The sequence below is a fragment of the Spermophilus citellus genome (genome assembly GCF_964194105.1).
Source record: "Spermophilus citellus genome assembly, chromosome: 2".
Lineage (NCBI taxonomy): Eukaryota > Metazoa > Chordata > Mammalia > Rodentia > Sciuridae > Spermophilus > Spermophilus citellus.
In genome coordinates, this window is record NC_138183.1 from 237,102,602 (window position 1) to 237,167,320 (window position 64,719).

At 52.8% G+C, this 64,719-nt stretch overlaps 1 protein-coding gene across 1 annotated transcript; it reads left to right on the forward strand.

The window, feature by feature from the left end:
• The first annotated feature begins 16,265 nt into the window (after nt 1-16,265).
• Nucleotides 16,266-49,026, forward strand: CREB3L1 (cAMP responsive element binding protein 3 like 1). The gene is made up of 12 exons (XM_081281236.1): nt 16,266-16,825; nt 36,879-37,107; nt 40,057-40,241; nt 41,290-41,368; nt 42,315-42,472; nt 43,131-43,280; nt 43,463-43,521; nt 43,697-43,765; nt 45,380-45,479; nt 46,366-46,492; nt 48,411-48,675; nt 48,848-49,026. Exons 1-12 carry the CDS (start codon nt 16,724-16,726, stop codon nt 48,882-48,884), a joined length of 1,560 nt encoding a protein of 519 aa, XP_081137362.1. The 5' UTR covers nt 16,266-16,723; the 3' UTR covers nt 48,885-49,026.
• Nucleotides 49,027-64,719: the final 15,693 nt, after the last annotated feature.

The following is a 64,719-nucleotide window of genomic DNA, read 5'->3' on the forward strand; positions in this document are numbered from 1 at the left end:
GGTCTGTAGCTTGAAAGCAGCTCAGGGACCCAGTTGATTCTTGATAACAAAATGCAGCTTTTGTTTTGGCAACAGGTGTCCCCTGCTTCTCCCACTGCAGGGAAAGTCACAGGCGTGGGTGGGCAGTTCTGGGGGAGGAGAGGAGATCCAGGTGGAGTGAAGGAAGTGCCAGAGGAGATGGCTAATTCTCAGGAGCCAAGGAACGCTGGCCTTGGAGAGTCAGGGGCAACTTGTTGGGGCCCATTCATTCCTCACTCAGGTTCAACCGATGCTTATGAGCCAAGCCACTATCCTGGGCCACTGTCTTTCCTATTCCCATTCCCCCCACTCCCCTTCATTCCCCTTTGTCTAATCCAATAAACTTCTATTCCACCCACCCTTATTGTGGGTCAGCATCCACATATCAGAACCGAAGTCGGTCTTTGGTTTCTTGGGACTGGCTTATTTCACTTTGCATGATAGTCTCCAGATCCATCTATTTACCAGCAACTTTTATAATTTCATTCTTCTTCATGGTCGACTAATATTCCACTGTGTATGTATACCACATTTTATTAATCCATTTATCTACTGAGAAATTAAGTTCTACAGAGCTTAGCAGATAGTTTAGCACTCAATAAATGGTAGATATTGTTATTAATTTAATTAAAATTTATTTATCCATTTACATTGCCTCCAGGTACATAATTCCAGCAAGAGACCCGAAACAAGATGTACAAAATGTCTCCCACTCCGTGAGGCTTCTGGTGGTGAACGTCCAGTCCTGGTCATCCTCATGCTCACCACCCTCACATGACTTGACTTCTGGCCTCATGAGCTCTGCAGCTGCACCCTCCCACAACTTTAGAAGTACAATCATAGAATCCAGGGCTCCAAAGTGTGGACCCTTATCCACCCTTAGCACCTGCCCCAGCATGGGAGAGCTCTTCTCAGCTCCTTTGAGATGGAGATGCAGGTGGATGCAGGTAAGATGAGGAGAAGGAGGACCTGAGGTCCCTACTTTCTGCTTCATGCTTTTGGGGGAGTCCAGGCCTGGCCTTCCACCATCTCCATGCTCAGGGCCAAGCAGCTGCAGAGGCTGCAGGTTGCTATGAGGTGGGACAGACTATGCAGGGTCACTGTTGGTAATGATGTTTTCAAGTGCTCATGGATGGTGTGGTTGCCATGGTGATGCCCTTGGTTCTGAACAGGCAGTAGCCTCTCTTGAGTTGTGAGTCAGGTTCTGTTTTATTTTTTTAAAAAACAAAACCAGGCGCCCTGACCTATGGGAGACAAAGCGGAGCTGCAGGTGGAGGCCACGGCGTCACTTCGGGGGTGTGAATCAGCGGTGCTATGTGCAGTCCTGGGGTCCCCTGATGTCAGCTGGCCCCTCTTGCTGTGGGCCTGGGAGCATCCACAGAGGTAAGCTGGGAGGCCAGACCTCAATCTGTGGCCCAGGAAGTGAACACAATCAGAACCCACTCTCCTGGTTGGAAGCCACTTACTAGGAGGCAGGTCCCATTCCTCAGCTGCAGTCCCAGGACCAAAATGGAACCTCCAGGGACTCTGCCCTGCTTCTCAGACACCGGAGTTTTCAGGGCCCACAGAGGTGGAGCATGCGCTGGCCAGCCTCAGCCAAGTGAAGGACAGGGCCTGGCCCAGAGATGACCAGTGCTGAGCTGGCCCACCCACGAGTGTGACACACAGGAGCACCCGCCCCGACGTCCAGGCTGAACCCAGTCATCCCTTTGAGAGGGGCAGGGTCCTGGAAAGACCAGGGAGGCCACAAAAATGTTCTCCCAGGGCCTGAACTTCTGGGGTGGGGCTCCCTTTCCCAGCACTCCACAGGGGAGGGGTAAAGGCAGTAATGACTCGGGCCTCAATGCCGGGCCTGTGTCACCCTCCAGGGGAATGATACAGGAACCCTCTTCCTTGGCTTGGACACTGTCCCAGCACCTTAGACCTATAGGTATAGGGGCCAGGGAGCCTGCTAACGTGTCTGGGTTCCCAGAGATTGAGTAGGAGGGATTGATTCCTTCCTCTCCCATAGTCTGATGGCTGGGAGACTTACCTTCTCAGCAACCCTGGACTCCCAGTCCTGCTCCACCTCGGCCTTCGTTATTTCGCATTATTGATTATAGTGGATGGGTCAGTAGGTGCCGAGCTCTATGTGACTGAGCCCCCACCCCCGTTGTGGTGTGGGGTGTGATGTAGTCATAGCACCTTCTCCCAGGGCAGCTGGGAGGGTGAGATGCAATCGTATTTGCAGATGTTTCACACAGAACCTGGCCGGCGCAGACAAGCAGAAGTGACTCTACCAGTGCTGACTTTTGTTCAGGCCCTTGGCCCATCTTGCCTGGCTAACGGCTACAGTCTCTTGACGTCACTGGTCAATTGCAGTCTTGCTCATCTCCAATCCATTGTCCACGCCGCAGCGGAGTGATTTATCTAAATGCAGTCCCAACCATGTGATTTTCCTCCGTAAAATCTACCGATGGCTCTCATTTGCCTTCAGGGTAACTCTAAGATGGTCAACAAGGTCCCTCAACGTCTAGCCATTGGCTGCCCTCTCCTGCCCCGTATTTCCTCACACATTCCTGGCCATAAGCAAGTGTGAGAAGTGTTCTCCAGACACTTCTGATTCTAGCCTCATCTGTACCTTCAGAATTTTTGCCGCATTCTTCCCTTGGTCCAGAGCACCCTTTCTCTTTCTGGGCACCTAGCAAACACCTGCCCCTCCCCTTCAAGAACACATCCTGAAAATTCCCACCATCCTGAAACCTCTCTTCAAGCACAGAGTCGACCACTTCCTCCTCTGAGCCGCTTTGGTGCCCTCCATAATTGACAATGCAATGATTGCTGTCCAGGCCTGAGACCCTTTCCAGTTTCATGAGGGCAACATGGATTCTAATTTCCATATCCCTGGAACACAAGGGATCATCACATCTAGAGATGAGTGTCCCTAGATGAATGAATGAAGATATAGAAGAGGAAACTGAGGCCCAGACAGGAGTAGTGACGTGGCTGACGTGGAGTCGGCAAGCCTGTAACTCCAGCGGCTCTGACTCCAGGGACTCTGGACCATTCATTTGTTCCTCAGTCACTTCCTAAGTGCCAGTGAGACTCCAGACACTGTGTTGCACCCTGATACAAAGATCCAGGAGCCACCTGGCCCTCAGGAGCCCACAGGCAGATGGAACAGAATGACATAGGCGATCCCCATGTCCTCTATTACAAACTGTGACGGAGGGTGTAGAAGGAGCTGCAGGAAATCCAGGGACATGGTGGTGAGAGGAAGCCACTAGCTCTGGCTGAATGTTTGTTTCCCCATCAAAATTCGTACATTGAGGGGCTGGGGTTGTGGCGCAGTGGTAGAGTGCTCACCTTGTATGCCTGAGACACTGGGTTTGATCCTCAGCATCACATAAATATAAAATAAAGATATTGTGTCCACCTAAAACTAAAATAAATAAATATATATTTTTTTTAAAAATTCGTACATTGAGGTCGGGCACGGTGGCACATACCGTAATCCTAGCCGGCTTGGGAGGCTGAGGCAGGAGGATGGAGAGTTCAAAGCCATCCTCAGAAACTTTGCAAGGCCCTAAGCAACTCAGTGAGACCCTGTCTCTAAATAAAACATCAAAAAGGGCTGCGGATGTGGCCCCATGGTTAAGTACCCCTGGGTTCAAAGACCTGTATGTAAATGTGTGTGTGTGTGTGTGTGTGTGTGTGTGTGTGTGTGTGTGTCTCATATGTTGAAATCCTTGCCCTCAAGGTGAGGGTATCAGGAGTGGTCTTTGGGAGGTGAGTAGGTTCTGATGATATTAGGAGGGGGTGGAGCCCTCATGAATGGGATTAGAGCTTTTATAAAAGAGGCTGGAGGGAGACTCCCTTACCCCCTTTGCATATGAAGGCACAGCAAAAATATGACCATCTATGAACCAGAAAGCAGGCTCTCCTTAGAAGCTGCTGGCACTTGATCTTGGACTTCCAGCCTCCAGAACAGTGAGAAATACCTCTCTGTTGTTTCTAAGCCATCCAGCCTCCAGTAGTTTGTTATAGCAGCTCAGATGGACTGTTCCTGTCTCCAGTCTCCCTCCCCAAGCCCTAGAGGTCAAGTTCCCTAAAGCCACCAAGCCAGGGCAGCAATGCTGTAGGTGTTGTCAACACAGGTGAACAGGGGCGCGCGCGCACACACACACACACACACACACACACACACACACACACAACAGGTGACCTGAGTATGCTTTGCCCTGTGGAGCACGGCAGGTGCCACATGACACTGCTGAGCCTCTAAGCAGTCAGGCATAAGGTTGTGAGACCAGACAGCAGAGCCCTGGCGGACACCTACCCCACACAGGCCCTGCGCATAGTGGGCGTCTTGAGTCTCTCCAGGCAGGCCCCACAGACAAGGTGGATATGGTTTCTTTCCCCATTTTCAGATGGAAAAAAAAAATGAGACTTAGATTTCAATGACTTTCCCAAACCCTCTGCCGGGTCAGGGGAGGTACCAGAAGCTGAGTCTGCCACTCCTGAGGGCAATCGGGCCTGGAGTCTGCACCAGGCCTTCTGCTGGGCACCAGGGATGCCAAGGTCCCTGCCTCTCATGGACGACGGATGACTACCTAGGGACAAGAACCCAGTTTGGCCCTTCAGACTGAATCATGATGGAGCCGCCATCCCCGTGGGCTCTAGAGCTGGCTCCTCAGTGCCACACCTTCTGTTTGGAGCTTTGGATCCCAAACATCAGCGACGTCAAGTCAGCCTCCCGCTCAGACCCTCTGAAGGCGTCCACCCATCAAGTCCAGACCTTGTGCAGAACCCCAGGGACCACACCTCCTCCTTATCCAGCCCTTTCCTTATCTCCTTCCTCTGAGTCCCACCCTCCCTCGGGCGGGCCTCCCTGCTATGCCTGGAGCGAGACAAGGTCCTCCAATGGCGACCTTTGCTCTTCCCTTCCCTCTCTCCTGGACACTATCTCCAGATGGGCCCATGGCCAACTCCCTCTCACCCTCAGGTCCTGCCTCTTCATAGATGCCATGTCTGTCCACGGTGCCCAAACAGTGTCCCTGTCAGGCCTGGCAACGTTGCTTCAAGGCGCTGTCTCTGTAGTAGGCCTGGGGACATCCAGCGCCTAGTTGACCACTCACCCATGACCCGCCCTCCTCCCAGCACCTACAAGTAGAAACCTGCCCAATTGTTTCATGACTACATCCTAGGAGCCAAGGGTAGTGCCTGGCGCACAGTAGGAACGCAGTCCTTTTTGGTGACATAATGGATGGATGACCCCTCCGCTTCCTCCCCTTTATAAAGATCCTACAGCCAGGTGTTGAGAGTGGAAGCCGCTCAGCCTGGAGGCTTGGCTGGTGCATAACTAGATCCTGCTGTGGTGGTTGTCCCATGGTTGTTACTTTGTTTCCACTGTCTCATGGGGGAGACAAGGTGGGAATGAAGCCCTCTGCTCCAGCCTGGGGCCCAGCAGCAGCCCTTCCACCAGCAGAGCCCACAGCTCTTGCGGTCCCATCTGCCAAGGTCATCGTCAAGGTCTGGGTCTGATGGTCAGGAGCCCTCCAGTCCCCCTGGGCTGGGGGCAGTGGGCAGAGCCCAGATCAGGCTGCAGAAACCCGTGATTACCCCCAGCAGCAGGCCCCACATCAAAGCCAATCTCAGAGGGGCGAGGCCTCAAGATAAATGGAAGATTAAAGAAGGCTTAGTCTCCACAGGCCACAGGGAGCGGCGGCCAGCTGCCGGCCACAAGAGGGGAGGCCCCAACACAGCCCTGGCTGCCGCCATCTTGGGGGGCAAGATGAGGGGGTGTCCAGGCCTGAGCAAGGGGAGCAAGGAAGGGTACCCTTCGGGGACCCTGCTTGGGTCTGGGTTCCCATGACTATGTTTCAGCCGGCCCTCCAATCCCTGCCTCCTTCTTAACCCTTTCCCCTCCAGGCGGTCTCCAAGAGGCTCAGCCCAGGAACCTGGGCCTCTCTTTGAGAGCCTTTGTTTGGTCATTGGGTTTGGTCATTGGGGTTTGCTCCCTCCAGCAAGGGAGCCTGTAATGACGACCTCCTGGCCTCAGCCTTCCTCCCCAGGGAAGGTCTGTAATTAGTGCAGAAGGCGAGGCTGGCGAAGCTCAGACAATGTCATTTGAACCAGGATGAGACAGGGCTCAATTGCTAGTCTGCACATTTTTTTTTTCTGGTGCCATTTCATATACAAAACTCTGGCAAGCTTAACCCTTTCCTGGTTGGGCCCTGAGCCGGGGCTTCAGCCTGGCATCCTATCTGCCCCTGGGCCCCCTCTGCGTCATTCTTGACTCCCCCAACCCCAATTCAGGTGAGTCATAGTTTTGGACTTACCTAACATCTGCCAATCAATCATCCAGGGAGCTTTGGCTTGGTGCCAAGCACCAAAGGGAAGGGACCCAAGGGACTGTCTCCCTTCCTGTCAGCGAGAAGATTCCAGTCCTCTGGGCAGTGACAGAATGCACACTAGAGACAGGAGCAGGGCAGGAAGAATCAGATGATGAGGACCAGTGTAAGGCAGAGAAGGGAGCCAGGTGAGGATGGGCATGTGGAAGACTGGCATAAATGTGTCCAGGGAGCCATCTTTCTGGAGCAGGGTTTTTCTGTAGTCAGGGCTTGAGGCTGAACTCACAGGAAAAGGATAGGCAGGAAAAGCCAGCCCCAGGTGGGGACTGACATCAGAGCAATTGTGACAGGCAGAGGTTGTCCCTTTCTCCCTCATATCCTGAATCACTTATTCTGAATCCCAGAACTACTGTTCATCTCACACTGAGCTATAACCTATTGGATAACAGAGCTGGGTTCCCCCACTGGACTGGGTACAGCAGCCCTGAGCAGGTACACAAGAGGTACTCAATAAATAAATAGTTGACCTGAAATGACAATATGGAAGGAATGGAGAATACACACACACACACACACACACACACACACACACAGAGTTTCCCAGAGGGATGCAAATTCTAACCCCAGATCCCTTGCAAATCATATCACAATCTCCCTAATATATAAAGAGTTTCTAGAAATCAACAATACCAATTTTAAAAGGATCAAAGAATATGAATAGAGTCTACAGAAAAGGAAACATAAATTGTTTAGCTATAAAAAGGTACTCACTCCTAATGAAGGAAAAAGCAAATTAAAAATACACTGGAGGCGCTGGGGCTATGGCTCAGTGATACAGCGCTTCCCTTGTACGTGTGAGGCACTGGGTTCGATCCTTGGCACCACATAAAGACAAATAAATAAAAAAATACACTGGAAACTATTTCTTATCCAGCAGAGTAGAAAAATGTAAAAGTTCAATAATATCCTCAGTTTGAGAGAGTACAGAATCCGCCCATTTCTGGTAGGGCTATAAATTGGTACAAGCTATTTGAGCATATTTTTTATTATATATATATATATATATATATATATATATATATATATATATATATATATATATATATACTTGAGCATATCTTTCAGTATTATGAAAGCATGTTTCCTTTGGCTCAGCAGTCCTTCCTCTGAGAATTCATCCTACAGCTACACAGCATTTGGACAAGACCATCACTGTGGCATTGTTCTTTATAGTAAAAAACCAGAAACCATTCAAGTGTCCATCAATAGGGGACAGGTAAATAAATTACAGAGCAGTCATACAATGGGTGGCTATGCAGGTATTGAGAAAAGAAAAAAAAAGAATGAGGAAGTTCTATATGTACTAATACCAGATGATCTCCAAGATAAATTAAGTGAAAACAAAACCATGCAGAACAGTGTGTATAATACCCTCCTTTTCAGTTAAAAAAGAGAGAAGAAATATTACATGTTTAAATATTACACGGGCGTACACACACACACACACACACACACACACACACAGCAAAGAAGGATACCCAAGAAAGTAATAAAATTGATTATATGTTGGTGGAAGGGTGGGAGCTTAGTGGTTAGGATATAAGATGTAGAGAGGAGAGGATCACTTCTCATTATATTTCCTTGCTATTTTTTGAGTCAGTGAATGCATTATCTATTTTTAAAATATTTTAAAAAATAGACTACCTCTACTCAGGACTGGGAATACTGGGGTCTTCCCAAGTAGCTGGGTCAAGGTGATTCTACCTTGGTTCACTGCCTCTCTGTCACTTTTCCTTCTTTTTCTTGTCAAGTTTTCCTGAGATCCTAGATTCCCATGAAGTACATACTTTTCCAAATCATGCCTGCAGAGTATGGACTAGGAAATCAGACCAATATGCTGTGTGACCTTGGGCAAGTTACTTCATCTTTCTGAGCCTTAGGAAAATGGTAATCTTAGTACCAGGATTGTGGTGAGGCGTAACAGAAAACTCATAGGAAGTGCTTAACACAGATTCCGCGACATGATAAGCGCCACATTGAATAGATGCACCCACTCACAGCTCATATTATTTACCACTGTTTTTATTGGATTGCTAGTTGTTGTCTTACTGATTTATTGGAGCTCTTTATAGATTCAGAGGATCGAGTTAAGCATTGCAAGCTGGCAACAGGGCCACGGTAAGTGGCAGTTTGTGAAAGTCATCATGTTTCTTTGGTCATTTCCCTTCCGCACCATGCATGCTGCTATCTGAAGGCACCTCACGTCCAACACCCCAGGGCACCCAGGGCGGCCCCAAGAATGGCTCCTTGTCTCCACATCTTTCCCTATGTCTGCCCTGGATCAGAGATTGCCATTCTCCAAGGTACCTCCAGTGGCGGTTCCCAGAATAAAACTCCCTTCCAGCCCAGGTTAGGCTCATTCTTTTTTTTTGGGGGGGGGGGCACAGGTACTGTGTATTGAACTCCGGGGGCACTCAACCCCTGAGCCCCATCCCCAGCCCTATTTTGTATTTTATTTAGAGGCAGGGTCTCACTGAGTTGCTTAGCGCCTTGGTGTTGCTGGCTTTAAACTTGCGATACTCCTGCCTCAGCCTCCTGAGCTGCTGGGATCACAGGCGTGCGCTACCATGCATTCCTCAGGGGCCCCCATCTTTCTTGAGGAGCAGCTACATGGTGTCAGCTCCTGTAAGAAATAAATTCATCCTCGAGGGTGTGGAAGGCCTTCCTGGGAAGCCTAGGTTGTCCTGGGGTGGGGGGGGGGGAATAGGCCCTGGGGGCAGGCTGATGGGTGTGGGAGGCACAAGAACATCAAGAGGCCCCTTTCCTGGTCCCTGGACCCCCATGTTTGCTTGTCATCCATGCATCTTCCTCTGGGGAATTGGTCCAGAGGCTCCAGAAACGTTCCTTGGAGCATCTGGAACATATATTTGCTGTAAGGGTGATGGCCAAGGCTGGGCCCGCTGGTTTTCTGTTTCTTCTGCTCAGCCATGGAGGCTGGGGCTGGTCCCTGGGGATGGAGATGCCCAGGGCTCCCAGGGCCCTGTCAAGGCACATGGCAGGGGATGACATCCCCATTTGGACATGCTCCTCAGAGGAACCTTGGTGAGAGGCAAAGGCTGAGTCTGCAAAGGCCTCCAACTTCTCGAGTTTTCCAGAAAGCCCCCTGATTACCATGCAACCTGTCCAAACCCAGAGTCTGGGGCAGCAGAAAGATCAAGTCAAATAGATACAAGATCAAATTTCCAACTCTCCTTATTGAATAACTGTGTGACCTTGGCCAAATAACACAACCTCTCTGGGCCTCACTTTCTTCAACCTGTCTCACTTCTAAGGTATTTGAAAAGCCCTATGGACAATGGAATCTGATGGTTTTTAAAAGAGGAAAAAGAATATGGAGAAAGGGGATTAAAACATAAAATGAAGGCCGGCTGCAGTTAGTCTGTGACATGATCATGAGATCCTGTTGCAAGAGGGGGACCTCAGCCACTTCTTCTCTGTGCTTGCTCCCAGCCTGAGTAAAGAAGGAAATGCAAAGAGCTACAAAATTCAGAGTTAGGCTCAGGTGAAGGTCAGTGATAGAGCACTTGCCTGGCACTTTTGAGGCAATGGGCTCCGTCCCAGTATTGCAAAAAAAGAAAAAAAAATCCAAAAGGTCTATTAGATTAAAAAAAAGTCAGTTTGGGGCTCTTTTAAAAAAATATTTATTGTTTTTTAGTTTTAAGTGGACACAATATCTTTATTTTACATTTATGTGGTGCTGAGGATTGAACTCAGTGCCTCAAACATGCTAAGCAAGCACTCCACCACTGAGCCACAACCTCAGCCTCAATTTTGGGCTCTTAAATCAAAGAAACTACTCTTTCCTGGGTCTCCCTAAAGTGGCAAGTTACAGGGTTGGGGTGATAAATGTGCAGTGGGCCTCTCTCCTAGATGGGAGTAATTCCACCTCCTAAGATCTTTGTGAGTTTGAAATAGAATAAAATGCCTGAGTAGACAGACTTGGTGAAACAGGCCTATAATCCCAGTGACGGGGGAGGCTAAGGCAGGAGGATCAAAAGTTCAAGTCCAGCCTGGGCAATTTATCTAGACTCTGTCTCAAAATAATAAATAAAAAGGGCTGGAGAAGTCACTCAGTAGAGTTTGCCTAGCGTGTGCAAAGCCCTGGGCTCAATCCCCAGGAAAAAATATATGCTATAAATAAATAAATAAATAAATAAATAAATATCTTGACAGTGACACACAGAGTGGCTGGCACATGGTAGGTGCTTAATACATGCTCATTTCCTTCCTTCCTCTACTCTGCCTGCTCCCCAGAAGGGGATCTGTGAGATCCTGCGGGCATTCAGCATTTATTGAATACCTACTACGTGCCAGATTCGGGGTGAGTCAAACCTGGCTGGTGTCTGCCTGGCTGTCCCCAGCTCCCTGTTCTCAAAAGAGAACACACCGACCCACACCGCTCACTACCAGCAACCCCGTTGGGTCTCGGGGCTCAGCCTCCTCCCCAGCGCAGCCATAAACCCCAGCAGCCATGCTGCTGTGGCTTCCCCTTCATTCCCCACATAGCTCCAGGCTGCTCCCTCCGACCACCACATTCATGGAGCCTGGCCACGTGCAAAAGCACAATTAATATTCCACTCAGTCTCCCCCAGCCCTGCTGCCTATTGGGAGAAGATGGAAACCAGATTTGCAGCCGCACGCGCTGGCATGGACGTGCAGAGGCGGGCCGCCCTTAGGTGTGAGCTGGCGTTTTCTCCATGGAGGCGCGCACATGCGCAGATGGCCGCAAGGCCCCAGTGGGGTCCACACCTTGTGTGCTGGTTATCCTGCGGGGTGCGAGCACAGGGTCACCGCTATGGGATGTATGCTCAGTTCCTGCTGAAAGCAGCCTGGAGGACTCCTGGGAGCCTCACCCGGAGGGTCACATTTGCATTCTGGGCCCAGGGAATCCAAGACCCACAGTTTGAGCTGGTAGGACAGAATCTGAGAGCCTGTCCTGCCTAGAATGCTCACTTGACAGGGGAAACTCCGAGGCCCTGGCTTAACCTTGCCTACTAACATTCCCCACTGAACTGAATTGGGATTGTTGTGTTTTAGCAAAGTCTCTGATTTGAGGGCCCCATGCTGCTGCCTCTCAGTTTCTTGGTGGCAAGCCACCTCGGCCTCACCAGCCTTGGAGGTTGGGGAAACCGAGTCCTGGGGAGACAGGGACATAGCACCAGAGTAGGGCCTCCAACTTTCCATGCCCCTGCCCTTCCTCTTAGGTTCATAGTTTTTGCTCTGCCAGCCCTAGGTGGAGCAGGATTTGCAGGGAGTGTCCCCAACATGAGGACTTCTCAAGGCAGGAGGAAAAAAAAAAAAACTGGCTTTGTTGATTTTTCCCTCATTACTTTAGGCTGAACAAGCAAAGGAGATGGGGACTCAAGAATCATGAGTGTATGTCTTTGAGGGATGGAGCCAGGTGGCCTGGGCTATGGAAGCATCTAGAAGCGAAGTTGGTGCAGGTGATTCAAGCCGGAGGAGAGAAGGGTGAATTCAGAGCAGGAGAGCAAAGCAGGAAGCGGGTGGAGCTGTTCCCCAGGCAGCTGGCAGACAGAGGGCCAAGGGGCGGGCCTGCCTCCAGTCCAAAGATGGGACAGTAGAGCAGAAATTCAGGGAAAAAGACGCTAAACCAATTACCAGGAAAAGGAGCTGGAAAGGAGGCAAGTGTTTTCTTAGTCCTTAAGGAACTTCAGTCTTCAGAGAATTTAAAGAGGAAAAAAAATCTATCTTTAAGGCCTTTCTCTAAGGCAGGGTGGCCAATGAATCACTCATTGCTGAGGAAGGCCCTGGAAGTCTCTCCCCTCAGCTCCTGCCTCTCCCCAGTGAGCAAACCCAGTTCATCTGGGGTGAGTGGAAAGGGCCCTTGGTTGGAAGGCTGGAGGCCCAGCTCTCAGTCCTAGCTCTGTCTCATGCAGTGGGGACCCAGGATAAGCCAGCCATAGTCCCAGGCCCTGGTTTCCTGTGGAAGAAAGGAGTGCAAGTTCCCTGAGCCTTAGTATTCTCATCTGCAGATTGGGGATGCTAATGACATCATCTTCTCCTGAATCTTACATGTCATTAATGTATGGTGCATCCATTATTTTCTGTATATTAAGGGGGAAAAAATCCACTAAACTGTGACATACCATCAATTATAAGACACAGTCTGAACTTCAGAGGTATTAAAATGTATAAAAAGTGCATCTCACAATTGATCACTATGATACTTATCTTACAAACTTGTTCGGAGAATTAAAAGAGATAATGTATTTAGTGCCTGGCACAAAGCAAGTTCTCGATAAATGTCATGTATTTTTATGGTTCAGGGTGGAGAGAGAAAAGGAGAACACCAAGGTGAGTGACAGCTGTGGCCTGAAGTCCCCCCCACCACCACCCTGCTGTTTCCTGGACTCCAACTGCAGCCCAGGCTGGGGGCACAGGGAGAGCAGTCATGCAGCCCATTTTAGGGAGCCACAAGAGAACAAAGAGCTCCGTCTGCACCCCGGAAGTCAGCCTAATCTCCAGGATGAATATGTTTTCATTTCTCAGAAGTTCCTGTTGGAGTGTGCCAAAGTGTTTTTCCTTTACGATCCAGGCAAACAAGGCAGGTTTACTTTGGGCGACCTTCTCACTACCACCCCAGGCCTGCCTTCCCCCATGTCAACACCCACCTCACACCCTCCTGGAGGCTCCAGGACGACCTGGAAACCCAGTGCCAGGCTTTTCCCCAGCTCCCCAGGCCCCGTCTTGGTGAGGGCACATTTAGAAGATCCTTGGCAAGGCAGGACCCTAAGGGACATGAGCACTTCCCCATCATACAGCTGTGAAAACTAAGACCCAGAGAAAGTCAGAGACTCCCCCAGGATGTAAGTGTGTGACAGTCCCCTGCCAAGACCCCAACTCCTCTAAACATGGGCGCGCACACACACACACACACACACACACACACACACACACACACCATTCCTGCCCTTGCTCACAGATCAGCCTGGCAGGACCCTTTGTCTGCCCCCTCCTCCAGTGTGTGTGTCACTGATGTCACTGACAGTGTCAGGATGCCTTTATGCACGAGGCTCTTGTTCAGAGCTGAAGCAGCTGCCCCAGAGCATTAACCAGGTGTTCCTAAGTCCTTAACCACAGGGACGGCTGCCAGCCATGCTTTCCCTGCTCTGAAGTATCTGGGGATATGGAGGTGGTGTTCACAGACCCAAGCCTGGCCTGGGGATGGGGGATGGGGGTGGGACCAGGTCCAGGGACCAGGAGGGAGGAAACAAACCCTTTCTGTTGGGTCAGAACTCAGACTTCAGACCCAGTGAGCCATGTCACTCTATCTCCTGGAGAATGTTGAAGAGATAAGATAGGGTGGGTGTGTTGCTCAGTGGGAGAGCACTTGCCTCCAATGCATAGGCCCTGGGTTCAATCCCCAGCCCAGGAGGATAATGGAACAGATGCATTGCTGACCACACCCTACAGAAGGCTGCAGGGGCAGCTGGCACAATTCTTGTCAGTGCTTGCACAGAATAGAGACTCAATGTGACCATCAGTGCCTATTTGTGTAGGGTGTTGGAATTTCATATGCCTCGTGTCACTCTTAGGCGCTGGCTGCCCTACTGTGCAAGCCTTTCCCTCTCCTCTACGTACTGTTCCCTCTGTCCAGAATGCCTTTCCTCCATTTTGCCCTACAGTGACCCCAGTTCATGATTCAGCTCTCAGCTTACCCGTGACTTGCCTTACCCACGGTCACATCACACTGCTGTATTTCCTCACAGTCCTTACCACTATCGGAAATTATCATCTTTAAATTTTTTCCCATATTTTCTTCCTCCCACCTCTGAAGTCCCTCATTCACTTAGGGATATAAGTTCTGAGTCACAACACCTCCAGTGAGTGCCTGGTCTAGGGACCATTCATAGTAGATGGCCAGTAATACGTAGAATGTGTGAATCAGTCCTCCGGCATCCTCATCTCAGCCAGGCTTTGCCATCCCCTTCATTCCAGGAAAGAAAATGATCACGCTCTTACTTTACGCCAGGCTCTGCCCTGACTCTTCCCTCTCTGTCCCCGCCACCCTCCTCCCTGCCACCGGGATTTCTCTGGGGAGATCCTGTCTCTCAGACTCCAGGAGTGCCGGAACCAGAATGTCTCCCCAGGATTATTTTCAATGGTTTCCTGGGGTGTTCACCTGGGTAAGAAAAAGGAAAGACAGGACACTCTAATCCTACTTATCTAAAACTATATAATCTTCCCCAATCATTTAAATGGTACCTGTGTCTCTAATTACAGAGCAGGCTGGGGGGAACACAGGCACAACTTCCAGCCAACCTCAGGCAGAGGGACTCCAGCTCAGGAGCCAGGACTCCAGACACCTGCTGCCACAAGCTCATCCACAATAGACTGGCTTGTCATCCAGCCAGTCACCGCTCCCCTTGCCCTGAGAAGGATCAGCCACATTCTCAGTATTTTAATGGGCCCGGGGTTAGCCAGATACAATGCATTTGGGGAAAATACCCACAGCCCCAGCACCCCAATTCTACTAGCCATTGTTTTTGTTTTTTACAGTGCTGGGGATTGAACCCGGGGCCTCCAAACCCTACCACTGTTCTGAAAGTGAACTGATGTCTTTTGGGCCCAGCCTAAACTTCTCAGAGTGCATTGCTGGAAAACTAATCCCAGAGCACGGGCTGCAATCCCAACTTCTCAGGAGCAAACTCTGCAGGAGGCCTGGGAGTTAATAGTCATGTGACAGCCTGAAGGGTCAGAACTTCACTGTCCAGAACTGTGTCAACTGGGTCATGAGATGAAGGAAAAGCCACCTGCCCACCTGCCTGCCCCAGGCTAGCAAACAACTTCTGTCACAGGCCATTGTGAGCCCTTCTCCTGTTTTGGCACCGATAGAATGATTTTTGTGATACCCAGTGGCTTAGCTGTGATGACATCTCTGCGTAAAAGCCTTTTGGTTCCTGAGCTCTTTACCCAAACAAGGAGGACACACTTAATCCTATTAATGACTTCTGGGCAGGAAACTGTATCCAGCCCTCCAAGGGAGCCCCTGTCTGAAATACTTCCATTTGTTCAGGTGCTTGGTGATTGTTTATCAGCCCTTTCAAGAGATTAAGTTGTATGCAGGGGCAGGCCACTTAGGTAATGGATCCAAGGGGACCTGGGAATGTCAGGTGCCTGTGGAATGTGCAGCCAGCCAGCACCTCACCATACAGCAGCTGTTCCCCAACTTCCTGCCTTTCAGAACCACTGGTGATTGACAAGAGGGGCACTCACCTCATTTCTTGCTTTTCACACATCCCTTCCACTCACAGGAAGTACAGTTCTTGCCCTAAGGAGTGTCATCTGTATGTTGGGGATCAGTGGTGTGGGGGTTCTTAGATATGTGAGCAAACGACTTCTCTATCATGGAAACAAGGGGGTAAGTACATCCCGTCCTGAGTGCACAGGGGTGGTAACTGCTCCACCCTGAGACTTCAGGGAAGGCTTCCTGGAGGAGGAGAAGTGAGAGCTAAGAAGCTGAACTCTTCCCCACTGAGGGAAGGTCTCTGGAGGAGCCTGCGAGATGGAGTTGCCTGACTTTGGGTTTGGTTCCGGCTTTAGCAAGAAGGCTGGGAGAATAAAAATAATAGCTCCCTCATCGAGTTACAGGAACACTGCTGGTAAAGCCTCCACAAGATGCTGGTGTTCCAGGAACACCGTTATCTAGGACGCTGTTGCTCTAAGCCCCTTCCTTGAGCGGTCAGAGAACAGAGACTGGCCCAGAAGCCTGGCTCGCAGATGTCTCTTTAAAAGGGGAGGGACGGTTCCTCAAGCCACGCCCTCCTCTCATTAATATTGAGTTATTGTGAATATTGATGTGGGGGCGTGGCGCCTCGGCCAGCTGGGTTTACCAGCCAGGGGTTCCCGGTTTCACTGAGAGGAAAGTGACAGAAGCTGTGCAGAGGGAGACGCAGAGAAAGCGCAGCGGCCGGCAGCCACACGGTCTCGGGGGAGCGCTCAGCTCCCCCACCCCCGGCTCCCACCCGGTCCGGGGGGCTCCTCCAGTCGGCAGCCCCACCCCCGGGCTCCCCATGGAAGGCAGCTTTGCCCCGGGAGGAGCAGGAGGAGGAGTCGGCTAAATGCCCACGGTGCGCCCAGGGCCCCTGAGCCCAGCCCGCTCTGTGCCGCAGCCCTAAGGCCCCCGCGCCCCCGACCCGGGGCCGCGCCGCCTCCGCCCGCCCCTCCCCCGGGGCTTCGCCCGGGACCTGCCCCCCGCCCGCTCGCCCGCGCTCAGGCAGGAGCTCTGTGCTGGGCTCGCCGCCGCCCTGGAGTGAGGGAGCCCCGCCAAGGGGGTCCCGGAGCCGGCCGCGATGGACGCTGTCTTGGAACCCTTCCCGGCCGACAGGCTGTTCCCCGGATCCAGCTTCCTGGACTTGGGGGATCTGAACGAATCGGATTTCCTCAACAATGCGGTAAGCGAAGGGTCTCCTTCCCCCACTGCACAACTCGCGGCCCTCGTCGCGGCGCGCTTGGGCCCCCAGAAAGACCGGACTACACCTCATTTGGGCAGGAGCCGGGGAGGGGGCTGGGTGCAGGGTGCGCCGGAGGAACACGTGCTGAGAGCTCTGAGATTTGGCGAGTAGGTCCCTCGACACCTCCCTTAACCCGGATCCTGGACAGGAGGCTCGAGGCTTGGGCCAGGGTGCGCCGCTCCTGGGGGTTCAGTTCGTGCAAACACTGACCTCCGCCTACTAAGAGCAGGAGATTTCGAGGAGCCGGGGCCACCAGATTCTGCGATATGAGCTTGAGAAACACCAATTCTATCCCCACCCATGTCTCCTAGCTGTCCCCTACCCGCCCCAGGGTTCTGGGACCTGGTCCGGCGCAAAGTGGCGGCGCCCCTTCTTGCGCCCCCTTTAGGGCCTTGGTGGTTCGGCTTCTGTATCTCCGCTGGGGGGCGCAGAGGGGAGCTTCAGAGGCCCAGAGACCCGACGATGCTCTTAGCGGATCGGAGCCAGACCCAGGTTCGGAACCAGGCCCAGAAACTTAGGGGTGATTCCTTACTACCCCGGAGAGTCAGGACCAAGACCTCCCAGAGAGGGATCTGAGGCTCAGGGCAACACAGGATGATTGCTCAGCGGGAGGACTTCTCTCCATCTCTCTCTAGGTCACCGTTCTGTGTCTCTTTCCTCATGTCTCTTCTGAGTTTCTCTCTCTCTCTCTCTCTGAGTCTCTGCCCCTCTCCCCCGCCCCTCCTCCCGTGATTTCATGACCGTTTCTGACTCTGGGCTTGTCTTTCTCCTTTCTTTCTCTTTCCCTCCCTCCCTAAGGAAACGTGGCTCTCTCTTTTCTTTCCTCCCTCCCTCCCTCTCTCAGGCTCAGCCTTAGGCCTAGATGGGGGAGAGGCATGGGCTCAGTAAAGGAGGAAATATCTAGGTTCAGAAGGGCTTGCCCTGATCTCAAGAATCTGGGAGATTTGGGGAGTCTAATGAAGTACCCTCACACACACAGCAGTGAACCACCAGTTGCGCCAAACTCATAAATGCGCTCCTGCATTTATGCACACACACTCACATACACACTCAACCCCTGGTCAAACACATAAGGGCCTCTCTACCTGCTGGCTTCTACCTTCTTTAAGATAAACTTGGCCACACAAGAGTCAAGTCCTTGGAAGACTTGGGCATCTTGCGCTTTCTTCTAAACTATCCCAGGTGAAGAGATTGATGTGGGCATACATTTCTAAGAAACAGGAACCCAAACTGGGGAGACATGGGGTCTGAAGTCTCTCTGGTTTCCCTTATATAGCACATCTGTGTTACCTGCTCTCTTAGGAAGGCCCCTCGTCCCAGTCAGACAAACAGGCTAAGAGGACAAAGACAGCTTACACTGGGCAGAGAGGACTGGAATCTAGTCCTGGCTCTGCTTCCTCTGTGAGCTTGAGCCATGTCTCCCACTTGCCCCCATCCAGGCCTCAGTTTCTTTGTCTGTAAAATGGGGAAAGGTTGGGTCAGGTCTTTCTAAGGATGGTTCTTATACAGCTCCTAGGAATCAAGCAGTGGATTTCTGCAGCTCCACACACCCCCTGGGTACTGACAAGAAATTTGGTGAGAGAGAAGAGGGCTTGCTGGAACTCAGCCCATCTGATCCAGGGGTGCCCTTGAGCCCCCCGCGAGCTTCCCTCAGCCCTTGGCAGCTCTGGTGAGGTTTTTGAGTGGACTGTGCTCCACCCGCAGCTCCTCAGCTCAGCATCCCCAGCTGCTCCTTTGGCCCAGCCCAGGAAAGGAGCTCTGATTGGATCAGACAGTGGTAACCAGCACAGGGACACTGGGGAGGGAAAGTCCTGCTGGGCACACTCCTGCCCTGATGCCTGGGAAAGGCCAGGTGAGATGGGAGAGAGGAAAAGGTATCTAAGGGCACGGAGAAAGATCTCCCCGGCTAGGAATCGGGAGATTTGTGCCTGGCTATGCTTCTGCCGCTAGTCAGCTGGGCGGTTCAGACAAGTGGTTTTCCTTTTGGGCCTTGGTTCCCTCATCCAAAAAATGAGGGTATCAGAACCTTCCCCATGACATTATTTATTGGTGCATGATAATTTTACATAATAATGGGGCTCATTATGCCATATTCATACAAGCACATAATTTGCTCAACTCATGGCATTATTGTAAAGATTCAGTGAAAAAAATCAATGTAGCCTAAATAAAGCCTGGCATATAAGAGTCCACAGCCGAATTGTTCCAGAGACTGGATGGGGTGGTAGTGGGAGCTACTCAGCCAGGGGTGCCTTCTCTGGGGCTTCCATTTCCATGCTAGGGTCCCTTCCGGCAGGGATCCCATAGCAACACTGTCCCAACTCTCTCTTCATTGTGCAAGAGGACAGGAAGATGTTTCCAGGGGTGAGGACTAAAAAAAAAAAAAAAAAAAAAAAAAAAAAAAAACAGTATATGTACAAAAGATGAAAAAAAGTGTTTTCAATCTCCCTAAAAATCCAGATCTAGGCCTTTAAGTCATGTGGAAAACCTAGAGCTCTGTTGCTCTGAAAATAAGAAGCCAAGTGTATGCTCACCTTGACAGTCTGTGACAAACGCCAGCACACGCAGGAGCCTGAGGACACACGGTCAAGGCCTGCGGGTTGCAGGTGGCTAAGGTGCTTTTTCTTCTGTGAGACTTCGTGTGGCTACAGTCCTGTTCTCGATTCTCAGAGACCGCCCTCCCAAGTGCTCCCTTCCTGCCAGATATGGGGGCTTCTCCTCCCTGCCCAGTTTCTGATGTACTCCCCCTTCCACTGTACCCTGAGATCAACCCTTAGCCCCTGGGTATGCATTAAAAAAAAGGTCTGGATTGAGAGTTGGAGCAGAGGACCAGAGGGAGAGCAGGCCGTGGCACCAGGAGGCGGAGACACTAAGTCTGTGCGTGTCTTACCCTCATCTTGCTAAGGGGAAGGAATGGCTGTTTCTCCAGAGGGAGCTGGCTCTGGATCCCAGAGAGCACCAGCTGGGAGGGGGTGGGAGGTCGAGGAGGAAGAGGAGGAGGAAGAGTTCTGTTGTCTCAGAGGGGAGCAGCAGGAAGCTGCAGGGATGTTTGCCCAGTACACTCATTCACCTCGAGCAGCTGGGGAGGCCAGGTGTGGGAATGGCGGGGACCCAGGGACCAACCCCAGGGGAAGGCAGCTGGGGGAGCTGCGGCTGATTGCTGCTCCCCAGATCCCCAGCCTGGCTTCTCCTGAGATAACTGGGGAAAGCAGAGAACCACCCCCATCCCCAGCCTTTGGAGGATTTAGGGAGATTAGAGAAGTATGTGTGTTTGGATGCGCCTGTGTGGGTGGGCCTTTTACAGTCCTCAAAAGGGGCGGGTGTGTGTGTGTCTTTAAATTCTCACAACAGGAAAGAGGACAGAGGGCCAGGGCACAGAGCAGAGTAGAATCCACTAGAAAAGAATGGATGAAGAAAAGCTAATAGAGGAGCCCAAGTCTTAGGGCTTCTATTCAAAAAGCGAGACTTCCTCAGACAGGCTCTCACCCAGACCTTGAGTTTCAGGTAGGGTTTCTTCTGTTTTGTTTTTGCCTCCACTGTTGAGGGACCAAGCTCCTCAAAGGCAGCCTTGCTCTCTGTCCCCAGGACCTAGCACAGTGCTTGTACTTGCACGGGGTAGGCCACAACCAGCTGCTGATAGCTGGATGGCTGGATGAATGAATGAATGAGGTCCAGGCCAGACTCCACATTTTTCAGGGATAAGAGAAAGGAGTGCTTAAGCCTATCTGCTCCCAGTCATCAGTGTCCAGCAGCTCCCACTGTCTCTGAGATTCAGGAAGTGCTCTTCATAGTTTCCAAAGAGTTGTCATTGCTACACAGGCTCTTGCAGCCCCTGCTTAAGGACAAACTAGAACTCGCTGCCCCGTAGAGGATTTGAAGTTGTGGCTCAGACCTTATCTTTGAATATGGCTCTGGGGAGTCTGTCTTCCTCAGTCTGGTCTTCTTTGACTTGCTCTAGGATTCTCAGATCAATGGTCACCCAGTTTAAAACTAAGCCTGGTTCAGCCCTGCCCCAGGGCCTTTGCATATGTGGTTCCTGCCATCTGAAATGTTTTACCCCCGTCTACTCCATCGCAGCCTCCCAATCTCAACTCAAATATCACCTCTTTTACAGATACCTCCCCCAACCACCTAAAGTGGGACCCCCCCAGTTATTTTCTGTCAATTCTTTGATTTATTCATAGTTCTGATCCAAGTGTTTTCATTGACTTATTATCCTTTTCCTCCATGAGAAAGCAACCTTCAAACTTGTCAGTTTCACACATTGCCCAAAACCTAGCACACTATCCTGATGCCGGATATAGTAAAACTCACCATAATGCAATAAGTCAAGTCTACAGTTTCCAAATCATGTAAAATATGGAGTTGTGTTCCTATAGGATTAAAAGCAGTGTGTTTCAGCTGCTCTGCACTGTCACTGAAAACACAAAAGTAAACACTGTAGCTTCCTGTGCACCACGGGCCACTCAGAGAGCCAGCCCCTCGGAGCAGGAGGAGGCCTGCTCTCCCAGGACCACAAAATAAGAGATTTTCCCACTTTTTTTTTTTTTTTTTTTTTTGAGATGGGTCTGGGCACAGAGCAGGGACCAAGTTTCAGACACATTGTAGAGGAGAGGACACTTCTCTTTATAAGGAATTACTGTATTTGTAGAGAAAATTACTCTAGGCTGGGTCAGCCCCTGTAGTGGAAGTAAAAACTGATAAAACTACAGCAGAGGAGGCCTGAGGGTTTAAGAAGTGCCCTGCAGTTCCAGAAGGGGCTGAGGGTCCTCAGGGTCTTGGCCTGGCCAACCCTGAGTGGTGGGGATGCTGGTCCCCACAGGATGCTGGCTGCTCCCCAATCTGTGTGAGCCCACCCCACCGCACCTCCACCTTCCTGGACCAGCCAGGATCCCTCGGTCATTCACTAAAACTCATGGCCATTCCTTCAACAACTGGACACCAAAAGGACATTTTTGCAGGTGCCAGGGGTACATGGATGAAGAAGACACACCTGTCCCTCCAGACACTCACACCTGAATGAGAAAGACTGAGGGGGAAACAAAGACTATGGTCACCATGGGGGGTGCCATGATTGATCAGACCCTGCTGGGGAGCCTGAGCCAAGAGAGAGGTCATGGGAAGACCCTCCCCAGTTACTCCTATCCTTGATGGCAAAGGAGTTATTGGTCTTTTTTATTGTCGTCGTTCCCAGGGATTGAACTCAGGGGCACTCCACCACTGAGCCGCATCCAGCCCTATTTTGTACTTTATTTAGAGACAAGGTCTCACTGAGTTTTTTAGCGCCTCACTTTTGCTGAGGCAGGCTTTGAACTCGCGATCCTCCTGCCTCAGCCTCCCAGGCCTCTGGGAGTTGTGCATCACTGGCGTAAGGAAGTCATTGGAAGACATTTTAGCAGGAAGAATGGGGTTTGTGTCCTTTTCATGGAGGGTATATAGGCGTTACTGTCCCTTATGCAGATGAGAACACTGAGAGTTGGGACACATGTTAACTCTAAGGGCAGGAGTCTTGTGGAGGGAGCAAAGGAAGAGAGAGAGAAGCTAGCTCTCCCCACTCTTTTTCTAGTGTGAGCTTTGCCATCTACGGCAAGGAAAACTTGGGATCCTGCATGTCAGAGAGTCCCAGCCTTCAGCCTCACCCACTCTGATTCTTAGGGCACGGTAGATGCCTAGAGTTTAGGGACACAGCCAGATTCCTGGACAGCCCCCCCATCCCATCCCCCTCCCTCTTCACCTATCTACCTCAGGTGCTGCTCCCCAGTCCTTCTGGGAGTTTACACATTTGCCCTCCACGGCTCCCAAGATTCCCCAAGAAGGTCTTTAAGGGGCACCTCGGTGGCAAGCCCTCCCTCCATGAAGCATGCCTCTTGCAAGTGCTGGTACCCAGGCCCTCCCAGAGCATCTCTCTCTGGGACCTGGCTTGCCCTTGAACCTCCCCCAAGAAACCAGCTCCAGATGCTGGAGAACAGGCTGTTCTTCTGGAAGTCTCAGCGCTCCGGGGGGCAGGATAGAGGAGGAAGATTTGGGTGGAGTTTAGTTAAGACCATGAGCATTGCTCTGGCTGGAACTCTATGTCACCCCCTTGAACAGGCCAGGGGAAGCCAAAATAAGTGGCAGGACCCGGACCAGGATTGGGGAAAGTGCGGAAGTGGGAATATCTAGTTCAAGAGAAGCTGGAAGAGGCAGGATATGGTCCAGAATTCTGACCCTCGAAGGAAAAATGTCAAAGGCATCGATTTCCTTGGAAAGTCAAAGATCCTGATCCCCATAACCTGGACGCACCACGTCATAATGAGGTCAACTTGACTGCTAAGAGCGTGAGTGAGCTCCCTGCTGCCAGCCCAGGGCGCCGCCTTCCCCAACTCTCCAGGGACAGCTGAGCCCTCACTGCTGCCTCCTGGGCCCTTGGCTCTTGGTCCAGAAACCATGTCACCCATCAGAGAGAGGCTGACACATCTGAGCTGGGATGTGTGGACCCACATAACAGCTGGACAGCAGCAGCCACTCCCTCCCTACCCCATCCAAAAGAAAAACAAAAAATGAAAGCAGAAAAGGAGTGAGCAGGCCCTTCAGGCCCTCATGGAGAGCCAGGACGCAGCTCCGGGGCAGTGGCTGGGGGGCTCGCCCTGCAGGCAGGCGGGACTGAGCCCAGCCCGCAGGTCCTGCTCTCTCTGCAACACCTCACCCCTCATGGCCTGGGTTCCCCAACTCACCATGGGGGCTTGAATGGATCCCTTCCCCTCTCCAGGGCTTGGCTTCCCCATTGCTGAACGCTTCAAGGAACCCTTGAACATACGGAGTGTCCGTCATTACCTGTGCTATTCCCTTGCTGTGGTGCTAGTGGCTGAGAGCTGGAAATGCTGAGTGGGTAGAAGGAGGAGGGGTGAGGAAAGGTGGATTGAAGAGGGATGGATGGACGCATGGGCAGCTAGAAGGATGGGTGGAAGGAAGGGTGGAATGAGTGGGGATGGTAAGGGCTGGTAGGCGGGTGGGTGAACAGTGAAACAGAGAAAGGACACTTCCACGCTTTCAGTTCTGATGGTCCTTTTTTATTTTTTTAAAATAGTTTTAGTGGTAGATGGACACAATACTTTCCTTTATTTTATTTATTTATTTTTATGTGGTGCTGAGGATCTAAACCAGTGCCTCGTGTGTGCTAGGCAACCACTGAGCCACAACCCCAGCCCTGATGGTCCTTTTTTTAAAGATATATTTTATTCATTCATTCCCTCATTCATTCAAATGATGAATCTTAACCTAAATCCCACCACTACCTTGCACTTGATCCTGATGGCCTTCCCTATTATGAAATATATTGTGTGCTAAAAAAATACATATCATGCATATGTCTGATCTATAAGCTCTGATAAAAGGGGTACCTGTGAACTTATTGCCCAGCTTAAGAAATAGAACCAACTCTGAATATCTTGGTCTTTCAAAGCCACTTGAATTTGGGCAAGAAGTGAGTGGTACACCCTGAGTCTATCCATTCTGGGCAGATTTAGAACAAGACAGTCCTGAGACTGGCTGCCTACTTCCAGGCCCAACCTGAGCAGACTGGCAGGTGTGAGGTCAAAGGGCAAATAGCTGGATAAGCAGTGACTCGAATGTACTGAGGTGGGGTGGGGTAAGGTGGTCAGTTCTGGTACTGCAGGGCCCCAGGAAGGAATCCTTGCTGTCACCACCTGTCATCTGTGTGAGCTTAGCAGGTGCTTTTCCCCCTTCAAACTTAATCTTCATACCTAAAGTTGGGAAGACGGTAAAACAGAGTTCTTACAAGGAGTCTATTAGAAATCCCCATGAGGGCTGGGGATGTGGCTCAAGCGGTAGCGCGCTCGCTTGGCATGCATGCGGCCCGGGTTGGATCCTCAGCACCACATACAAACAAAGATGTTGTGCCCGCCGAAAACTAAAAAATAAAGATTAAAAAATTCTCTCTCTCTCTCTCTCTCTCTCTCTCTCTCTCTCTCTCTCTCTCTCTCTTTAAAAAAAAAAAAAAGAAAGAAAGAAATCCCCATGAGGGCCAGGTGCGATGGCACATGCCTGTAATCTCAGCAGCTTGGGAGGCAGAGGCAGGAGGATTGTGAGTTCAAAGCCAGCCTCAACAAAAGCAAGGTGCTAAGCAACTCAGTGAGACCCTATCTGTAAATAAAATATACAAAAGGGCTGGGGATGTGATTCAGTGGTTGAGTGCCCCTGAGTTCAATCCCTGGTACCAAAAAATAAAAAAAGAAAGAAATCCTCATGAGAGTTTTTAGCACAGTGCCTCGTGCACAGTAAGCCCTCTGTGGATAATAGCTGCTGCTGCTGCTGCTGCTGCTATTTTTATTCTAATTATCACTGTCACTACCTGAAAGGAAGGTCTTCAGCACTGGACAGCCCTAGAGAATGTCCCGTCTTCTCCAGCCCTACACTGAGCCCTATCACAGGGATCTTATTTTCCTCTTGGTCTGACCTCTGCAGATGACCTTTTTTTAAAGCCCAAAACCCTTGGGGTCCCTTCTCGGTGCTCTGTGTTCCTGGGCATCAGGAGAGGAATGTCCAGGGAAGAGCAAAATGGGGGCCCTGGGCATGGACCCCATGCATGAACTTGAGGAGCCCATATTTTGTACCTGGCCTTTTACTGGGTGCTGCACTAAGTGCTGAGAGGGGGTGGCAGGACCATTTCTTCAGCACCAGGGTTGCAATCGCTCCATAATGACTGTGGGCTTCAGCTTCCTCATCCATGGAGTGAGGCACTCACATTACGGACTTCATCTTGTGAAGCTGAAGTGAGATCCTGCATGTGAGGAGCTAGAACAGTACCTAGCACCTAGGTATTAGCTATTATTATTTTCATTATCATTACTAGTAGGCATGGTATATGCTAGGCCCTGTGTGAGGCCCTGCAGAGAGTTCAAGGATAGAATCTGTCCTCCATCCTACCCTCAAGAAAGTTAAAGTTAGGGGCTGGGGATGTGGCTCAAGCGGTAGCGCGCTCGCCTGGCATGCGTGCGGCTCGGGTTCGATCCTCAGCACCACATACAAACAAAGATGTTGTGTCCGCCGAAAACTAAAAATAAATATATTTTTTAAAAAAGTTAAACTGGACATGGTGGCACATGCCTATAATCCTAGTGGTTCAGGAGACTGATGAAGGAAGATGGCAAGTTCAAAGCCAGCCTGGGCTACTTAGTGAGACCTTGTCTCAAAATAAAAACTCAAAAGGGCTGGAGAAGTAGCTCAGTGGTAAAGCACTTGCTTAACATGTGTGAAGCCCTAGGTTCAACTCCAAGTACAGGAGGCTGGGGAGTGGGGGGTGGGGGGTGGTGTTTAAAGTGTGGAAGGATAAATGGGTCGCCTTGTGCATAGAACTCAGGACATAACATCAACAAGTAACAGCAGTCTGCAAATGCTATGGTATTAATAAAAGGAAGAGGGCTCTTTAAGCTGTACAATCAGGACAGGCTTCCTAGAGGAAGCGGTGTGATCTGGACCCTAAAGGATGGGAGGAGTTGGGACCAGGAGATGGGGGACAAAGCATTCCCAGCGCTGGGATGCCCAAGGCAAAGTCCGTATAGCAGAGAGGATCCCAGCAGGGTTAAGGAGCTGGGAGTGGTCAGTCCAACTGGGCTGGAGGGAGGAGAAGGTGAGTTAGGAGAAGGTGGCAAGTCAGGATCAGGCTGTGACAGGCCTTGAATGCCATGCAGGGGAGCTGGGAGGTTTTTCAGGGATAAGAGGGAGCCAGTGATAGTTCTGGAATGGTTAAGGTGGTGGTGGACCCTAGCTCCTCTGGCAGGTCTAGAGTCCCTTAGGGGAATGTCAGCTGTCCGCCTCTCTAGATAACCAGGGGCTCTCCCCAGGGGAGACGGCACTGTGGGCTTTCCCAAAGCCCTGGGCCACCTGAGGCAGCAGCCGGCCCGGGCCCCTTCTTTCCTCCACTCCCACCCCATGCCCTGATGTGACTCTCACACTGGGCCAGGAGCACCCATTCCCTGTGGCTCTTCCTAGCTCTCAGAGCCAGGCTGGCCTGGGGAGGCCCAAGGCAACCCCGCCCTTGCAAAAGGATGGGCTGTCCCTCTTTGGGGCTGGGATCTCTAGCCTGAACCACGTCCTGCCCCCCGCCCAATCCTAGGATTCTAATAGGGTTCCCCAAGCCCCTCTAATAGCTCAGGACCCTCCACGATCAGACAAAGAATGTTCCGTTAACCCCAGGGCCTAAAAGGACCTGAGCCATCTGGGGCCCAGCCCAGCCTGGCACCCTACCTCCTTGGCCCTACTAGCCCTCAGCTGGGATAAGGTGCCCAGAGCCCCTCTCAATCCTCTCAGGGAGGAGGCCCAGCCCTGCCCTCTGCCGCCCCAAAGCCTTCACCCCTTTCTCTCCAGGGCTGCAAATCAGTTCCACATTTGGGATCTGGCCTGCTCTATCAGAATCTCCCTCCACCCCACACAGTCATCCGGGGTCTGCAGAAGGGGAAGGGCTCCTGCCTCCGACAACCCCTTCAGAGGACTGAGAGGGAGGTGGGCTGTGGCCAGGAGCCAGAGGCAGGGTGGACACCAAGCCCCCTCCCATGGGCAGGGGAGATGAGTGGAGAAGGGCGGGAGGAGGAGCTGAGGCAGAATCTGAGCAAAGCAGATGAGGGACGGGGCTGGGGGTGGTGAGGGAACTCGGAGGTAGTTCCCAGCTCAGCACATTCCTGAGACATCTGGACGTGCTGGAAGGGCCCCAGCTGGCCCACAGGCCTGTGGCTCAAGCTTCTACAGTCTGTGATGTCAGGACCCAGCACTCCCTGCTCCTCTGAGTCCCCCTGGCCTGGGGTCCACCTTGGGGCCCCGTACCAAGGTGGTCTCCCCAGAACCCTCACTCTCAGTGAGCAAGGCAGAGTCCCTAGGACCACAGGGGTGGGCCTGGGAAGTGTGACAGGAGGCCAACACAGAAGATGGGGGATTTGCCCAGCTGACTGACTCAAATTCTTCTCTGGGCTGACGCCAGCCCCTCCCTTCTCCTTGGAAAGGAGATAGAGACAAATGAACGCTCTGGAAAGAGCTGCTGACCGTGAGCTGTGTGATCCTGGACAAGTCCGCTCCCGTCCCTGGCCTTCAGTTTTCCTCATCTATAATAATAATAATAGTTACGATGAATGAGAGCCTTTACGTGCCCTGCCTGGTTTAAAGCATTTTACAAATGTTCTCTCAATTTATCCTCATAGTAACGTGGTAGAATAAATGAAAGTACCTCTATTTCATAGCCTAGACTAAGGCTCAGAGAGGTTAAATAGCCTCCCAAGGCTACACAGCATGTTAGCAGAGCCAGGTGAGAACCCAGGTCTGCCGCCTTTGCCATTGGACTATATTGCTCCTGACAATAAGACGAGGAGGATCTCATGGTGCTCTAAAATTATAACGATTTCTTTTGGCCATCGTGGGGCTCTTCAAGAAGGACAAGGCAGGCATTAGTCACACACTGGGAGGGGGAAGGAGGCAGGGGCAGCTAGCTTTGGAGCATCTGGTGGGTCAAGAGTCTTTGGAGGCCAGCGAGGTCCAGACCCTAGGGGCTGGAGTCACGGCCTGATCCCCAGCTGAGCCCAGGGGCCCCACACCTTCCTGAAGGACTGGAGTCAATAAGGGGAGAGAATAGCACTTCTTCCAAAAATAAAACCCCAGGACAACTCAGACAGTCCCGGTCCATGAGGAAGCCAGAGGCCAAGGAGAGGGAGGAGGCCAAGGGAATTCCAGCCCGAGCCAGGCGGCAGGCTCCAGCCCAGCAGGTCTTCCAGCTGGCCAAGGCCCCAGAGCAGCTCCACCGCTGGCCACTGGGCCCCATTTACACCCCTGGAATGGACTCAGCCTGGGGCTCGCTCCTCAGCCCTGAGTGGGGTTTGTGCTCCTCAGGTAGCTGATCTGGCTGGGGCTAGAAACAAAGAGCCTTCCTTGGGCACGAACAACCTGGAGAATGGGTACAGCAGCCACACCAGGGAGGAGCTGAGGGAAGGAGGCCAAGCCAATGGAAACTCTGCCTGGAGCAGGAGCGAGCTGGCATGGGAACGTGATTCAGGACAGTAATTCCTGGAGGCTCTGCTGCAGAAGAAAGGGCCTCAGTCCCTTAGCTCACTGACATTCCTCCATTGACCCAGTCAGTCATTAGTCAGTCAACAAACATCTGAGAGCTATCTGAGTACCCTAGGCTTTGGGGATAAGAACAAGATTTGAACACAATAAGGCAGACACAATGTAAGCGAATCACTTCAAGCTACACTAAGGAACTTTGTCCCTATCCTAAGGGCAGTATGAAGTCATCGAAGGATGTTGGGCAGGGGAATGACATGGTCATTTCAGGGTTTTAAAAGATCCCTCTTAATGCTGCTCTTCAAAACATGGATTCACCTCCATAAGTGGGGTAGTCTCACCATTAGTTAGGAAGTCTTTTGTGAGCAGGAAATCAGGCCTGTTCATTTCTGGGCACATAGTAGGTGCTCAGTAAATACCCTATGAATGATGGATACATGAATGCAACAGATTGCCCTTATTCTCCAGAGGCGCCCCCCCCCTCCGCCCCAGGCGCCAGCCCTGGCACTCTGTTTGCAGTGTCCTGAGCTGTCCCACAAAGATCCTCTGGCCACTGTGTATGGACCAACATCTCCAGCAGCCAGACCCAGGGCTGCTGTGCTCTCAGTGGTGCCAGTCACAGCTAATTCCAACCTGGGGCGGCAGCACTCACTGCCATGGCTTCCTCCTGCCCAGACAGTGCCTGGCGCCTGCCCCAGGGTTGGGCCACAGCACATAGGCAGCCTGGTCAAAAGATGCCAGGGGTTGGCTGAGAACCTGAGGGACCTGTGGCCTGGCCAGGACAGGGTAACTGGTGTGAGGCTTAGACTACCAGGGCTCAGAGTGCAGAGCATACACAACCTTCCAGGACTCTCCCTCTGCACCCCCAGCACAGTGGGTGCCTGCATGCCCTTTACTAATTCCGCTCTTCTTCCCAACACACACTGGCATACACACACACAAACTCGGTCCCCATGCTGGCCCCTCCTCCAGTCCCAGCCCTCACTGTCCCAGTCCCAAGCAAGCCTGAGACTCCCAAATCTCCTTCACTGGGTCTCACATGACACAGTCATCTCAGACCCGTGGCTTGGCACAGTCAGCATTTAGCTCTGCGATCATAAGAAATGTTGCCTGTGTTTGTGTGAAACTGTGACCATAACTGTGCCTGCGCGAGCCCATGTCTGGAGTGACTGCGTGTGTGTGTGTGAGTGTGCATATCTATTGTGTTTGTTTTTGTGGTGCTGGGGATGGTTCCGGTGCCTCCTGCAAGCTCAGCAAGCTCTCTGCCACGGAGCCACACCCCCAGCATGAGTGTGCCAATTTGAATCGGTGTTATTCTGATCACATCTGATGAGTGTCTTGTTGGGTTTGATGCAAGCCTGGGAGGGTGTGTGTATGTGTGACAGCACCCCTGTGAGGCCGTGCATGGAACTACCTGAATGTGGCAAAGGGTGTGTTTGTCTTTCATTGTGTGGTGTCAGAGAAATGGAGATTCCCTGTATAAAAGGAACCTCCCAGCCCATGTCTGTATAGACTGGGCCCACGTGTGTGTGCATGCACACACAGAAGCATTCCTGCTTATTTGGATTTGGGCATGCGGTGAATGGTTCAGCCAGGAGAAAATGTGAAACCTCAGCATCTGCCCTCCCTGGGCCTGTGGGGAGTGGAGGGGGAGGGGGAGGGCAAGGTGGGAGGTTGGAACAATGGACTCTCCTACACCCCCATGTCCTGTCAGGATACACAGGGAGGGTTGGCTTCACCCCTTCTAGTTCATAAGAGGCCAGGGAAGAAAGAGCCCACTCTCCAGGGACTAATTCTCTTCACCCTGGTCCTGCTGCCCACTGAAGTAAAGACATGGATGATAACTCATGAGGAAACTGGGACCCTGAGAGGCAGCACCACCTGACCCTGCCAGGTCTCCGAGCAAAACTGGGTCTTGAACTGGGACCTCCAGGGTCTGAACCCAGTGCCTCTTCCCTTCATGGGATAACCTTACATTCTAAGTGTGGGAAGACAAGTCCTCTGTCTCTTGGGACCCCCAAGTACTCGTATGGCAATATGACAAGGCTTAAGAACCAAGAAGGGTCTGCTGATAACTGGGAACCCAAGGGCCCACCCTCCTCTCCCTGCTCTCTTGACCCATCCCCTCCACACAAACACACTCTGGGCACACAGTGACTCAGAGTGGTGGCCCTTCAGCTTGAAATGGGGGCAATTTTCTAGTGACCACGAAGCAAGTAACCGTCCGGGAATGTATGGGTCACTGTGTTTGGGGGAGGGGGGATGTCTGTGGGCCCAGCCTGCGGGGGAAGAAAGGGGGAAATGTGAGAGGACTCTCCTCCCATCTCTCCCCAGAGCTCACTTTCTCGGAAGGAATGTTCGGGCTTGGGATTCCCCCCCACCCCTTATCCCACAGCTCAGCCTGGACCCACTCCGGTCTCCCCGCCTCCCCGCACAAGCACAGATGGGAGTAGCCTGCGCGGATGGGAGGGGCAGAAGCCAGGGACAGGGGTGCAAGAGCCACGGAGCTGGCGGCCTGAAGGAAGGGGGATGCTCCAGGTCGGGAAGGGCCCTTCTCCCGCACACACGCACCCCAGCAAGCATCTGCGCCCCCAGAGCTTTGCCCAGCCTGCACTGACCCCAGCGGAAGGATTAAAGGCGCGGGAGGGAGTAGGGAGAGGAACTAATACCGCCCCGAGAATGTCACCTCTCCCCCACCAGGGTCAGAGACTCCACTGTCCCATCAGTGCGCCCACAGTAGGATTAATCGAGGAGGAGAGGAAGGAGCTGATCCTGAAAAGCGGCGAAGGGACGTGAGAATTGGAGCCTGGCCCGCCCTTGAGCGCGGCTGGAGGAGGAGACCCTCCCTCTCTACCAGCCCCTCCTCGCGCGACAGGGGCGGGGCTTTGCAACAGATAAAGGTCTTGGGACACTGTGGGACCGCCGTTTCTACCGCTGCCCCAGACGCGGAAGGAAATAGGAGGGTCCCAGGCCACCCTTCCCCGCTCCAGTGTCCGGCGGGCAGCTCGGGCCGGACACCCTCCTCCTGGCCAGCCAGCGTTCCTCCCGCGCCCTCCCGGCCCCGCTAGCAGAGGCTCGCAGCCCCCTCCCATTGGCCAGGAGCTCTGCGGCCCTGGCCAATGAGCAGGCCGGATTCCGGCGGGGGTGCCCCGCCCCCCTCGAGCGCACCGGAGTTAACTATTTGTGGGCCGCGCGCAATAGACAGAATTCGCATCGTTCTCTAAAATGCATAGGGGACATGCAGCTGAGCCCGGGCCCCCAGAGAAGGTGCAGCCGAGACGGGGGATAGGTGGATCTGCGAGCCGGAGAGCTCGGGGACCTCTCCTGCAAGAGTGTGTGGAGCCGACGCCGGCTCTCCGCGTGGCAGCCGAGGAGCTTATATTGGCACGACTGTAGGAAAAAGACTTTAATGAGGAGGGAAACAAATCATAATGTTTCCCTCTCTGGCTTCCCACCCCCGTTGCCTGGAAAGGCACCCCCGTAGAACGCTCACCCCGAGTAAAACCCTATCCCCTTCAGAACGTTGATGCACAACCCTCTTCCCTTTCTGGACGCTTGGCCTCTGGCCTCTCTCTACCCCGCCTGCCCACCGCCCCCAATTTCCCTGAACAATCTAAACTGAACTTTTTGTGTGTGAACACGGAAAAGGGCTGGATGGGGAGCAGGTACAGAGGCCGGGCCGGGCCGGGGCTGGGGAGGTCTGAAGTCTCTCCAGGAATTGGGGAAGGTGGTTGCAGAAGTAAACACCACACCGCCCCCAGAACGATGCTGAACCCTACCCTTAATGTTACCAACTTGCTCTTTGACCCTAGATAGACGGCTTTCCCTCTCTGAACCTGTTTTCTCATTAACAAATGCAAGGAATGGGTGCCAGGAGTGGTGGCACATGCCTGTAATCCCAGCTACTGGGGAGGCTGAGGCAGGATTGCAAGTTCGAGGCCAACCTCAGCAATTAAGTTAGATCCTGTCTCATAAAAGAGCAAGTGGGGAGGGGCTGGGGATGTTGGCTCAGTGGCTGTGCACCTCTGGGTTCAATTGCCAGTTCCAAAATAATAATAATAAGAGGAAGAAGAAGAAGAAATGTGAGGAATGGGATGAGATTTCTCAGGTCCCTTCTGTCTCTAAATCTCGTAACTGCTGAGCTTCTAAGAGGTCAGGCACCATATGAAAGTAGGGCTACCAAACCCTCAAAGGGGAGACCCTGACAGCAGTGCTCCCCTGAGAAGCAGGTGGGCCTGGGGGTATTGGACTTGTCCACCATCCACCTAACACCTAAGGAAGCCCTAAACAAGGAGGACTGGGGCCTCTGAGTGGCCTCCACCCCAAAACTGCCTGGCCCTTGGCCGCCCTTCTCTTCACTTGGCACCCACTGCTCTGGAAGCTCCGTCCTGCTGGGCTTTGGCTGCTGTTCTAGCAGGTGGGGGTGGGGGCTTCTCACAAAAACAGAGTTCCCTCAGTAGATTCCAGTGGGCACTGCAAAAGGGTCTCTGAAGGCCTGGAGCCAAGGCCTTCAGGGACCTGTGCCCAGACTGGAGGAAACTCTGTCCTCTCTCAGGCCCCAGGGAAGGGGCTTGGCAAACCCTTATCTGCTGAGAAGCAGCTGCTGGAGAAATACCTAAGCAGCTGACTCACACTCTCCCCCTCTCACAAACCCTTCTCTCTGGGGCCCCAAAGGCCTGTGAGAGACCCTGAGGGGAGGGCTATGAGGAAGCACCCAGCTGGGCTGATCCTGCCTTGGATGTGACTTGTCCCTCTCTGGCTCTGGCTGACTGGGTGGTTGGAGGGCAGAGGGTTATATCCCATAAAGGGCTTCTGTCTGGGATCACAGTTACTCTTGTTCAGCAGAGACCTCTGACGTCCTGGTCCTGCTGCACTCCAGGAATAGATGGACAGTTGCTATCCTGCTCTTTGGGATTCCAGGCCCTGTTCTTCCACCAGGATGTAATGAGGGTCTAACAGGTGAACAAGACAGAGACCTGTCCAACAGGCAATTACCAAAGAGAGGAAGAAGGGTGGTGTTTGGGGAAGGGCTGGACAGTGAGGGACTGTGGACACTTCCCTGTTCTACTTAGCTCCTGGGGCCTCTGCTCCGTGTCTGTCAAATACAGAGATGCATCTTCCATATCTCACTGGGTCATTGTGTGGATTAAATGAAATGATGCATATGACAGCAGCTTGGAATGTTAAAACCACAACAGAAATGCAGGATGATGATTATGATTATGATTTCCGGCAGACTGGAAGTGGGAGGTACCTACCATTGGGGTTTCTGAACCCATTTTGTCCTGGATTCTCTTATCATGCTTGTTTACAGAGTAAGACAAAATCACCTCCCAGTTTGGGTTGCAAGCTCAGCCCAGGTCCAGTACTCATAATAATAACAAATCAAATACCTGCTACATATATACAAGTTTTCTGTATATATGTAGCAGGTATTTGATTTGTTATCATTATGAGAACTACAGCCCTTATCATTCATTATCTTAAGAGATGAGAACTGAACTTTAACAAGTATTTGGTCCTCCTGAAATGCTGTGAGGCAGGAACTATTATTTTCCCCTTAGGGGTAAGGAAATTTCTTGGTTTTGTTTTTATTCCCCCCCCCCAACCCGTTTGTTTGTTTTTTAACCAGGGATTGAACCCAGGGATGCTTAACCACTGAGCCACATCCCTATTTTATTTATAGACAGGGTCTTGCTGAGTTGCTTAGGGTCTCACTAAGTTGCTGAGGCTGGCTTTGAACCCAAGATCCTCCTGCCTCAGTCTTTGGGATTACAGGTGTGTGCCACTGCACCAGGCTGGTTAAGAAATTCAGGCACAGAGAAGTTAGGACACTTAACAAATAGAAAGCAAGACTCCTCATCCCTTGTTCCTCCCCGATGGACTCAGGTGGCCTTGAACCTTCTTCTCAGACAGAAGCCTTCTCTGCGTATCCCTGCTGGATTGGAACAGGCTTCTTATAGTCCAGGCCACAAAAAGCCAATGACTCTGTACCTTAAGCCAATCCCTTGACACCAGCCATTAATCCAGGGCCTAAGCAACCAACACCCTCCCTCTTCCAACATACCAGCAAATATTTTCATTCAATAAATAATGAATAAACAAAAAGTACTTTTTTTCCCCATGTAGTACTTGGGACTGAATCTGGTGCCCTACCACTGAGCTACATCCCCAAACCTTTTTATTTTTATTTTGGTACAGGGTCTCCCTAAGTTCCCCAGGCTGGCCTCAAACTTGTGACCCTCCTGCCTCAGTCTCCCAAAGCTCTAGGATAGTGGCATGTGCCACTGTGTCTAGCAATAGCAACAATTCTTTACACATTTATAGTTTTTCTTTTGAGTCAGGGTCTTGCTATGTTGCTGGGGCTGGTCTCTAACCTCTAGGTTCAAGCAAACTTCCTGCCTTAGTCTCCCAAGTTGCTGGGACTATAGGCTCTGGCCAGTGTACTGTACTTTCCTTAGAGAGAAAAAAAAGCTTATAAGCACCTACTATGTGTCAGCCTCTGGAGTGATTTATCAGTGACACTATTTAGCATTTGTTGAGCAATTACTATGTGCCAGGGGCTATCCTAAGGCTTTACATGTATTAACTGTGTTTATCTTCATAACAGTTTTAGTGGGTAAAAACTACTATGGACCTCTCTGTACCGATAAGGAAATAAAACAGAGAGGTTAATTAACTTTCCCCAGCTCATGGAAACCAAGATTTTATCAGATATTTTTGTTTCTAAGGAATATATTTTACATCATTATCAAGCACACACACACAGAGATACACACACATAAACGGAGATAAAATTGTCAACAGGTATTTAATTGTTTTGTGTGCCATGTGCTCAAATATTTTTTACTCTTTTGTTCAGTTGTATTATTTTTCTTAAATTCTGGTTAGAAATACTCCAGGTTCTCACTTACATGTGAAAGTTTAAAAAGTTGGTCTCATAGAAATAATGAGTCGAATAGTAGTTCCCAGAGGCTGGGACCGTGCAGAGAGGGTTTGGGGAAAGAGTGGTTAACGGGTACAGGGGTGCAGTTGGAAAGGACAAGTCACTCTAATGTCCTGCACCACAACAGGGTAAGGTGTGGTTGACCACAGTTAATTGTATATTTCAAAATAGAAAAAAAAAAAAAAAAGAGGATTCTGAATGTTCCTAACACAAAGAAATGATAAATGTTTGAGGTGATAAATATACTGATTACCCTGATCAAGTCATTACATGTAATGATACATGTACACCGTGTACATGTACTGAAATGTCACCCTGTACCCCATAAATATGGAAAATTATTATGTGTCAAGTAAAAATCTTTAAAAATATATTTTTAAAATTCTGGTCATGACCCACTAAGTTGATTTCATAACCTATTAATGAGTCACAGCTCTGAGTCATAGCTACAAGTACCCAGGGATTCGAACCTGAGCACCAGGGCTCCAGAGCCTCATCTCTTGGTATGAAGAGTGGCTTGGGAAAGGGAGACTCTGGAGGCATGAGGACAGATGGGGACTATGCTGATGAAGGGACTGGAGACCTCGAGAATCCCACCAGCCTGTGTCATCCTCTCCCAACACGCCTGCAAAACACAATGCAATGTCACTAGGTTGCCTTAGGGATGCACACTTGCTCAGTTCTCCTAGAAACCGACTCAGGCAGTTTAAGTGATGTGTCAAGGTCACATCCCAGAGTCCTGTTGCCTGGACCCATGCAGAACTCCCCCTTCAGAATGAAGCTGGTGAGGACCCCGGTGACCCAGGTGACTGGTGACAGTGGTAATGACAGTAAGAAAAATGAAAAGACCCAGTCATGGTGTGGTCCTGGGGAGGTCGGTGGCAGCGATGGTGGTTTTTATGGTGGGGGTACAGCATAGGGAGGTGACCACACCACAGCAAGGCCTGCACTCGGTTCCCAAGCCAAGCTGAGTCCCCTCTCCTCTCCTCTCCTCCCTCCCAGCACTTTCCAGAGCACCTGGACCACTTTGTGGAGAACATGGAGGACTTCTCCAATGACCTGTTCAGCAGTTTCTTTGATGACCCTGTGCTGGACGAGAAGAGCCCCCTGCTGGACATGGAACTGGACTCCCCGGCACCAGGCATCCAGGCTGAGCACAGCTACTCCCTGAGTGGGGACTCTGCACCTCAGAGCCCCCTCGTGCCCATTAAGATGGAGGACACCACTCAGGGTAAGAGGTGGAGGGCCCAGGGACAGGGCAGGTACACCAGGCCCAGGAGGGCGGGGCCTCTGAGCAACAGGAGGGAATGGCTACCGCCTGAGACTCCAGAGGAGCCACCCACACACACCTCAGCAGGTGCACCTCCCTGCTTTTGGGGTCCTCCTTAATCAAACCTTTATGGGTGCTTCTCAAAAGGAATTTTTCTGACTTAGTTCAAAAACCAGTTCACAAAGCTTGGTTCCTAGACCTGCAGCATCACCTGAGGACCTGTTAGGAGCAAATCCTTGGCTCCCAGCCCAGCCCTGCCCAGCCACGCCAGGTCTGGGTCCAGCTTCCCAGAGTCTTGTTGGGATTGAGAATCACTGACTTAGAACAACAGTGGAGGCAATTAAATAACTCATGTAGACAAGAAGTTTCTAGAACTTTTTTCGCCTCCTCCTACTGAGATGTCCCTCTGAGCTGCTACCTGGGAGGCCCTGTACTCAGCTTTTAATCCTGAAGGTGGGCTCTCCAAACTCCCCTCTCCCCTGACTTCCTGTCTTAAAGCAAAGGGCTTTGGAGTCCTTCCACTCTAGTAGTCAGTCAAGACTCTCGCTCTGTGTCCATCTAGAAACACGGTCCTTCAATCATCCCCTCAAGTGCACGTGGGCCTGGCTCTGTCCATTTTGGCTGAGTGATGGCGGATACCTCCCTTAACCTAGAAGCCTCAGTAGTTTCATTTAGCAGTGGGAATAACAGTGAACATTCTGAGAGCATCCTCCAGTATATAAAGTGCCTCCATGTTAATTATCTCTTTTAAGTCTTACAACGGACAAGAATGAGGCAAGAATCACTTTTATCATCATCCCCATTTGACATGTAAGAAAGATGAGACTTCATAAAAATGGAATTGTCTAGGTCATGCACACACTAAGATGCGAATGGAGACTTACAAGTCAGCCCCCCAATTCTATGCCTCACCCACTTCCACCACTACTGCCAGCCTCAAAGGCAGCAAGAGCTAATGGGTTAGGAGCCCAACAGGATTTGCTGTGCATTCCAGTACGTTCACTGGCTGCTGGGTGACCTCAAGCAACTTTTTTAACCTCTCTGGGCCCCTGTTTCCTCAATTGTAAAATGAAAATAATATGTACTTGAAAGTTCTGGACAAATTAAAAAACATGCACATAAAGTACCCACTCAGGGCTCAGCATATAATATATATTAGTAATCAGGGCTATTTTCCCTGTACCTATCAAAGTCCTGTTAATACCATGAGTGGCTGAAACAATGAAAAGTGTTCTTGCTCCTCTTCGCCTTCAGAGGACATTGGCCTTGAGTGAGTTTCTTAACTGTCTCCTCTGATTCATGTTCTCAGCGGGAGAACAGCAGTGCCTGCCCTGTGGAGTTTGGGGAAGAGGAGTAAGGTCATGAGCTTACTCCTCATGCCCCACGAGGGCAGGAGCACTTTCTAGGGGTTTACGTGGCTCTAGGGCTCATGTTGCTGAGGTCCCAGCTGGTCACTGTGCCCTGGCCTTAGGCACATCTTGGAGCCTCCGTGAGGTCTCAGGCCCCTGCCTGGGGAAGGGCAGAGGTGTGGGGTGGACCCCCTCCCTTGACAGGTTCTCCGTCCACCCCTGCTGGTCCTGCCCAACACCTCCTTGGCCACCCCAAGTCTATTTTTAAAGCAATTTGTCTGTGGGCCCTTTACGGGGACAGCTTCCCGGAGCCCAGCAGCCTGGCCCTGTAATTTGGGAAGATTGTGGGTGTTCCTGGAGCCTAGGGGCAGCCTGTGGCCTAGAGATGGGGCTCTCAGGCTCCCAGCAGGGTGGGGCCTGGCCTCTGAGGTGGTCTCCAGGAGCTGTTGACCCCTCGCCCCACCCACAGTGGGCCACAAAGTCCAGAGTCCCCTCCAGCCCTTCCCTGCATGTGGCTCCCCATCCCCCTGCCTCACACTGCTTCTCTGGCCGCCAGGCACTGGGGCCACCATAAGCAGGGCTGACTTGGGATGGAGGACTGTGGGAAAGGGTGATGGCCACCAGCCCCAGGGCCCAAGTGAGACCAGAAGACCCACTCGATGGGCAGGAGGTGGACTCTGCCCTTCGGGAAACCTGAGTATCTCCCCCTAGATCTGTGGATTCTTTCTCCTCGATGTGTTTCTAGTAGGTTCTTCCCTCTCCGTTCTCACTGCCATTGCTTTTCTTCAGCCCTCCTCCTCTCTTGCCTGGGCGATATATTTCAGCAGCTTCCCATGGGTCTCCTTGCCTCCATCTGCCTGTAGCCAGTCCTGTCCCCACACGTGGGCAGAGCAGTCCTTTTTAACATCACCAATTCTAGCATGTTTGAAACGCTTCGGTGGCTTCCTATCACCTTTGGATAAAGTCACAGGTCTGGGCCCAGTCTCAAGGGCATGCCACCCGCGGACCTCCCTGCCTCCACGTCCCTGGGTATGCCAGCTACACTAAGCTGCTTGAGGCTCTTGCTAGATCCCCCGCACCTGGCACAGTGCTCAGCAAATGTTTACTGGATAACAGTAATTATTTTAATACGAGCTTCCATTTACAGATCATTTTTTTTTCTCATCAGGTACTGTGTTATGTTTTTGATGTGCATTATATTATTTAATCCTCAAAACCTACCTGTGAGGTGTATCCTCTTCCTTTCCCCTTTTAAAGAGGAAGCTGAAACTCAGAGAGGGTAAGCAACTTGCCTAAGGTCACAGAACAGCCAGTCAGGAGGGATCCAGGTCCCCAGGCTCAAGCCCATTCTGTCAGCTGCCAAAGATATGCTCACCTTTTCTGGCCCTGGGCCATCCTGCCCTCTCACCTCACAAGGGCCCCCACTTTTCCTGCCCACCTTCTGGTGTCCCCTGTGTCACTCCTCAGTCCAGCCCGCCCTGTGCAGCTCCCAGCAGGCAGGAGGGGGCTGGGCCCTCTACTCTGGGAGTTGCCTGAGCCTGGATCCTGCCCTCTCCCCCAGATGTGGAACATGGAGCGTGGGCGCTGGGACACAAGCTGTGCTCCATCATGGTAAAGCAGGAGCAGAGCCCGGAGCTGCCCGTGGACCCCCTGGCTGCCTCCTCAGCCATGGCCGCTGCTGCCGCCATGGCCACCACCCCGCTGCTGGGCCTCAGCCCCCTGTCCAGGCTGCCCATCCCCCACCAGGTGAGCCCAGGGACAATGGTGAGGGCTGAGGGAGGGGGAGGGCTGGTGGGTCTGTGGAAGAGGTGCCAAAGTGAGATGCCCCCACCCCAGGACTCTGAACAGGCCATAGTGTGAACCTCAGGCCTGAGGGTCAGAAGTCATAGGCCCGGCTCTGCCTCCCCCTCGGGCTGCTCCTTCACCATCCTACAGTGGGTACAAACTCTTGGAGGAAGCTGAGAGCATGCAGGGAACCAGGCAGTAGACCAGGATCTCAGAGATGGGGTCAGCCCAGGCCCCACCTTTTCTCAGAGTTTCAGGATTTTTAAAAAGAAGGCAAAACCGAATGTAAATACAAAAATGTGCTGTGTTTCTATTTCAATAGTGTATATCTATGAGATTAATGAAGCACACTCTCACGCCAAACCCCACCTCCACTTCCCTGAATCTGTAGATAAGGGCCTTCAGCTGGAAATCCAAGACCCTCCCTGGAATGTGCGGCCCAGACCACTGGCTGCTGGGAGAGGCCCTGCCTGGGTCCCGCTCTGCTCCTGACTCCGTTCTGGGCACATTGCATTCCCTCTTTCTTCCTCAGCTTCTTTCTCTGTACAATGGGTGTATGAACCCCCTAAAGTGCTCGTGAGCTACAGTATCATGACCAGTTTCTGCTGGCTGCAGACCCAGTGGGGAGAGGTGCTCCCCAAATCTAGCACCTAACACCACGCCTTCCTCAAAGAGACCACCGCTTGCGTGTGTGTGCTGGTAGTCACATGTGTCCTCTCTGGAACAAGTTTGTAATAGAGGTGAATAGAAGTGCATGTTTGTTAAGAATGCAAATCTGGTTGCATCAGTTCCCTGTGTGAACCCCTGAGGGGCTCTCACTGCTTCCCTTCGGTGTCACTTGGCTTTTCCAAGCAGGAGAACCTGCCTGTTTCCTCTGGTCTGTGCCTGGAACCCCAAGCGCAGCCCCTTCCTGGGCTGTGCAGGGGCGACCACCAGCCTCAGGGAGGGAGGGATGGTGGTGGACACAGGGTGGGAACCACCCCATGGACTGGACCTGCCTCTTTCTCAGGCCCCAGGAGAGATGACTCAGCTGCCAGTGATCAAAGCCGAGCCCCAGGAGGCAAGCCAGTTCCTCAAAGTGACACCAGGTAACTGTGTCCAGGGACACTTTTCTCCTCCAGCCCACTCCTGCCCCTTGAATCCCCACTTTACCTAAATACCCTCTCCTTCCCACCTTACCTCCCCCTGTCCATCCATGTTCCCTCCTCTCCTTCTGGCCCTCCCTGCTCAGTTAACAACTGCCATCACCTTCCTGCTGATCCTGCTTTCATCCGCTCACTAACCAAAGCCACTCCACAGCCACCCATCACCCTCCAGCCAACCGTCCGTCTGTCCATCCATTCATTCATGCAACAAGAGTCCACTGGGCAGCATCTCCCAGTCCCAGTACTGGAAGAGCAAAGAATGAAGACAGTCCCTGTACTCAAGTAAACCACCGAGTTCCCAGGGTCACAGACAAATACCCAGCACCCAGCAGTGACATTGGGGGTACACATGGCACATTCCTAGGGAGCTCTGGGAGTTCATCCCCAGACCAGAATGGGGAGAGGGGACCTAGAAGAAAGAGTAATGGAATCTTCCCAATCCTAGCTTATTTACAGGTCAAACACTGAATTAGGTAGAATCTACCGTGTAGCAGACTAAGTACCACAAGGTCAAGAAAATAAATGGCGCCCTGAAGTCCAGTGCTCTGAGCAGCATGGCATCCATGAAGAGCAAACAAGTGTTAAAGGAGGGGGAAATCCGGAGGAGCCAGGCCTGGGCCAAGCCCTGGGGACCGCAGGTGCCTCCTCCCGGGCCTGGCCCTGCACTGCAGGGTGAGCCAGGTCTCCACGCCTGGGATTGCCGGCATTTCAGGCTGTCCCAGGGGCTCGTCCAGCATCTAGGCTCTTGGTCTTACTGCTGAGATCAAGGGCCTAGCACCCCACTTCTCTCAGTGTCAGGGCTGGCGCGAGCCCCTGCTGAAATGAACTCAGCATGTCAGAGCAGAGCTGGGCACAGCCCTGCTAACCTGGCTCCCCCTGCTCTTTCCAGAGGACCTGGTTCAGATGCCGCCGACGCCCCCCAGCAGCCACGGCAGTGACAGCGATGGCTCCCAGAGTCCCCGCTCTTTGCCCCCCTCCAGTCCTGTCCGGCCCATGGCCCGCTCCTCCACAGCCATCTCCACCTCTCCCCTCCTCACCGCCCCACACGTAAGGAGCTGGGCGTGGGCTGACCCTGGAGGCCAGGAACTGGGTCCATCCACCCTGGCCCGTGGGGAGGGTTGGGAAACCTCAAGTCTGATCCTACCCCATCAGAGTTCAGAGAGGTTCCTGCCTGGCAGAAGAGAAGGAGAACCTTCCAACCTGCCTCATGGTGAATAGGAAACAGAGGTAGAGGGATGGGGTCCTAGAGGCCACCCTAAACCCACACTGTTGAAGAGCCAGGACTAGGCCAGGACTAGAATTTGACATTCCTGGGCTCCAGAGGACGACCTAACCTACCTCCAAGAAGCACAGTCTGGTGACAACATGGAGCCAGGCCCTGAGTGTGGAGATTCCCAAGTTGAGACTGTGTGGAGGGAGCCTGTTGGGGTCCTTCAAGTGCCTTGCACAAGTGAGCTTTGATTCTATGAATTCTGGGGTGGCATTCAGGAAGTCCTCCCCCACTATGTCCTGAGGGCCTGACATGCTGGGCTCCTGGCCCCATCTTAGCACTTGATACGTACAGCTGGATTTAACTCAGGTCCACCTCCTGTTCAGATGAGAAAACTGAGGTTCCGAGTGGTGAACATACAGATAAGACATGGCAGAGCTTGAATTTGGATGCAGGGCCGTTTGGTTCCTAATCACCGTGTTCTACTCCCTACAGAAGCTACAGGGGACATCAGGACCACTGCTCCTGACAGAAGAGGAGAAGCGTACCCTAATTGCTGAGGGCTACCCCATCCCCACGAAACTCCCCCTCACCAAAGCGGAGGAGAAGGCCTTGAAGAGGGTCCGGAGAAAAATCAAGAACAAGGTAAAGCCTGAGCCATCCTCTGGCCCTACCCTGGAGACTTAAAGGTCTTCCCAGTGGGTGGGTGGGTGGGTGGGTGGGTGAGGGCCTCTGCTCCCCTAGTGATGTCAGCCCCCAGATTGGGGGTCCCCCAGGAAATGGATGTGCAGCATTGGTAACCCCTGTTTTGGGGCCTCCCCCTCCAGATCTCGGCCCAGGAGAGCCGCCGTAAGAAGAAGGAATACGTGGAGTGTCTAGAAAAGAAGTAAGCATCCTGAAGGGGTAGGCTGGGGCCCCCTCCCCAGCCTGGCCTGCTCTCCCCAGTCCTCCCTCATGGGATGCCAGAGGCAGGCGGCACCCAAGTGGCATGGTGGTGGTCAGGGCTGGGGTCACTAGTGAATCTGCAACTGCCCTGAGCCATGCCTGCTTGGTCCCTTCAGGGTGGAGACATTTACATCAGAGAACAACGAACTGTGGAAGAAGGTGGAGACCCTGGAGAATGCCAACAGGTGAGTGTTGCCACCTGCACCCACGCGGCCCCCTGAAGCCCATGCCTGGCTTTCCGCAGCCCTGGGAGACGTAGAGGGGAGAGATAAGGCGTGAAGTCCTCCAAACAGACCCTGCCACCTGGGACCCCATGTCCTGCCCCTTCCTGTTTCCCAGGCTTCTTCACCCACATATAACTAGACACCGGAGGGGCTGGGGAGCCACCAAGTGAGACCGTAGAGCATAAGTTTTCCAAGCAGATCCTCAGACAGCCCCATCAGTAGTCTCAAGAAATGTGTTAGAAGTGATTATTCTTGGGCCCCAAGTCAGTTTGAGAACCTTGCTACTCAAAGCCGTTTCCCTGGACGGGCCACATGGGTGTCACTTGGGAACTTGTAAGAAAAGCAGAATTTCAGACTCTCCCCAGACTTGCTGAGCCCAAATTTGCATTTGAACAAGAACTTTGGATGCATCTTATACTTACTGGAGTCTGAGAAACATGAGTGTCCCAAGACTACCATAGTGCCTGGCACACAGCAGGAAGCCACAGTTCTGGGTTCTTGCCCCACTCTGCCATTGTTGTGACTCCAGGGAAATTCTGAGATCTCTCTGGGCTTCAGTTTCTTATCTCCAGGAGGAAGGCAGAAGCACTGTCTCATAGGATTTATATAAGGATTCTATGAAATAATGCAGCTCCTCCCTAGCATGGTGCCTGGCATTTAAGGATGATTGGTTCATATGACTTTTCTTCTTTTATTTTAATTATTCTGAATTCTTCATAGCGCCCTGCTGCAAGCACAGGGAGATCTTAAATTATTTGGTGGGAGTAATTACCATAACAATGGCCTGGTATACAGTAGGAGCTCAATACAAGACTTTTACCTCCTTCCTTCCCTTCTTCTGTCCCAGCTTGTCCTGGGGGCCCAGCCAGTCCCCTTATTGGCCTGGAGAATCACCCTCTTCTCCCAATCCCATGCAGTCAGGGCAGGGGCAGGCACCCTAAACCTTACCTCTCCACCTTGGACCGCAAATAGGGACAGGCCCTTGGTGCTATTTCGCCACCTGCTGTTTACCCTGGGGACTGCACCAGACTGGGGGGAGGAAGATTAACCATTTGTTCACCCTTTGTGTATACCTAGAGGACTCCTGCTGGGTGGGAGCCCACAATAGTAATGAGGACAAAGTGTTACAGCTGTTGTGATAACAGCAAAAAAAAGCAATAAGAGGAGCATGAACAATAGCCATCAGGTACTGGCCGCCTTCATCCGGGCACTGTGCCAAACACGTCCTCATCAGCTCAGAGTGCTGTGGGGTGCGCAGGAGGGAAGGCCAGTGTGTCTGGGGCTGTGGTAGGCTAAGAAAAAGAAGGCTGGCTACCCTCCCACTCCCACCTTAGCCAAGAGTGGCCCAGGGTAGCCCTGAGCTTCCTTAGGGTGACCCACACCACGAGGCAGGCCCCAGGTGCTCAAGCCACACTACAGAGGAGTCACACAGGAGGTGACCTCCTCGTCTTCACGGACATGGGCACCTGGTGTAGAAGCCAGGACTGGAGCCAGCCCTGGCCCCTAGGAGAGCTCCAGGAGGCAGAAACGGCTGCCAGGCCCAAGCCTGCCTGGTGACCACTGTGCCCTCCTCAGGACCCTGCTCCAGCAGCTGCAGAAACTCCAGACTCTGGTCACCAGCAAGATCTCCAGACCTTACAAGATGGCCGCCACCCAGACGGGGACCTGCCTCATGGTAGGTAGTGTTTCCCCAGCACAGGGTCACGGGAGGACAACTCTTCCCTGGGACGGCTTTCTAGGAGGGTGGGCAGAGTTTTGAAGAATTCGTGGCATTGTGGGTGATTGTCACTGGGGTAAAGTGCCTTGTGCCCTGTGGGCTGGCCCCCAGCAGGCCCTGGCTGGCTTCACTGAACCCACGGAGCCAGGTGCCACGGGAGCTCCCCTGACCCGTTCTAGCGTGGTGTGGATGTGCAGGTGACATCCAACTGAACCCCGCCAGGGGCAGGCCCATCAGGGAGGTGGCTTCTGCAGAACCCACACAGTGAAGGTGTTAGGGAGGCGCAGGGAGTATGAAGTGGTTCTTTCTGGAAGGGTTAGTGAAGAGGCAGAGAAAATTCCTAGAAACCCGAAAGGGCACCAGAGTGGCCCCGTCTCCGCTCACCCCCTTCCATCCACTCCTTGAAACGTGCAGCCTGGGCCATCCTGCTCAGCACACCAACCCGTGACACCCTGGGGGCAGTGGTCAGCTGGAGTCCTGACTCAGCTCCTCCTGATGGCATATGTCCCCCTCCCCATAGATGGAGCCATGGAGCACAGCCAACCCCACCCACCTCCACTACCCCTTCTTCCTCTCCTGACTTCTCCAGCTTAGTGCTGATAACCACGTTGCCACCTCCCCAGCCTCTTTTTCTAGTGCTGTCAGCGGTGCACCCTGCGATGGCCTGGGGTGGCCTGAGCAGCCCCACCTGCTCCAGAGAGGGCGGGAGACCCCACTCCAAGGGGTTGGTCAGCTCTGGGAGCTGCTTTTGTGGGAAAACTGGTTTGGGGGAGAAGCACTAGGGGTGGCCAGCCTTGCTGCCCACCCCTGCCCCAGACCTGACGGCTGCTCTCTGGGTGCCCAGGTGGCGGCCCTGTGCTTCGTTCTGGTGCTGGGCTCCCTCGTGCCCTGCCTTCCTGAGTTCTCCTCCAGCTCCCAGACTGTGAAGGAGGACCCTGTGGCCACTGAGGGCGCCTACACAGCCAGTCAAAGTGAGTACCTCCCAGAGCCGGCCACCCACCCCAACTTCTGGGCACAAGCCAGATACAAGAGAGGAGCCGTGTTTGGGTCTGGCGCCATCTCCCCCTAGCTCCTCATTTGGCAGATGGGGAAACTGAGGCCTAAAGAGGGCCTATGATTTGTTCAACGTGAGCCATAGAATTGGGAGCAGAGCACAGAGTTTCTGCCCAAGGGCCATTTATAATAAGGCAGTAATGGTTGCCGGAAGCCTTGTGTTAAGAAAGGTTCTGAGGCAGCACTCGGGACCAACAGGAAGGAGAGTCGTGCTCCATCAGCACCGTCCACCCTGGGCAGAGGAGGGGTGGTGATGGCATGGGTGCGAATACTGCCCATCCAGTGGGGGACAGTGAGGTACAGTGGTTAAAAGCATGGAGCTTTAGAGTCTAGCTATAGGTGCCACTGCCACTTGCTCACTGGGTGACCCCGGGCATGTGGCTTCAGCTCTCTAAGCTTCCATCACTTCCTCCAGTAAGTGGGAGCTGTCACTATGTGCTTGCTGAGCACCTCTGGGGGCAGCCTCAGTGAGGAGGTGCATCTTAATGCTGGGGTGTCCCACATGAGCACCCTCAGCCCCTTCCGGAAGACCCAGGTGAGGAGAGGAAAGACACTGCCTGAGTGGCAGGGAGAGCCTGGGCAGCCAACAATGGTGTGGCTTCCAGAGGCAAAGGGTACTTCAGCGAGACCTGTGGAAGAACTTCCAGGCTTCCTTCATTATGTACCAGGAGCATATATCTGGCATATATGAGAGGAGGAAGAGGAAACAGATGGGAGGTCAGAGAGAGGGGAGAACAGGGAGGAGTGAGTTTCAAGAAGGAGGGATACTGCAAGGAGCATGAGGGGAGGAAGCCGGCGGGGGGGAGGGTTAGGGGAAGAGGAAGCGGGTGGGGGGGTGGGGGTGGAGAGTGAGAGCCACTCCCTGGTCAGTGGGCCTGAGAGGGAGCCAACAAGGTGGCTGCTAAGGGGGGTGGGCAGTAGGGGACACACGGAGAAGCCAGCGAGAGGAAAGAACAGACACTGGGGGCTGGGGTTAGACCAAGCCAGAGCAGGAGGGGAAGAGGGAGGGATGAGCCCCTGAGAGTCAGCGCAGTGGGTCAGTCGTATCAGGGCAGAGGGCATGTCTGGGGAAGGAGGTGGTGTGGAGCAGGCTAGTTCCCCGGAACCCATGTGTTGCTCAACCCCAGAGGCTGCCTTTCTCATGGACTCTTAGGTCAGGGCTGGGGCATTAGAGGGCCGATGGCAGATCTGGGTTTGCAGCCTGCCTTCAGTGAGGACAAGTGTGGGACAATTTATCTGGTGGCCTGGAACTCAACACCTGCTCTGGGAAGCAGAGCTAAAATAAAATCTCCTTCCTTGCCGGGTGGGTGCAGTGGCACACGCTTGTAATCCCAGAGATTTGGGAGGCCAAGACAGGAGGTTGCAAATTCAAAGTCAGCCTCAGCAAATGAGTGAGACCCTGTCTCAAAAAAAAAAAAAAAAAAAAAAAAAAGAATCGTGATGTCGCTCAGTGAAAAAGTGCCCCTGGGTTCCATTCCCAGCACCAAAAGAAAAAAAGTGCCAGCCTGGAACCCTTTCCTTACGAAGAGCTTCTTCTCAACTGTTTCACTGAGCACTTTCAGTCGTGGGCTCTGTATTGCTCATTTAAACCTCACATCTACATGAGAATGGTCCTTATACCCCCATTTTACATAAGGGCAAACTGAGTCCCAGGAAGATTAAAGCAAAGCTCAGACTAACTAGAGGTCACACAGCCCAGGAGTGTCAGGGCTGGAATCCAGATCCACTCCTGTAGGATTCCAGAGCTTGTGCCCTTAAGGACTAGGCCATGAATGGGGCCAGATTGGAGGGAGTGAGCACCTGGGGTCACCTCCTCCACCCCCCCTTTCTCTCCAGTGCCCTCCCGGAGCCTCCTGTTCTACGATGAGGGGGCCGGCTCCTGGGAGGAGAGCCGCACCCTGCTGCCCGTGGAGCCCCCAGAAGGCTGGGAGATCAAGCCGGGGGGGCCGGTGGAGCAGCGGCCCCAGGACCACCTGCAGCACGACCATCTGGACAGCACCCACGAGACCACCAAGTACCTGAGCGAGGCCTGGCCGGGGGACGTCAGTGGCAACGGCACCAGCCCCAACTTCTCCCACCCAAAGGAGTGGTTCCACGACAGGTAGGTGGGCGGCCCTTTCCCTTCCTGGTTCCAGGACCCACCCGCCCTCGGTCCACCTTAGTGGCACCCTCCCAGGGACCCACCCCTCCCTGGTCCAGATCCCGCTGGCGGAGGGTGGAGGGCTTCCTTCCGGACAGATGGACAGACGGATCACAGCTTCTCCTCTCTCCAGGGATCTGGGCCCCAACACCACCATCAAACTCTCCTAGGCCGACCCCAGAACCAGGACACAGGACGGACCCCCTGGCATCCAGAAGAGGAGTTCCCTTGCTCACCAGCCCGGATCCAGCTCGCACCCCCGCCCATCCCAGGAGAAGGGGTTCCGCCTCTCCTGGCGCTCTCCGGCCTCGCCTTGGCTGGGGCCTCTCTGCACCCCCTGACATTTGGACTAACCCCTTGGGCCAACCACTCTATTGTCACTTCTTCCTCACACAAACATCCGTCCTTCTCAGATAAACCACTCACTGGGCCACACCTCCTCCTCCTCCCACAAGACCACTGCCTCCCTGACCCCTGCCTCCCTGTCCCCCTACACACACACTACAAACGCAGACACCCCCACGCCCCAACCCGCCTCCCACTGTACAGAGACCAAGAACAGAAATTGTTTGTAAATAATGAACCTTATTTTTTATTATTACCCGTCCCCTAAGATATTGTATTTTACAAATCTCCCTCCTCCCTTGTCCCTTCCCTTGTTTTATATTTTATGAAGTTAGTGCGGGCTTTGCTACTCCCTGGCCGGGGACAGAGGGACTCCCCCACCCTCCCCCGGCCTCCCCTGCCGCTGCCCAAGCCGCTGGGCCTTTTTAATTGCCAAATTGCTCTCCCCACCAGCTCAGCACATGCTTGAAGAAGGCAAAATTAAAAAAATAAAAAAAGATGCAGCATCAATTCCGGACTTTGTGCCTTTCTTGCTGGGGGAAGGGGAGCAAGACGGAGGGATGGGGGTGACAGGGTGTGTCATTTTATATTCAGGTGGGGAGGGGGGAAGAAGCCATTTCTATGGGGCTGCTTCTCCCAGACAGGTGCCAATTCAGATGAAACAGTCAAAGAATTCCCTGCAATGCCCCTGCCTTGTTGCTGAGTATGAAAGTGGAGGGTCTGCAAGCCACCATCTTGGTCTTTGGCAACTCTAAGTATCAAGCGCCTGGCATGGGCCAAGGACTATGCTTGGCACTCTATGGGCTGAACCGAGCTCCATCCTCCTAAGATCTCCCCACTCTTAGCTCCTCTGCCTCAATTGGATTAAAGGCACCACTGGAGCTGGTATGGGGATGTGCACCTGTAGTCCCAGCTAGTCCGGAGGCTAGGGGGGCAGGAGGATCACCTAGGAGTTCAAGGACACCCTGGGCAACAGAGCTATGTCAAGAAGAAGAAAAAAACAAACAAACCACCAGATTGGAAGCGCCACGTGCTAGCCCGGTGTGGTAGGCAGAATTCTATATGGTCTCAAAGATTCCTGCTCCTGAGCACGTGATGGCGCACACCTGGAATCTCAGGGATTTGTGAGGCTAAAACAGGAGGTTGGCAAGTTGGAAGCCAATCTTAGCCATTTAACAAGAAAAAGAAAAAGAAAAAAGAAAAATGGCTGGGGATATAACTCAATGGTAAAGCACCCCTGGGTTCCATCACCAGTACAAAAAAAAAAAAAAAAAAAAAAAAGATTCCTGCCCCTTGGTGTCCACAGCATGTTTAATTGCCTCCATCAGAGTATGGAGGGACATGTGAATAATTAATTTGCCCTTTATGGCAAAAGTGAAAAGTTTTTGCAGATGTAATGAAGGTTCCAAATCAACTGATTATGAGTTCATCAAAAGGGAGATGCTCTTCGGTGGGCCTGGATTAGTCAGGTGAAAGCTGGAGGAACCGGGCCCTTCCTGAACAGAGAAGGCTCTCCCTGCAGGCATGAGGCAAACAGCCATACTGGGAAGAGGGGCAGCTTCTGGGACCTGAGTGCTAAGGCATCAAGGTCCTGAATTCTGCCAACAACCTGAACATGCTCAGGAGAGGTTCCCAAGCTCCAGGTGGAATCATAGTCTAGTGACACCTGGGCTGCAGTCTTGTCATATCCAGGGCAGAGGACCCAGGTGAGCTGGGCCAGGACTTTGAGCATAAATGAGATCGCAAAGGGTGCAGTTTTAGGCTGTCGCCTTGATGGTAGCTTGTCACACTGCACAGGAGACTGACAAGCCATTCCCTGAGCCTCCGTTTCTCCCTTGGAAAAGGAGGACTTAACACATGCACGAGGCTGTGGGGCCGACGAGGTAAGCTCCAGACAGTGCTTGGAACAGACAGGGCCCAGCCCATAGTGAGCTCCAAGCAACATTAGTGCACAGAGGCCATATTGACACAGAGTGCTAAGGGACAAGCCAGGGGTGCTATGAGGGTGCACAGGTAAGCACCTCACCCAGACAAGAGCAGCAAAGCCTTCCTGGAGGTGGTGACCAGAAACAGGGAAGGAAGTAGGCAGGAACGAGGAAAGGGGCACTCTAGAAAGAAGGGACGACCCGGGCCAGACTCGGAGGTAGGAGAGCAGAGAAAGTTCAAGGAATAAAAATAGCTCATAGCAGCTGGAAGGCAAAGGGCAGAGATGCTGAGGAGGCATCACAGAGAAGAAAGGGCATGGTGGCAGAATGGTCCCACAGCCGCCACCCACCAGGGGAGAAGCTAGGTGAGAACCTCAGGACTGGCCTTCAAGCCCCGACTTCCATGGTCTTCCTCCCCAAGGCCTTGGGGTGACCACCTCCAGTAATGGAGCCCTCACTGCCGGCTACTGAGCAGTTTTAACTGCTAAAAAGCACAGGCTTCCATAGCAAGGCTGTTAAAGCCTGGGCTCTGGATCCCGAGCTGTTAATATAAGTTATTAACAATAACTTGTGTGTGTGTGTGTGTGTGTGTGTATGTGTGTGTGTGTGTGAGACTGGGGACTGAACCCAGAGGCTCTCCACCACTAAGCCACACTCTCAGCCCTTTATTGTTTATTTTGAGAGGGGGATCTCACTAAGTTGCTGAGGCTGCCCTCCAATTTGCCATCCTCCTACCTCAGCCTCCTGAGTCACTGGGATTATAGGCATGTGCTACTATTCCCAGCCTAACAATAACTTTTAAGCCACATTTCCCAGTACTAGGAAGGAAGAAGGAGCAGGAAGAGGAGAAGGAGGAGGAGAAGAAGAAGGAAGGGGAGGGAGGAGAAGGAGAAGGGGAAATGCGGTGATTCCAGAGGTGACCAGAAGGAATGTTACCAGGTTCTGATGCCAAATTGGCTGTGGGGTGAAAGAGCAAGAATGATGACATTTCGGTGTCTGAGAACTGATTGGATGATGAGGACATTTTCCACGACAGGGAATACAGGAGGAAGAACAAGTTAGCACATCTGGCATTCGAGTTGCAGTACGACACTCCCCACCAGCATTCAAGTCTAAGGCTTGGGAGAAGGGGATCCCAGGCGGAGATGAGGAGATGGTCACCATGCAGGTGGTGTGCTAAAGACTGGGGTCTGCATAAAAGGAAGCAAGGTCAGAAAGCCAAGATGGGAGTCAGTAGGGATGGAGGGAGACTGAGAAGACAGGGCGGGGAAGGGGTGAGAAGCCGGAACTGAGCATCCAGAAGGTGATGGAGCAGATGGCTTCCTGGAGGGGTGGCCCTTGTCAGATGCCATGTGAGTGGGTGGGGAAGAGGAGAGAAGGGATAGTGGGGAGTGGCCTTGACTTTGGTAGGAGCTGTGTCAGGGAAGAGTTGGGGCAGGAGGGAGAGGAGCCAGGGGAAGAGGAGCAACAGAAGTGAAGGAAGGAGGGAAGCCCCTTGGGGGACTCAGCGACAAAGGAATAGAGGGCGGCAGCTGGAGGGCGAGATGGAGGGCAGCTCGGGACTGTTTTTCAGAAGGCAGAGCGTTGACCATGGTTATTTCCAGAAGACAAAGAGCCGACAGAGAGAATGATGAAGGTGTCACAAAGAGGGAGAAAGACGGATGGACCTTTCCGCCCACCCCCTGGATCCATCCACTTGGACTGGAGAGGCTTGGGCAGAAGGGGGGACATTTTGTGGGTACAGAATGTCAGGAGACAGGAAACAGGGAGTCCTCAAAAACTTCCATGTATGGGGTGGGGCATTAGGGAGGGACGACACGGGAGTCGAGTTGGGGAGAAAGGGGACAGTTTGAAACGAGCACTTGGAAGAATGGCGGGGGAGATGGTCTGACCCCTCATAATTAATTCACTTGTTTAACAATGTTTTCTGGGTAACTCTCAAGTGCACTGGACTGTGCTAACATTGGAACTCAAACAAGACAGGGCGCCTGAGGTTAAAGGACTTGAAATCTGTCACTCTCCTATTTTTGACTAGTTGACATGTACCAGGTATTGAATGGAGAATTTACACATCCCAGGTAGGAACCCAAATCCTCCTAAAGGGAGGGCATCTATCATGCAGATATTAAGTCTCTCATGCTGGTATCTGCACCCGGTTCTGTTTGGTTTTAGAGTGCATGCTGCCCCCACCCCTCCCCTCAGCACCCCTCTCGGTCTCCTCTAGACTTCCCTCCCCTTCAGCTTTATATTACAGCACAAGATCCATGAGCAACTAATCCAGAGAGCCCACACCAACGTGTGGTCATCCGGGATCCCCTCCCTCTGCCAGTCCGTCCCAGGCAGCCCTCCCAGCTTGTGTTGGGATGCAGGGTTAGTGCCCTCCCAAAAGCCACCCATTGATACACTGCCTCCCCAGGCATGCATTACAACCTCTAAGGTTGTAATGTCCCCAGTGCATTCCAGCAAAGGAATTGCAGCCCCCTCACACTATTGTCAGTCCTGCAGCCTGCTTTGCCACATCACATGCGGTGGCTTTTACAGTGCCAGTCACCCCGCAGAGATTGCCATTACAAATCCTTTTTTATACCTGGACACCAAAGCTCTGAAAGCAGGGAGGTGGTGGGGCATGCCTGCAGCAGGGATGTACAGTGCAACCTCTGGATCCCAGAGGAGTGGTCAGCTTATTTGGGCACCTATCAGATGTAGGTGCCCTTTGGGTCTTTCCCATAGGTGAAGGGGACAGGCTGGGATCTGAGCTATGAAGGCACCAGAGTTGCTTGGTCATCGGAGTGGCAGTTAAGGGAGGGGCTCGCTCTGAGGTCCCTGTTGCCACTTGTGCGTGGTCTCCGCAAGTATCTTACCTCTCCAAATCTCAGTGTTCTGTCTGTAAAATGGTCGCCACCCTCACAGAGCTGCTAGGAGGGTAGATGAAAGCTCAAATGGAGACATGAGCACTTATTCTCTGAGCACAGGGATAATGAATGGGCTGGAGATCAGCCGTGGGCTGCAACTGGAAGAGATTGCAGAAGGTGGTGACGCTGGTTAAGGGAGGGGACCTGCATATTTCCTCTCTTCTTGGGAGGAGGGCAGAGCCACTGCCAAAAGATAATGCAGTCAGCAGCTGGTCCTAAGTGGGGAGGTGTGAGCATGGCAGAATGAAGTCTCACTTTAAAAAGGACTGAGTGGGGAGAGCTCTGCGGGAAAGAACTAAACAAAAACCCAACCTGGAAACCCAGCAGCTAGGCAGCTGGTGAGTGAATGTCAAACCCAGCCAGAACTACCATAATTCATGGTGTAGGAGGCTACCATGGGCCAGGAAATGGGAGCCAAAAATCCAAGAAGCGCAGTCCCAAGGACAGCTGGGTGGGTGCTCTCAAGTGCCCAGACCCCTCACAGTAGGTCATCTTTCAAACTTGGCTTGAGGGCGAAAATCCTCTGTAGCTAAGAAATTTAATTCAATCTTTTTCATCCAATAGAGGTTGCTGGACCAAGAGAAGGTGAGAGACAGCAGCCTGGTCCCTGCCCATTGGGAGCTCACAGATTAGAGGAAAGCAAACACTGCGGTGGTTGCTACTGTGTGGGCAGCAATATGGCAGAGTGGAAAAGGGCATTTGTTCGGATACCAGAGGACCTGGTTTTAAATCCTGGCCTCACCACTCGCTGCCTGAGCCATCTTGAACAAATAAATCTCTTGAATGACATTTTCTTGTCTTCCTCTGTAACATGGAGGAAATGATAATATCTACCACCCAGGGTTGCGGTGAGGATCAAATGAGACACAGCTATTGTTAGAGTGTGCAGGCATGACAGAGAGGGGCCCAGGAAGTCGGCAGCATCTATACTGGAATATTAGGGAGGGGTGCTTGGAGGAGGCGGCTCTGGAGGTGGTGGTGGAAGATGGACAGGCTTTCCACAGGCAGAACAGAGAAGGGGACATACTCCAAGCAATGGAACAATCTGAGCAAAGGCACAGGAGAGTCAGGGAACCTCAGGGCAGCCCATTCTCCTTCTTGATGAGGCTGGTGCCTCTCACCTTCCCAGCTCTGTCAGTGGGGTAGAGGCCTGGGGCCTGGGAGGAAGCCATTCCACAGGAACTACCCAGGGAGTCTTTCTGGAAGAAAAAGAGGCCTTTAAAGGAAATCAGAATATAAACTCCATGAACAGATTTCTGATGCAGGGCACAACCTGGACCATGCCTTACAGACCTAATGTTAGCTCCCACAATAAGAAGCACAGATGTATGGAAGGAAAAGAACGGATGTGAATGGATGACAAGATGAGGAGACATAAGGCAGGTCTTGAATGCCAGGCTAGAGTACAGGCAAGGGGGAACCATTAAATATTGCAGGGGGGGGGACAATACATGCTATGGTCAAAGGCTGATTTCAGAAAGATGAATCTGGGCCATGGATAGATCTGAGAAGTTAGACAGGGTGCCACCCCAGATGGTGAACCACTCAAGGACAAGAGGAGACCAGGGCAAGGAGGGACCATGGGACTTGGCCTAGGAAAAAGGAAGAGCAAACCAAGATAGACCCCAAGGAGGCCTCTAGCCCTTCCCTCTGGCAGTGGCTTCTCCCCTCCCCCATCAGCTTCTTCTGCCCCAAGAACCTGATGCTACTTTCTGGGACACTCTGGATCTTCAGCCTGAAGGACTCCCAGCCAGGGACAAGCTGAGGGCTCCAGGTTTGGGAGCTATCGGCCTTGCACACATCTCCAGCTGGGTCCCTCTTCAGCCCTGGTGCAGAGAGCTCCAGGCCTAGATAAAGGGTGACCCGCAATCCGGTCCATCCCCAAATTCGAGGCGTCCCTGGGTATACTCCCCTTCTTTTGGCCCTTCCCCAAGTCCAAATGGATCTCTAAACTCCCGTGGTACAGACGGGGTTAAAGCTGGCTCGTGTCACGCCCCTGCCCCCCCTCCACCTGCCCGCCGCCGCAGCGAATGCAGAAGCCGGAAAACGCGGGACGGAGGGGGGGGGTGCATCACAGCGGCTGAGTGACGGGCAGGGAGATGATTGGCAGCTGCCGAGCAGCCGGTACCGGCTTGCGGGCGGGGGCGCAGAGGTGGGCCCCGGCAGCGCCCTGCACCCGGGCCTCGCGCCCCGGCGAGGTTCGTGCCCGCGGCCGGCTAGGCCAGGCTCGCTCCCCCAGTGCCCTGAGCCGAGCTGGCTGGGCGGGGCGGCGCCCTCCCTCCAGACCCCACGGGGTGCGAGTGTCTCTAAGGTGACACTCCGGTGCGCAGCAGCGGCGGCGGGAGCACGCTCGCCGGCCGGGCTCCGGCTCCGCTCGCACCAGGCTCCGGCCGTCCGGGGGGCGCCCCGGCGCTCACGACTTGGCGCCCCGACCCCCTCCGAAGACTCCCCCCGGGGCGCGGGAGGATCCCCGCCGGCCTCTCCCAGGCGTAGCGCCGCGCGGTTCCTGTCGTCTGAGCGCCGGCGTCGCGGGGGACGAGCGGGACCCTGCACTTCCCTCGCTCCCCGCCCCGCGCCCCCGGCCCAGGCGGACCCGAGACTCTGAACTTTAGCAAGGAACCCCGCAAGGCCGCGGGGGCCTCGGGGAGGAGGCGGCCGCAGGATGGCTGAGGGCCCGGGCGGCGGAGTTCCGCGCGGGGACGGGGCCGCCGGCGGCCGGGCGGCGGCGGAGGAGGTGGTGCGGAGGCGCTGCAGGCGGGGGGAGGAGGCCGAGGTCTCGCAGCCCTGGCCCGAGGGCCCCCGGGGCATGGCCGCTGCGCCCCCGATGGAGGAGCGGTTCCGCCAGATGCACCTACGAAAGCAGGTGTCCTACAGGTAAGGAGGTGGGGGCCGAGGGAACGCAGCGCTCAGGACCACCCCTCCTGGCACTCAACCCTGAACTAGCGCTCTGCGAGCCCGCCGCTTGCCTGGCCCTGCTGAGGGAGCTGGGGATTCCGAAGGGGTGTCGCGACCACTTCTCTGCATGAACCGTGAAAGTCCTATTCATCCAACATGTAATCACTGAGTGCCAACTGCGTACCAAGCGCTGTGCCCCTGTGCCGAGAAAGATGGCACTGACATGACTCTTACAAACTTCTATCTGTTGGGGAGAGCAAGGAGATGCCTTTGGCCCTTCTTCTTGGGGATAAAGGACCCCTGTTCGTTCAGCGGGCCTTCCCTGAGCATGCCTGCGGGCTGCCTCTGTACTAGGCACTAGATGACAGAGGTGAGATGCTCTCAGCCACCAGGCTGAGCTCCTGCTGCTTAGAGATGGAGAAAGGAATCCCTGTCTGGCCCCTGCGATGCAGCAGGCTGTCTCTGGTGTGAACACTAGCAAGGCGATGTCCCTGTGCCTAGGGAACATCTTAATTAAGTCATCTCTGCCGCCTAAAATTCCCAGCCTCCCTTGCCCTGCCCTCTCTGCCCAGAAGGAGGGCTGCTCCTCAGAACAAGGGTGATGCTGGGGTAGTGGGGCAAGGCAGCCAGGACTGTCCTTACCTTCCTGATGCCTTCCCAGATCACAGTCTCAACTTGGATTTGTTACCCCTCTAAAGCCCCTGCCACAGAATGAGCTCCTGTGGAGGGTTCAGCAGGCCAGCAGCCTGGTTGAAGAAGTCAAGTTTCCTGCTGTTGACAACCATGGAGGGTAGGGGCTGAGGTGTGTTTGAGGCTGCCCTGGCTCTCCCTGGGGCTTCTGGGATGATGTATCATAAAACTGACCCCGGGAGCTTAAAGGGTCCTAATGTTCTTAATGGTTATGAGACCATCAAGCTTCCATTACTTGGAGGAATCCGGAGAAGGGATTTTTCCACCATCATGAGGTGGGATGCTCAGAGCAAATGGGAAATGGGTTAGGTTCCCTTGGGCTCTACCTTCACTCTCTGGGAATCATGGGTACGCTGGGCTCCATTACCAGGCTCTTCCAGAATACCATGCCGAGAGGTATATCATCCACCCTGTGACTGACTGAGCTAGAGAAGCCTCTGAAGGGGAGGAAGGAGTACAGAAAGACTGACAGGGCATGGGGTAGAGAATGCAGAATCCTTGAGGAAATATTAATCTGACAGTCAGGAGACTCACTTGTGCCAGTGATTTGATGCATGTCCTTAAACTGGACAGTAATCTCTCTGGGCCTCAGTTCTTCACCTGTAACACAAGGAGATGACCCCAAGATTTTTCTTGGCTGTGGGTCAAATATTAACAGCCACTGAAGTTGGAAAGAAGTCCAGAGCAAGGGAAAGTCTTAGTGGGTAGGGACCAGAATTAAAGAGCTGACACGGAAGATATTCTGTGCATGAGAAAACACATACACACACACACACACACACACACACACACACACACACACACAGCTGTGATTCTCCCAGGTGGTTCCAGATAGAGGCTCCTTCACAGCCCAGACTTGGCGCCTCTAGTCACCAAGGATGCACAGTAACCAAGTTGTAGATTTTTCTTTGACTGTGAAGAGAACAAGAGGTCTCCAGGTCACCTGTATGAGGTTTTTTTGCAGACGACAGAGCCAGGACACATTAGGCAGGGTGCCCCCTCACACACAGGGGTCACACTGCAAGCCCAGTCTTAGACCAGAGCTGGACAAGGCATCAAGGCAAGGAGAGCCCCCTGCAGAGAGGATAGAAGAAACCTTGGAAATAGGTAGCAGCCCTGAGCCCTCCAAATCTTCCAGGTCCCTAGGGACCCCAGGAACAAGCAGTGCCTTCAGGCTAATCCCTCCATGTGGCTGCCGTCCTGAGAGGCCTGATGACCCAGGCTGCTGTTCCTTGTACAGGCCGCCCTGGGGCTGGCAGGCACTCAGGCCCCCGGTGGCCCTTTTCACATCCTCCGCCTGCCACAGTTCCATGTAGCTCTGGCTTGAAGCTAAACCTCCCACCCCGCTGTGAGGAGTTGCTAAGAAAAGCAGCTGAAAGCCCTTCACAGAGAGAAAAGGCTTTTAGGCAGAAATGCGGGGGCACAAAACTCTGAGGGCCAGGGGCAGAAGTGGAAGCAGGATTGAGGCCTGGCTGCTTCTGACGCAAGTGAGGACCTTGGGGGCTTTCAGCAGGACAGGAGAAGCTTGTAGGGGCGTGGGGGTTCCTGAGAAATAGGTTCCCTTTCCTCCCAGTGCCAGTGTGGGCTGAAAGTAGCCCAGGAAGCTGCTTCAGGCCGATGGGGAGATGGCAAGTCTGTGCCAGGAAAAACTCAGACACCTGGAAGGGCAGGCACAGGAGGAAGGGGTAGGATGAGGGAGCAAAAAGGAAAGAAGATGACTAGCACAAGCCTGTAATCCCAGTGACTCAGGAGGCTGAGGCAGGAAGATCCAAGTTCAGGTCAGCCTCTACAACTAGCAAGGCCCTATTTCAAATTTAAAAAGAAAAAGGGGGCTGGGATATGGCTCAGCGGTAGAGTGACCCTGGATTCAATCCCCAGTACTACGTGTACACACACACACACACACACACACACACACACACACACACACGTCCGCCCCAAATAAGAAGAAGGCAAGAAAATAGGCAAGGGGACATGAGTGGAGCAGGACTCTTTTTTTGATTTTAACAGGGCATGTTTGCAATTAATGAAAAAAAGTGAGGGGCAGGCTGGTAGGTGGTCTGCACAGATCAGTCAGAAGATGAGCAGAACTCACACCTCTGGAGCTAAGCTAACTAGTTCTCCAAATGGATCACTTAGGGATGTCCTTTAAAATGGATGCTTAAGCCCTATCCTTGGAGATCCCACTATAGGTAGTATGTTGGGCCTGGACAGCTCAAGTTGACAAATCTCTCCAAGGTAATTTTTTGGTTTTTTTTTTTTTTTATATTGGGATTGAACTCAGGGGCATACAACCACTGAGCCACATCCTCAGCCCTATTTTGTATTTTATTTAGAGACAGGGTCTCACTGAGTTGTGTAGTGCCTCATTTTTGCTGAGGCTGGCTTTGAACTCAAGATCCTCCTGCCTCAGCCTCACGAGACACTGGGATTACAGGCGTGCACCACTGCGTTCGGGCCCAGGGTAATTTTGATAGTTGAGTTTTGGAAACCACAGGCTTCTCCTGTGAAGAAGCCAAAAGAGAGAGAAAAAGGCTGAGAGAGGAGAAAAATGGAAGATGACTCACTGGGACGTGGCTGGCAGGGGCTTCCCTGTGCTAAGTTCCAGAAGGGTCGGTCTCCAAGGAGAACCAGCACCTCGACCTGGAGATCTGGCTCTGGGCCAGGCACTGTCTGAGATGGAAGTTTGGGACATGATCCATTCCCTTGACAAAAATATGATCCCATACAGGGCCAGACAGTAAATATTTTAGGCTTTGCAAGTCACGTGGTCCCTGTCACAGCTACTCTGCTGTGCCACGGTGGTGCAAAAGCAGTCACAGGCCATGTGTAAACGAGTGGGTGCGCCTGGGCTCCAGGGGAACTTTATTTATAGAGCCTGAACTTTACATTTCATCTCATTTCCACTGTCACAAAATATTATTCTTTTGCTTTTTCTCCAACCGCTTCAACGCGTACAAACCATTCTTAACTCACAGGCCCTACAAAAACAGGTAGCAGTCCAGAGGCGGCTCAGGGGCCGGTGGCTTACCAACTCTGACCTAGTAAAAGAGACGGGGCGGGCAGACTCGTGGAAAATAAGCTGTTGGGGACACGGTGGCCCCTGCCTTCCACCAAGAGAGACACCTGCATTCCACGTATGCACGTGCACCCACGTTTCCAGGTCAGAGACCTGGGTTCCGAATTCCAGCCCTGCCACTTCCTAGAGTACAACTCTGACCCCGTTTCCTCTTGTGGAAAACGGGAACAACAATACCCACTGAAGAGCGAGGCTGGGACTGGTAAAGCAGATAAGAGAGCTAAGTGGGAGTGAAGCTCGGCTTATGTGTTTTGCCCTGGATAGCTGGACCCTCCCCCCCCCCCCCGCCCCCGTGTGTCGCTGAGGAGGAGACTAGTCCTGAGCAATGGATGAGTAAAGGGACCTGGGGGTGGCAAAGCTTAAGGAGACAGCAAGGACGGAGCACGCATGCCCATTCCATCCAGCCTGTGGTCCTCCCTCTGCCCCCTCCACCCACGCAGAGGGCTGGTGTTGGGGAGGGCGACTGGGAACCGGTTGGGGATGGAGCGCGTGCCCCCTGCTGCGGGCCCTTGGTGACAGGGACATAGTTCCTCATGGGAGGGGCACCTGATCCTACTCTCCCTGCTGCTATTTACCAGAAGCTAAAAATAACCTTGAGAGTGACAGGGAGATGGGCCGATTTGTAATTTAAATAGCAACAGGATAAAGCAAGGAGCTGAAGAGATCACATTCTGTCCCGAATTAAAAATGCAAAAACCGGGGGCAGAGAGCTGAGCTGGAGCAGGAGGAGGGAGGGGGCCTCTGCCAAAGGAAGCCAGAAGCCTGGGGTCCGTCCATTTTCCTTCCTTGGCAAGGGCGGGGTCAGGCCCTGCCCGGAACTCCTTCCTCCCCTCTGACAGAGGTTCTTGCTGACCAGCAAGTCAAAGGCCAGGAGGGCAGTGCCCAGAGGTGGGGCGGGGCCATCCTGGAGGCCTCTGTGCAGGGATGGGGACCCCGCTTTGGCACAAGAAGCTTGGGACGTGCCCCCAGCAGCCCAGTCCTTGTACCAGGGGCAGCTATTTGGAGCCCTAGTTCTCTGGGGTGAGACTGAGGCGGGGGTCTGTAGGAGTCTCATCTTTGCTTCAGTTGACAAATTTTCACAGCAGCTGTTCAGAAAGATCCCAGACACGCCTTTGGTGACACCTGAAGTGGGTGGGGGTGGCATTGGGACTACAGTGTTCTGGGCTCTTCGGTGTTTGACAGGTGCTCATGCTCTGGGAAGAACGGCTAAGCAGAGCATAGAGTCAGCCAGGACTGGGAGGCCACTGGGCAGCAACTTAGAGATGCGGGACACCTTGGAGAAGTTAAGCAATTTAAGATGGCACTACCAGAAATCAGTAGGGCAGGATCCCTACTCAGATCTGTGTCACTCCAAAGCCCTTTGGCCCTGTCAGGCTTCCAAGGGTCCTGGCCCTCCTCCAGGAGGATCTTTTCTTTGGGCTTTGTACTAAGTGACCGTATCCTGGGAGGGGTGAAGGGACTGGCGGCAGACGGGGGATGAGGGTGCTGAAGCATGCCTGGGCCATCGGGGCTTATGAACCTGCAGGGGGGTGGGAGTTCTGAAGGGTAGGGAGCCTGCTGATCCTGCCCTGGTGCTTGGCACAGTCCAAACTGGGGACAGAAGGAAGTTCCCTACATTAGGTCCTTGCTGGTCCAGAGTGAGAGGAGATCCACCCAGGCATCTCTCACTTCCATCCCAAGCACCTGGGAGGTGCCAAAGGGAAACACCCATGGTTAGAAGGGCCACCTTTGATGACTGAGCTTCCCCTGCTGTACCCAGGGTCCTCCTGCCCCGGTGGGAGAGGGTCCCCTTGTCCCTCTTCCAGATTTCCTTTTGCTCATGACTTTGATGAGGCTGCCCTGAAGAGCCTTAATCCAATTCCCATCTGTCACTAGCTGCAGCATCTGCAGCTCCAACTCGGGTACATCTGTTTCCTCCAGCAGGGGGCAGAGGCCCAGCACCTGGGCAGGGACCAGTGATCCGCAGGTTCTCTTGGGCTCTGGGTTGCTCCCAAGGGCTAAGATATCTGGACCACAGGCTTAGCTTCTGGGGGAGGACTTAGACTTTCAAAACCCTCCATGAGTCCCCCCAGCCACTCATCAAACCAGAAGCCAGCTTCGCTCCCTACCTCAGCTTTTGGACATTTATAGTCAAAACCATTTCGACTTCTGTAGAAAGTCACTGAGCACATAATTTTGTACCCAGCACAGAGTGAGGAGTAACACAGGGTTCTAGAATCCTGTAAGATGGGCTGGGGTTGTGGCTCCGGGGCAGAGCACTTGCCTGGCACATGTGGGGCAATGGGTTCTAACCTCAGCACCACATAAAAATAAATAAACAAAATAAAGATATTGCATCCATCTATAACTAAAAAATAGTTTAAAAAATAATCTTGTAAGGTGACAAGAATAATGTGTACAATACCAATTACACAGTATTATTGGGAACAAAAGTGAGGGTCAGAGGTAAGTCGGTGAGATGGGAATGCTGACTCAGGAACAGTGTATGACACTTAGTTGATATTTATAAAATGTTTGTTATTTGAATGAACGAAAATATGGAGATCAGGGAAGGAGATAAAAATAGATCTAGAGGAAATCTTAGAAACTATCTGGTACAACCCAGAGAGGTTAATGACTAGCCCAGAGTCACACAGCAAGGGCTATAATGTGAACTAATGAACTCTGTCTGGGGCTCTTTCCACCTTTCCAGCTCTGTGGCTTGGATTGGGGTTTTAAGAATGGAGATTTTTAATTGGCCAAATATCAAAGGCACAGGCCAGCAGAGCTACATAGGCAGAATAGAACAGCAGGGACCAGGACCACATGTTGAAGCTAATATGAAAAGAGAGGGAAGGAAGAACTGTTTATTGAGCACCTACTATGAATCATGCACAGGCACAGTGTGAGTTGAGAGAACATCTCTTTAGGGAAAGCCTGGACAAAGAAGCAAGAAAGGAAGAGGCTCGAGAGCCCAAGGAGGCCTGAAGGTCAGGCCAAGGAGGCTGGCTTGGCAGGTTTTGAGAGCAGAGAATGTCCAGGTCGTGGTTTAAGTATGTGGTGGCCTGGTACATTTCTTTTCCCCAGCTCCCACTTGCTCATCCAGGCCACAGAAAGTAGAACACCTCACCCTCTGGGGCCTCAATAAAGCCCAGAATAATTTTCTTACCCAGATTCCTCTTCCTGTGTGTACCTGGGTGTATTCTGAGGGGTCCCCAGCTGCCCAGTGCTGGCACGTATTGTCCTAGGAACTGCCAAGGGCATCCTCCCCAGCCCTGTGCACCTGGGCCTTCAAGCCTTTCCCTCCCCACCCCACCGAGAGAGCAAAGCTGCTGTCGACCGCTTCGAGGGGTACAAGCCCAAGGTGGCCCTGGTCCCAGGGTCAGTACCACTCTGCTCCGCGGCTCAGAGCCTCCAGCCTGCCTGGCTTCCCCTCCAGGAGCCCCATTTCCTGCCTTCTGCTGCTTCAGGGCTGCCAGAGCCTCAAATGGAAAACAAGCCCAGCCCCATTTCCTCTGTTTAACCACTGGAGCTCCCTGCAGAATGCCTGGGAGAGGAAGACTGGGCCCTGCAACAGTCTCCTTCCAGAAAAGACCTTGGCCTGGAGGGCAGAGTCTCTGATGGGCCCCAGCATACGGGTCCCACCTGGAGAGACTCAGAGATGATGGGCTGGAGGGAGAACGGTTGGGGAAAGAGGCTTCAAACCTGGCATTATCCCCAAACTTAGAAGAGCAATAGGAGTCTTATTAAAGAGTCTGGGCTTAGAATCTTAATTCCACCACTTACCAGCTGGGTGACCTTGGACTTAGTGACTCTGTGCCTCAGTTTCCCTGTGCAAGAGGAAGACAATAACAAAGTCAACCTCTTGGGTCATTAAAGGATGCAGTGAGCTAATTATATATTCCGTACAGCTCCTGGCACAGAAGTACGCAAGCAATACTATTGTTTCTTCTGACTATTAGTGATCCATTGCATTAAGTGCATTGGGTAAACAAGTTATTGAAAAACATTATGCTCCAGTCATGAGGGACTCGCTGATTCCAGCACCAGACAGGGGCTTCTAAGGGTCGAGGTGGCATCTTGTGCATCCTGTGTCCACAGGTTTTGTAGCGTAAGTGTCTGCTGAACTGAGCTGACACTGTTTCTGTCCTCGAGAAATTCACAGCCTCGCTGGAGTAAC

Excerpts from the sequence above, each read along its gene's own strand:
- CREB3L1 (XM_081281236.1), top strand. The coding sequence starts at position 16,724 with ATGGACGCTGTCTTGGAACCCTTCCCGGCCGACAGGCTGTTCCCCGGA. Across the intron at positions 16,826-36,878 it reads CGGATTTCCTCAACAATGCG|CACTTTCCAGAGCACCTGGA; the intron begins GTAAGCGAAGGG and ends CCTCCCTCCCAG. Across the intron at positions 42,473-43,130 it reads CCCTCCTCACCGCCCCACAC|AAGCTACAGGGGACATCAGG; the intron begins GTAAGGAGCTGG and ends TACTCCCTACAG.